The sequence below is a fragment of the Schistocerca serialis genome, chromosome 9, assembly GCF_023864345.2.
Source record: "Schistocerca serialis cubense isolate TAMUIC-IGC-003099 chromosome 9, iqSchSeri2.2, whole genome shotgun sequence".
NCBI classification, from domain to species: Eukaryota; Metazoa; Arthropoda; class Insecta; order Orthoptera; family Acrididae; genus Schistocerca; species Schistocerca serialis.
Window position 1 is genome coordinate 231,256,444 of NC_064646.1, and position 72,089 is coordinate 231,328,532.

A 72,089-nucleotide genomic window follows, 5' to 3' on the forward strand; every position below is an offset into this window, starting at 1 on the left:
CCACAGCCTGGGGGATGTTTCCAGAATGAGATTTTCACTCTGCAAGGTTCTCAGGAGAGCTTCTGTAAAGTTTGGAAAGTAGGAGACGAGGTACTGGCAGAAGTAAAGCTGTGAGGACGGGGCATGAGCAGTGCTTGGATAGCTCAGCTGGTCGAGCACTTGCCCGCGAAAGGCAAAGGTCCCGATTTCGTGTCTCGGTCTGGCACACAGTTTTAATCTGTCAGGAAGTTTCATATCAGCACCCACTCCGCTGCAGAGTGAAATTCTCATTCTACATCTGTAAGTGTTTATTGCATGCAGTGAGATGCGTGGGGTGTAGCAGCAACAATCTCAAAATGTTGCGACTACACAATCTTCTTAGCTATATTATGGAGAGAGTTTCTCCTAGTAAGTTTCTGTTCACGCCTCGAATTAAGTTAAATTACTCTTATAGACACAGAAGTGAATGTAATTCCCATTGAATGGATGACAGTTTGGTAAATTATTACAGATTCTGGAACTGTTTTCTCACAACTCAGAGGTCAGTTGACCATAGTAAATACAGGAAAAGCATCGAGATATAGTACTGTGAGACTTTGATGTGTAAAGTGAACATTTAGTAACTGTTTAGGTCTCTCATCTAAATAAGTTCAATTTTATGTTGTGAATGATGAATGTACTGGTGCAATTGCGTTGTATGAAACATATTAAAACTACAAAACAATTCCTTTGCGCAGGAGCCATCTCTGCACAGGTGGTATGTCCCAAGGAGTGCCTAGGGCTGGCAGGAGGGCCTCCGGTTGCAGAAGACCAACTGCAGTCTGGTTTGTATATTAGCACTACATATGTCTGAAAAATGTACTAAAAGAAATATTTTTTTAAATTTATTGAGTATTCCAAAAATTATGCGATTTTTATGCTCATATTCTTTTCAATTCTTCGTTGCTATTTTTATACAATTAATAAGTACTGATATTTGTTGGTGCTTGTGGTAGTTTAAAATATTTACTGCTAAGTTTTAAATATATTTTCAAGGTCATATTTTTATGATGAAAAATTACATATGTTACTTTGCTTTTAATCAGCGATTTTATTTTCAAGCGATGAATTTATGTCAATCCTTACAGTTTGAGCACGACTATTAAGTAAATAAAATTTGCAGCACCTTTTAAACGTAAAGAAGTGCCCTAGAAAAAGATTTTGACACTAACTTGTGAAACTATATTTGCAAGAAAGTAAAATTCTGACATCAAAGAATACCAAATAGTAAGGCAGACAACACACTTCAGTTACTTATCTTATAGTTGGTAATTATTAGTGTCCGCAAATCGGTCTAAGCTGTTTCGAACAAACACAGCTGCCTCGTGGTATTGATTATAACATGGGTTAAATGGTTATCACAGGTAACAATTAACACCATCAATAGCCGAATAAGTTGCACACTTAACAGGTATTACCTGAGCCCGGTTTGTCGTAATCGTTGCTATGAATTAGTAGATACACTAGTGGAAACTCACCGAACTACAACCAAACTAACTCTTAACGTATCCGCCTCTTACAAGTAAGGCCGTTTGTCGTAAGATATCACTTACAATTTTCGTACAAAAACCCATTTACCCAAAGACGGCACTAACCTTGCCTTATCCAGCTGAACCGCAGTGACCAACATACGTTTTTCCTTATTGCCACACTTCAGTATTTGACAGTAAATAACGTGCAATGCGAAAACACAATGCAGTTCTTATCGTAGACTTCCCAACAAAAGGTAACACTTAAATACGCACACACTTAACGGCGTTTAGAAAACTTCATAAAACACATACAGTGAAACTCAGTGCTCGCTCGGACATGGATATCATTAACTCGAGTTCTCGGTGAATCCAAACAGATACAAACTTGATCGAGTGAGGTTCGCGCGACTCTCTCCGTCGGAGGTTCGCGTCCTCCCTTGGGAATGGGTGTAAGTGTAGTCCTTACCGTAACTTATTTTAAATTATATTCAGTAGTGTGTAAGCCTAGGAACCGATAACGTCAGCAATTTGGTCATATAGGAACTTACCACAAATTTCCAAAAAATAGTACATCCTTGCTTAGTCCCGGTTCCTTAACCGTTTAAACAGAACCACAGAGAGATGTGCGTAATTGATTCCCCGTCAGTACACTCTCTCAACTAATCGTGCAATCCCTGATATAGGCTATCAGTACAAGCTATCAGGCTAATTCCGCAAATCCCGAGATCTCAATGCACAATTGATAGTAAAAAACACCAGACAGACAAACTAATGATAACTTATACTCCGGGCAATTTGCATGCAGAAAAGAAAGGTAAACGTCCCGAACCACAAATTACACCTCATTGCACTAACATCGTAAGCTAATCAGAACGCACTTTCCTTAATTGACGGAAACGCACCGACGCGCACAAAACTCACAGCAAAAGATGTAGATTTCGGCGTGTTGTTGCCTGCACCAGAAACGAACACTAAAGTAGAGCTGGTAGAATGTAGCTGATTGTAGCTCCTGCTTTCAGCATCCGTAAGTGGATTACCACGTCATCGGGTAGCTGAAAGAAGCGATTGTAAACACTTTTACTTCCAGGAAAATACTCAGCAGTAACTAACTCAACTTTCCTGCACAGGACGCGATTGGAGGGACCTGCCCAGTCAAAGTCTACAAGCGCCACTTCCCGCCTCAGCGACCACAGCAAATAGCAAGCCGATACCCCTGGATAGCAACGTTAGCGAAGAGTATAATCGATGGTTGTCGTATTTTAAGGTAATTAGTTTAACACTAAGTGCATGTGGTTTTTTTTAGGAGTAGTCTGAACTTTACTTCTTACTCATTGAAGGCGTTGTGTCCCAAACTCGAAGGCAAATTTAAATTCCCTGACGGAAAAAATGTCACAACACCAAGAATAATTAATGTGGAGGACGGTGGAGCTGTTGTGTGATGATGCTCCATATGGGTTCGATTGGAGACAGATGTGATGATAGAGCAGGCTGGGGCAACATGTCGACACTTTCTAGAGCATGTTGAGTGAAAACAACTGTATGTGGGAAATACACCCTGGAACGCTGTTCATGAATGGCATCACAATAGGTTCAATCTACAGGTTGACGTACAGATTTGCTGTCAGAGTGCGTTGGATAGCCATAAGAGTACTCCATCTGATATATGAAATCGCATCGCAGACCATAACTCTACGTATAGGTCCATTGCGTCTAGAAAGTAGACAGGTTGGCCGCAGGCCCTCAAATGATGTCCCAGTAACCAACACACAGCCGTCACTGGCAAAGAGACAGAGCCTGCTTTCACCAGAAAACACGACAGACTGCCACCGCGCTGTCCAATGGTTTGGGCACAGCGGAATGCACGCTACAAGGCGTCTGGCTCAGAGCTGTCCTTGAAGTAACAGATTTATAACAGCTTTCTATGGCGCTATGATGTCAACCGCTGCTGAAGTATGCCACAGAACTACACGCCGAACGTATGGTCTTCGTAGTGCCACGTAGCCATCCGGAGACCGATCTTCTTGCGACTGTTTAATCTCGTGACGACCGATTTCAGCAGTAGCGCAGAGTGGCTACGTTCCTGCCAAGTCTTTCTACAGTATCGGAGACGGAGCATCCAGCTTCTAGTACTATATTACACGACCTCGTTCAAACCTAGTCACCATAAACGTGTTCTTGACTAACAGCAGCACACCGTGTCCACTATCAAAAGTAACTAGTGCTCACGGCTGCTACAGCGTGTATTTAGAGTAGCTCTGATGTCTCACAACTATTTCTTGGTGTTGCGACTTTTTCCGCCAGTGAAGGCTAGCCAAGGCTCGCACGATGCCGTGTGGTATATTTTGGAAAATGGTACGCCTGATAGTGTCGATACCTATTGCTTCAGAAGGGATTCTCATTACAGCTTTTCTAATTTCGGAAATTCTTCCTCGAAATCTAAGCTCTCGTACAGTGCCACCTAAGGTATGCCATATTTTTGCATTGCAGACTTATTGCTTTCCCCGGTTGAGCAATTTTCTGTATCCTTCGTAGCACCAGCTAGCATCATACCTGTGGATGAATATTTGACATAACTGAAAGTTTTGTATTATTCGTATATGAGCCATGAACTTATTAATAAGTTTCTGGATCTTTGCTCAGTTGTTGGTTCACTGATTATTTGATGTTACAGCGTTTATGAGCACTACCCTCCAGAGATCCACGGTCGATATGATTAATGTTCCCATAAGCTGCGTGGCCGGCCATAGGTGGCCGAGCGGTTCTAGGCGCTACAGTCTGGAACCGCGTGACCGCCACGGTCGCAGGTTCGAATCCTCCCTCGGGCATGGATGTGTGTAATGTCCTTAGGTTAGTTAGGTTTAACTGGTTCTAAGTTCTAGGGGACTGATGACATCAGATGTTTAGTCCCATAGGCTCAGAGCCATTTGAGCCAATACTATTTGAGTAATACAACCCAGTACGTTTTCCTTGTCGGCAAGCGTTTACCAGAGACAAGTGCATTGTCAGGAATGTCTCTGGGGAGCATGATTTCACAGCTTTTATCCTCTATATACGTAAGTGATCGGACAGGCTACAGAGATTTACGTCTTTCTGCTGATGATTCTGTGATGTACGGCAAGGTGTCGACGTTGACTGGCTGTAGGACGACGCAAGATGACGTTAACAGAATTTCTAGTTTGTGTGATTAGTTGCAACGTGCTTTAAATTTAGAAAGATATAAGATAATGTGATCGAGTAGGAAAAAAACAATTCCTGTAACTTTAGAATACAGAGTTAGTCGTGTGGTGCATAACACACTCATCGATTCAACATCTAGGCGAAAATTTACAAATCAATATGAAATGGAACGATGAGGTCAGGGTTTTAGCAGGAAAGGCGAATGATCGACTTCGGTTTATTCGAAGGATTTTGGGTAAATGTAGCTCATTTATAACGGAGGCGGCATATAGAACGCTGGTGCGACCCTTTCTTGTGTACTGCTCATGTGCTTGGGATACTCACCAGGTCGGGTTAAAGGAAAACATCGCAATAATTCAGATTCGTGCTGTTAAATTTGTTACCGGATGGTTCGATCAGCAGGGAAATATACTTTGTGGACTCAAATGAGAACCTCGGAGGGCAGACGGCGCACTTCCCTCGAGGCACCATCCCAGAAATTTAGAGAACTCGGTTTTAAGGCTGACAGCAGAACTATTCTATTGCCGCCATCGTACGTTTCGTGCAAGGACCACGAGACAACAGAAGCTGGGTCTCGTGTGGAGGCTTGTAGACAGTAGTTTTGTCCTCGCCCTATTTGCGAGTGCAATAGGGAAAGAAATGACTAGAAGTGATGCTGTGTAAACGAATAAGAGGCTGAACGTTTACTGTGAAATAATTCTCAAGACTTATTTTGTTTAAACGACTCAGTAAGTGCATATGCTGAAGTGAAACATGAGAAACATTTCTCGCAGAAGTGGTCTATCGCTGCATGTGCTTCATAAATTGGCTATAGTGTCTTCTTTTTTAAAAATCTAGTAGTCACGAAAATGATTACACCGATGTTTGAAATGTGCACGTGAAACTCTCTTGAATCGATCTTGATCGATGCTGAAAAATATGCAAATCGCGACAGGAATGACTCGAAAAAAAAATTATGTTATAATATGTTATGTATAAAGTGTATCACTAAGATCGTTTATCAGGCTATTTATAAAGGAATCCTGGAACCGTATCTGTGTAACTCTGACTTCATTTCATTAAGGTAAATGCAGGCACAACACCTAGCTGTGTCAAAAAATGTTGCCCAGGAGACGTAACAACACCGCAGCTCCTGTTGAAGGCCTGAAACAAACTCAGTTAGATTCATATAAGTTTTAGTGCATTGTGAAGGCTGTGATTGTCTTAGACGCTTCTGCAAACGGTATCTGATATAAGCCTGGTTTAGGTCCAGTGTAATTAATATCTCTGACTTATCGTAGCACGAAAACATGAATGGAAGTCTCGTAGTGAAATAGACTGGAGGATTACTTTGTAATTCATTTCTCTTTAATCAGCTGCTGGCCAAACCCCGCCTCATCTTTTCAGAACTAAAAATATTAGTCAATATAATGATGACACAAAGTCTAATTATTCCTTCACGTATCAACTAACCGATATTGGCTAAGGTTGTGTCATCCGTGAGGGTAAGAGTCGGTATGACTGTTACCTTTTCTTCACGTTATAACTGACATCAGTTTCGTCGCTCCCAAGTCATCAGTGGGAACGTCAGGAAAGAAATCCAGTAAGTATATGGCCTTCTCGATTGACAAGTGATCGATCTCGACGTCTTCCTTGCCCCCAACGGAATTACCAATGGTATCGTAAGCTCACAAAATTTACATGTTTGTGCTTTGTAAAGCTACCCTCTGGCTCGAATGTTTTGTCAAATAACAGCCCAAAGTTTGCAATACTGCTAAATGACTTCCCCCTCTCACGCGGAATTTGAAGTTAAATAGTGGTATTTAATCGGAGTCGCTTAGTAATAACATCTCGTCCGAATTTTCCATCTTACATGTACCCACATCTGAAACCAATGACGGAATTTTTCAAGTTGAATCGCTATTCCGGTAACAATTCTCGCTGACTAAGGAAATTTAACTGCGTGAGTTAAAGCATACACAGTTTTTTTTCGCATATAACGCAAATGAAGGGAACAGTAGCAGTAAATCCTGCTGTCCTACTGCACATGTCAGACATAATAATTAAAACAGTTTCCGTTCCGTGCAGCTAGTCACTAAGACATTGCACATTTTCCCTTACGTACCAGCTGGCAAACTCACTTAACATGGTTGGTACTCACTCACCCGAAACATTTCGGCACTAATTCTATTCTCATTACCGCCCTTACCCAATGTTGTCTCTACCTACAGCTTATTAAACTCGATTCTATCTTGTTCATCAACAGCACCACGAAAGCAAAAAGTTAAATAAAGTACAGATAATCTTAGCTGTTGTGGACTTTTACTAACAGCCTACATTTTAAATAGATGACGTGTAACTAGCGTTCAGAAGTTGAAAATATTTAATATGACTGTCGTTGTAGCAAGTCGTATGGACTACTAGTATACTACTACAACTACATTTATCACTACAACTTAAATTTCTGAATTAACTTTAAATGATAAAAGTTTAAAAGTACTGTAGAATATGGCACAAGCATTCTTGGGAACCAGTATACATTTTTTTCAAAATTTTTAAATATGAAGTACATGACTAGATTATAGTACTGACGAGAGATGGGTGTAAAGTACACCTTCCCCGTTGGTGCCGGAGGAATTTAGTTGTAGGGAGGACGGTTCCAGTTCTTCGAAGAATGAAAGTAATGTCAACTTGTCTACAAACGTCATTTCAGTAACAGACACGGCTGTAGTCATACATTCCCCGCCCGACGTCGGCAGCATGCCGGTTGGTACAACACTTCATTTAAACTTCCGACATAGTAACATTCCTACTTATTTTTAATTCTGAACTCAGTTTCACTTTTCTCGAAGCATTAAACGTAACAGCTCTGAGGCAGACACGGTGAAACAGACCACTTCAAATAGAACGCCGGCCACGCATCTTAAACATAGAATTAATAGAATGTAAAGCTATTATAAAATATAAGGCACATAGTGTTCTCAACCACACTCCGCTGCCACTACAGAACTCAACCAAGGAGAGTGGTAGTAGTGGTAGTACTGAGTTGGTTTTTTATATATATATATATATATATATATATATATATATATATATATATGTGTGTGTGTGTGTGTGTGTGTGTGTGTGTGTGGGTGTGTGGGTGTGTGTGTGTCTGTGTGTGTTTGGTTTCGCTATATTTATTAAAATCCACTGCTTGGTATAAAAACAACCTCGCAGTCATTCAACTCCTCAATAAGATAAGCTTCAGAGACGGTAAACAGGAAAAGAAATCACACAATAAGCTTTTGAACATCATAATAAATTAAAATCCGACACCACTGGAACGGTACCATGTCCATCGCGGCATAATTCTTGACGTTTCCACAATGTAAATCATGAATCTTTGCCTATTGTCAGTTTGAAATTGTTAATTGTTAACTCTTCACCCACGACGATAATACAACACTTACTTGAACCGTAATAGTTTTTCTGTGATGCCTCCTCGACACATAGACTTTCTGTTGTGTCAAACTAAGAAGAGATATTAAAAGACTATGCCTTGGTCAAAAACGTTTACTGATATATGCCGCCTTTCGCAATTGAAAGCTATGCAGTATTCATACACTTTGCCAACAACGATGGGTGAGAACGTAGCAAACAACCCCATTTATAAAATACTGATTGACATTTGTGCACGATGAGTGTACAGACGGTCTGTTGCTGTTCCTATCTCTCTGCTATAGACGTGCACAGCAACAAAATAGCTAAGGAGACACTTCCTGCAAACGTAACATACAGGTCCTTGTGTATTCTCTGCAATTCTTATGCTACATTCGTTGATATAAGAAGTTAATTGTGGAACGTGATGATGGCTCGAGATATGATAGAAACAAAGTAATAACCAAGTTCTTTTTCTTGTCCTCCTCTCTAGCGTCCAGGGCTTCGTCCATCTAGGGGCTAAACCACGACGCAAGAAGGTGGATGAGCTCTTACAAACCAATAACCTCACTGACGTACAACGGCTACTGACAATTCCAGGCCTGTTGCTGTTCACCACCGTAGTAATGATAACATCTTCACTAATAAATGCAGACTATTTGCTACGATATCTGTCGCTCTTTCAATAATACGAGTAATAACAGCACCATATGCAGAAATAACTCGCACGAATATTAATTTCCACAATTCTATTGGAAATAAACTACTTCTTTTCCTCATGATGATTTGATTTATTTTGTCAATTCATCCCAAAACTTCAGTCTCAATAAATAAGCTCTTCCTTTCACATTTTTCCTAACTGCCTACAACAAAATATCCTCGTTTCCACACTAGTTCAGTCATAAACGACTGATCCTTGCTTTGTGCAATACGAAGTTAACAAAATAGAAGTTATGACTGTGATTAACAATAACACTGGTCAATCATTACTAAGGTATTAAAAATTGTAATGACACACATAGATACCTGCATTTCACCCAGTACAACTAAAGAAGCAGCGAAGTGCCACAGAAACAGTACAACTAAAGAAGCAGCGAAGTGCCACAGAAAGAATACGAGCGTTTGATGAAAGATATTATCCAGCAACAAAATACAAACTTACATGAAAAAGAATTCGTTAGAAAAGAGAAAATTTTGTTTACGATGAATATACACACCAAGGGCATTAGTTATAGGGTCGTAAAAGGTAGGAGAACCAAAATAATGCCAATCAGAGAGTTCAGATAGAAAAATGCAACTAGAACGCCATCTGAAATCACTATTTCGTAAACAGCAGCACACCTTGCCTTGTTAATTCGCTTAAAGTTCTATTTCAGTTGACAGATCGCAATTTCACTCATGGGACCGTCTCCTCAAACTAAATACATAGGGTTTTCTTTCAAACCTAAGCCCCAGTTTGGTACTAGGTCAGTTTGGGGAACCATGTAACCCTGACTGCTGCTATTATCGGAAATAATCAGAATGACGGTATACAATTAATAGTAGCTATTAGCAACGGATGATCCAGTCTCTGACGACGCCCTAATTCACACTCTATCTCTCTTCAGTCCTCTGAAACCCTACTCCTTTCTTATATTTTCATAAAGTCAGAAACTTCCTCATAACAAATCTGAAATACAAATCGTCAAGTAGGAAGGTATTTACTGTATTGTACTGTAAAAATCATCCGACATTACGGTAAACAACATTGTCAACAAAGTATATGAGATAGGATATTTGGCGATTTGGGAGAAGAAGATATTGCAGGTCTTGTAAATAAAACCGTTTTAAATCCAAACTACACTGCAAGGCCAGCTTATGTAAGAGAGTCGCTAGAAGCTGCACCATAATGACACTCGGCGCCCAATCTCATGGCAAAACCACTTGGACTCCGATACCTTTTGAGGAAGGTCTGAAGCAGACACACACAACCTGCACACTCTCCATGCCTATGTTTATCAGGCGAATACAGCATTCACTATTGAAGGTACCTGGCGACTTAGCAGAAGATTTTATTCAGTGCATTCATTCTGGGATTAACACATTCATGCTAGGACTCGATTTACAAATTTTAACATCTCGCTTGCCAGACTCAGACCTGTGGTGTTGCTGTCACCTGTGGGAGCCACACGGCATGGCCCAAAGGTGAGTAAATTGTGTATATCATGGTGTTGCATGTGAACTAATAAATTCACCTTGGTTCTTTGAACGTTAGTACTGCTTTTATATATGTATAATAAAAATGGGGGTCCCTATTCAAAAAAACGCAGTTGATATCGTTTGACCTATGGCAGCGCCACCTAGCGGGCCAACCATAGCTCCATCTCGTTTCCCACTTCAAGCTAGGCGAGCTTCGTTCTTTGTGGTTTTAAGGACCACCCTTATATATATATATATATATATATATATATATATATATATATATATATGTGTGTGTGTGTGTGTGTGTGTGTGTTTGTGTGTATGTATGTATAATGTATTGTGCTGGTGCTCTGAGTACACACTCGAGAATGTACATAAGGTTTGTGCCCTGCTTTGTCCCCTGCTCTTAGCCAGCAAATTCTATAGTTTTTTGTGTGACATATTTCCCATGCTAATTCTGAATTTGGTCAACAGTGGTTATAGTTTTTTTGGAATGACATTTTAAAGAACTGTTCCATTTCTAACATGGGCATTAGTCTCTGAAAGTTGCCACTAACATTTTTCAGAGGGCGATATGAAAATACTTTATTCCATATCGTCTTACAAGTGACCAAGATGGTATTCAGTAATACATTAGAAATTCCGCAAGAGCTGCGGTCGTTGACTGGTCGAGACACGCATCTGCCAGCTGCAGTGTCTCCTCAACGGATGTTCGCCAGTATCTGAGTGAACAGGGGACGAGCATGTCTAATTCTGGACAAACAAAGTTTCAATTAATCGCTACAGGTAGCAGACTATACTGGACAGACTAACCTGACCAGTTTGCAAAATGCCGCTAGATGGTACTTGGGCGTGGCTGGTAAGTTGTGAAACCAAACATACTCGTTCATTTCTATGGCTCTGAAATAGCAGATTTGGGTTAGCCAAGACAGTGGCTGTTTTCATTTCACTATTTGTTTCTTTACATTTGCTAGATAATACAGGAGAGGTTTCCAAGAACTGAAAGCTTTCTAGCTGGCTGCACGACGTATCAGTCCTGTCAAGAGGATTGGTCACCATAAAAATGTTAATCCCTGTGAGAGGCGCGGCCTAAGGTGGGCAGATAGGCATTCATGACCACTCTAACAACCCAACCCCTCTTTCTCCCTCCGCCGGCTGACCAGGAAGCACTTATTTGTCGTAAGAATCATAGAATTCTCCGCAGAAGCCATTTAGTCATATAAGAGACCACTAGCCGGGTGTGGTTTCCCTCATGCCGCCTAAATTTTCAATACAACGTCTCATAATAACGTCCGGTTTAAACATGGAGAATGTAGATTTCTGGCTCGGTCATGCTAATAATTTCTGGCATGCCCACACGTTTTCGTTCTTTCCACTTGCGGAACATTGGACAGGCCCTTTTGAGAATTGTACCATGTAGTAGGGGAGTTCTTCTGCCTTCCTCAACACCTAAGAGCTCTATTGGGTCAAAAAAGAGAAAAATCTACAAGAATAGGAGATCGTTTAACACCTTCATTAGGCTTTTTCTGGTCGGCATTTGCAATCTTCGTCACCATTGTCCAACGAATTTCTTCTCTGGCGAAATGCAGCGAAGATCCAAAGAGAAGCAAAAGGAGATCACCTGTACATTTCAGCAGAGTAATGAATTCTCTCTAGGTTTCTGCAGAGTTGTCACTTCACTTCAGGTTTCTGCAGAGTTGCAGCTTCAGGCTAGGACAGGAGAGGTAACTGATGATCTGAACCTTGCTGCCGTTGGAAGGATTTCAGCACTTGATCTTTAAGTACAAATGGGCTGCTGAATCTGACACTCGAGTTGTTGGTGCTGTCTTCCGATTTTTTCGCTCTTTCCCCGCCTGGTAAGACGAATCTCCGTTGCCCGCTTGGTCGCCTTTCAGACGCGAAGTTCATTCAGTTCCTTCAGCAGACTAGTGCGGATTTTAAGGTCACGAATCAAGCTTGTTGCTCTCGCTGCGCGTTTTGGCAAACGTATGGTGTTCACTCCTAAGTTTCTGTGTGCTTCCTACATTTAACTATTCATCTTACGTGGTCACTGGTCTTATCGGCAAATTATTAACGTAACTGTGTCTCATCCTCCCCACCCATATGTACCAAGATTATACTTCAGAGCTATAATCTCTTGTCCGATTGTCAATAGTTTCTTTTAATACACTGAGGTGGCGAAGATCATGAATTAGCTATATGCACGTATACAAATGGCAGTAGTATCGCGTACACATGGAATAAAAGGGCACTACGTTGGCAGAGTTGTCATTTGTACTTTGGCGATTCATTTGAATAGCTTTCTGACGTTATGATGGTCGCACAACAAGAGTTAACAGACTTTCAACGCGCAGTGGTGGTAGGAGCTAGACACATGGGATATTCCGTTTCGGAAATCGTTCTGGAACTCAATATTCCGTGATGCATAGTGTCAAAAATTGGTGAAAAGGGCATCTTGTGACTAATGCGCTTTTGACATATTTATTATTTTATAAATGAAATATAAGTACGGCCAGTCTTTCACGGTAATTCCATACTCTTAATTTGTATCATACGTTTTTAGTCACAATTCTAAGACCATGTTACAGACCATTCTTTGGTTTAACTTCTGTGAAAGACACTCCTGGCAGTGTCGAAACCCGATTAATTCGTTAAAAATTAGTGACCGAGGGCTGTTTTCTTTTAATTGCATTTTTAACTCTTTGGTCTCTATAACCGACGTATCTCCGTCCACTGGCTTCAAAGTTATAACAATGTGACATAATTTTCAAAAGAGTGGAGAAGATATTACAAATATTTCCTATCCTTTGGACTTACGCTATACCAGAAACTGCTTCTGTCATGAAAGAGGAAGCTTTAAATTATATGGAGTCATGAATTCCTCGACATGAAGAAATACTGCTATGGAAGTTACTCCACTTGTTCATATTAAGGACGTGACAATTATAAATTCATGTTCGCATGTGTGTTGCTATGTGCTTTGGCAAGCTTCCTCGCCATTATCCCATCCCTTGAAATACGACATGTAACCATATTTCGGATGTAGGAAATCCTAGCAGTGGGAACTAGCCTCTTGTAGTTTGTAAAATAACCAAGACAGTCGTAACTACTCATTTGTCCTGTGTGAAAATGGCAAAGGTTTTGATTTTATATGGGGAAAACACATCAATTTACACGTAAGAAACTAGTTTACATGTCATCTATATCTACATCTACATCCATACTCCACAAGCCACCTAACGGTGTGTGGCGTGGATTGGACGGTTTTTTAGGTTAGAAGGCCTCGGGAAAGTACGGGGTGGGCTGCAATCTCAAAGGCTGCATGGCAAATACAGGACGTGCTTGGATCAAAGAACAGTCGGAATTGTAGTTGTAAATTGTTGTAGTTGTGATGGGAAAGTCCCTGAGCTTCAAGCGCTAATAGAAAGCACAGAAGCTGAAATCGTTATAGGTACAGAAAGCTGGCTATAGCCTGAAATAAGTTCTGCGGAAATTTTTACGAAGTCTCAGACGGTGTTTAGGATAGATAGATTAGGCACAATTGGTGGTGGAGTGTTTGTGTCTGTCAGTAGTGGTTTGTCTTGTAGTGAAGTCGAAGTAGGAACTCTGTGCGAAATGATATGGGTGGAGGTTATACTTAACAGTCGAACTAAGTTAATAATAGGCTCCTTCTACCGTCCCCCAGACTCCGATGATATAGTTGCTGAACAGTCCAGAGAAAATTTGAGTCTCTTAACAAACAGATACCCCACTCATACGGTTATAGTTGGTGGGGACTTCAAACTTCCTTCGATATGTTGGCAAAAATACTTGTTCAAAACCGGTGGTAGGCAGAAAACATCTTCCGAGATTGTCCTAAATGCTTTCTCCGATAATTATTTCGACCAGTTAGTCCACGAACCCACGCGAATTGTAAATGGTTGCGAAAACACACTTGACCTCTTAGCCACAAACAATCCAGAGCTAATGGAGAGCATCATGACTGATACAGGGATTAGTGATCACCCGTTTCTTCCAAATCCACCAGAAAGACACGCAAAATAATTTTATTTAAAAAAGCGGATAAAGTGTCACTAGAAGCCTTCCTAAGAGACAATCTCCATTCCTTCCGAACTGACTATGCAAATGTAGACGAGATATGGCTCAAATACAAAGATATAGCAGCAACAGCAATTGAGAGATTCATACCTCATAAATTGGTAAGAGATGGAACTGATCCCCCATGGTGCACAAAACAGGTACGAACGCTGTTGCAGAGGCAATGGAAAAAGCATGCGAAGTTTAGAAGAACGCGAATTCCCGAAGGTCTGCTAAAATTTACAGACGCGCGAAATTTGGCACGGACTTCAATGCGAGATGCCTTTAATAGGTTCCACAACGAAACATTGTCTCGAAATTTGGTAGGAAATCCGAAGAAATTCCTGGTCGCATGTAAAGTACACAAGCGGCAAGACGCAGTCAATATCTTCGCTGTGCAGTGCCGATGGTACTGTTACCGACGTCTGTGCCGCTAAAGCGGAGTTATTGAACGAAGTTTTCCGAAATTCCTTCACCAGGGAAGACGAATGGAATATTCCAGAATTTGAAACACGAACAGCTGCTAGCATGAGTTTTTTAGAAGTAGATACCTTAGGGGTTGCGAAGCAACTCAAATCGCTTGGTATGGGCAAGTCTTCAGGTCGTGATTGTATACCGATTAGGTTCATTTCAGATTACGCTGATACAATAGTTCCCTACTTAGCAATCATATACAACCGCTCGCTCACCGATAGATCTGTACCTGCAAATTTGAAAATTGCGCAGGTCGCACCAGTGTTTAAGAAGGGTAGTAGGAGTAATCCATCGAACTACAGAACTATATCATTGACGTCGGTTTGCAGTGGGGTTTTGGAGCATATACTGCATTCAAACATTATGAATCACCTCCAAGGGAACGATCTATTGATACGTAATCAGCATGGTTTCAGAAATCATCGTTCTTGTGCAACGCAGCTAGCTCTTTATTCGCACGAAGTAATGGCCGCTATCGACAGGGGATCTCTAGTTGATTCCGTATTTCTAGATTTCCGGAAAGCTTTTGACACCGTTCCTCACAAGCGACTTCTAATCAAGCTGCGGGCCTATGGGGTATCGTCTCAGTTGTGCGACTGGATTCGTGATTTCCTGTCAGAGAGGACGCAGTTCGTAGTAATAGACGGCAAATAATCGAGTAAAACTGAAGTGATATCAGGTGTTCCCCAGGAAAGCGTCCTGAGACCTCTGCTGTTCCTGATCTATATAAACGACCTGGGTGACAATCTGAGCAGTTCTCTTAGGTTGTTCGCAGATGATGCTGTAATATACCGTCTAGTAAGGTCATCCGAAGACCAGTATCAGTTGCAAAGCGATTTAGAAAAGATTGCTGTATGGTGTGGCAGGAGGCAGTTGATGCTAAATAACGAAAAGTGGGAGGTGATCCACATGAGTTCCAAAAGAAATCCGCTGGAATTCGATTACTCGATAAATAGTACAATTCTCAAGACTGTCAATTCAACTAAATTCCTGGGTGTAAAAATTACGAGCAACTTCAGTTGGAAAGACCACATAGGTAATATTGTGGGGAAGGAGAGCCAAAGGTTGCGTTTCATTGGCAGGACACTTAGAAGATGCAACAAGTCCACTAAAGAGACAGCTTACACTACACTCGTTCGTCCTCTGATAGAATACTGCTGCGCGGTGTGGGATCCTTACCAGGTGGGATTGACGGAGGACATCGAAAGGGCGCAAAAAAGGGCAGCTCGTTTTGTATTATCACGTAATAGGGGAGAGAGTGTGGCAGATATGATACGCGACTTGGGATGGAAGTCATTAAAGCAATGACGTTTTTCGTCGCGGCGAGATCTATTTACGAAATTTCAGTCATCAACTTTCTCTTCTGAATGCGAAAATATTTTGTTGAGCCCAACCTACATAGGTAGAAAAGATCATAAAAAAAAATAAGCTGTTCGGGAGAGGAATGGCAGGGAGATAGTATGATTGTGGTTCGATGAACCCTCTGCCAAGCACTTAAATGTAAATTGCAGAGTAATCACGTAGATGTACATGTAGATGTAGATGTACCTACACAAAGCTAGCAACAAACTCTCGGACCCCTGATACCCAGAATCAGTGATGTTTTTCGTTCCAAAGATTGACAAACAGGCTGTTAAGCAGGAAGACATATTTTGGCTCTTCAGTGTCTGTATAAGTTTTATGACTATAACGAATTCGCATTTACAAACAAATCATAAAGCTAATATGTATATTATTCTGCTTACAATGTAATGACATTGATGTCTGTATATGTATTGCGCTAGAAAACAAACTTTCTACTGTAGTAGCAATAAAACGTGTGTGTGGATGATCAAATGTGAAACTTAAGCAAGTACACCAAAGAACGAAACTCTTCTTTAATAACCATTGACATGACAGTCTGAAGGCCCTGTTCGCAGTTTTTCTTTGGTTTTAAGCTAAACATGATCCAAAGACGGTGTAAGAGAGAAAATATTAATCCAAGGTTAAAAATAGCCCTACCTCTGGCAGCACATCTTGCGTAAAAGTACACTTATTTGTAAGAACGCTACATTGAAAGATGTGCCTCAACCACAGCTAGATGTAATAAAAAATTTATATATACACTTTTTTCTCAGACTCAAATATGGACTGCACTCATGTATATGCACTAGATTGTAATCCGACGGACAAACAACTTGAACTTCTGTGGCCCGTATTCCATTCTACTTGTTATGTAATCAAAGACAACACAATACTATATCTATTGTATGTAAGAAAAGTTTTTGGCTGAACATATAAACAGATATAAATAGAAGGCTACAGAATGTCAAAAGTACTGTTAACAGTGTAATATTTCCATACAAAAAAAATTGACATACTTATTCGCTTTCTTATAACTCTGTAATAACTGGCTGCATTCAGGCGAGGTTTCGTAGGCTGCATGTTTATCGACGTAATTGTCCACTTTTTTTTATAACAGCTCATAAATGTATCGGACGCTCTTTAGAACACTCATCTTGTTCCTACATCTTGAGCCTAGCAGACTGAGGTGATTTGGGGGAGGGAACCAAACAGCTAGGTCACCGGACCCATCAGTGTAGGGAAGGATGGGGAAAGATGTCGGCCGTACCCTTTCGTAGGAACCTACCCTGCATTGGCCTGAGGCGATTTACGGAAATCACGGAACATCGGAAGGAAGATGGCCGAGAGCGGTTTTGAACCGACGTCGTCGCGAGTGCAAGTCCATTGTGCCAACCACTGCGCCACCTTACTCAGTGACTAAAGTGAGACCAGTACGTACTCGCGCCATTGACTTCTTGTTGTATGTAATAAATACGCAACCATGATACTAGAACTATTTAAATATTACGCCATTTCTTATTTAAGATTTGTGTTTCTGACACCAATAACCTTAGGAACTTTGGTTTTTTTCAAGCTTTTTTTCTGAAATGTTTCGTGATTTATCTGCCGGTCGAACGATCGAGCAAGTGGGTGTTCTATTGTAATTTATTCCACTATTAAAGTCGAACCTTCTTCTTTGCTGACGTTATCCTTTGAATAAAGTTGCGATTCTGAATCTCTGCTTATACATTTTCTTTTATCATCCCCGTCATTAGATATTTCACGTAATGAAGATCAGTATTTTTCAATATTCCGTAGTATTCATGACAAGTCACTTAATCAGGTTACTTAAACTTAATACAATTCATCAATTTTAGTGAACTACATATTTTTGTCGAGATCGTTCAGTGCGTTGTTCGTGACTCTCCATTTGGTAAAACTGCCATTATCACCTTTGTACATAAACCATGTCGTCTCGATACTGTGTATTATGTAAACTTTCTAATATAATTTCCTAAATTAGAATAATTATACAAAAATGGTTCAAATGGCTCTGAGCACTATGGGACTCAACATCTGTGGTCGTAAGTCCCCTAGAACTTACAACTACTTAAACCTAAGTAACCTAAGGACATCACACGCATCCATGCCCGAGGCAGGATTCGAACCTGCGATCGTAGCAGCCGCGCGTTTCCTGACTGAGCGCCTAGAACCGCTTGACCACCGCGGCCGGTTAGAATAATTATACACAAATTCAAAACTGGTTGCAGCTTTTCCCTGAAGCATACCCAGTTGCACAAATTTTCAACGACCACACAATTATATTGTTTACTCAGACTTGTGATGCATTGTTATTTAGACATCAGGTATGCTAGAAATAGCAATGTTGGTAAAGGATTTTTGTATGTAACGTATTTTTCACCTAGTAAAGATTTTAGTTCATTCTTAATTAGCTTTGCAATGCAGGTCGTTAACAAGTCACTGTTGGACATAATATGCCACTTAGAGCAACGTCATGATACCTACAGAACCTATATAAATACAAAACTTCGTGTTAAACATCTTGCTGGCGCTGAAAGGGTTGCGTATTGTTTGCGTTTCTCTACATTTCTAAAAGTGAACGTATTTCATTCAGTTTCTCCTCATTTCACAGCAGACAAGAAAATATTGCTGTTAGTCTTTGCTGATTGACAACACTCTTCTATTAAAGAAGAGTATAGGGGCTTGTTTCTTATCTGACAGGAGCATTTATCAGCTGGTAAGTTATAAGGCATTTTAATAGTAAGAACGACTTAACAGACTTTTTATAGTGTAACAGGCGTTAGATGTTATGTTTGATGATTACAGTTAGTAGAGTCTCATAAACCATCATGTTCACTACATATCCATCTGACGCACATCTTCTGGAGATAAGTGTTCCTAGGTTCGCATTTATCGAAAAATGCAATATTTTTGTCATCAGCTCCCTCAAAAGTTAAACTTTTCAGAACAGCAGAATGCATAATAAAATACTAAAACATGTAAAACATTTCATTATAGCTGTAAGAGAACTGCACTACCTAGACATAAACTTCTTTACCGTTCCGGTGTGGAGTAGTATTCTGTGGGCGGCTGGCACTGTGATGATACGTGTTGCTTGAAGTTCAGTGGTATGGAAATTTTTTATCTGGATGAAAAACCAGGCTTGTCGTGATTGAGGAGGAGATATATTAATGCGGGAAGAAGGAATTTACTGTCCTGGATTACGAGATATAATTAGGTCATGGAAATGCCAATCAAACACGCAAAGTCCACATCAACATTGCAACAGTCTACGTAAGTTCGACGATCTTTTGTAAAGTACTTCACCTCGATGACAGGTTTTCGTTCAAGTTAAGGACTTTGAAACCTGAATATGTTGCAGAGAGCTACAATTTTGAATAGGCTCGGTTACACCTCATTTTCCTAAATTTACCTTGGTTGTTATTTAAAGTCTGGCATCATAACGTAATGTTGCTTCACAAACATCGATTTCAGCAATTGCAGCGGGCTGATAGATTTATTATTTCCATGGTTGTGTATGTACTGCTATCATTATTGTTTAGTGCATGATTAGTAATGTAGTGACAAGAATGGGTTTGACTGGGTTCTTTAAATTGTTATCGTAGCATCATGCTATGCATTCACTTCTGCAGTGCAATATCTGCATCAACCAACCTATTATTAGTGTTTTACGTCTTTCTAATTGCAAGGTTTCAGTTCATCCACGTAAAAGTAAAAGATTATTAGTATGGTTAGTTAAAATTTGGTTGAACCATTCTTGTTACACCGCTTGTGAAATACTTTATCTGTCAAAAGAGCCATGTTCTTCATTTTTCACATGTTCTCCGTGTGCCCCACGTTTTGCGTGTTTAGAGTGACGCATAAAGCGATGGCGTAAGTCGTGGTGCTAACGTATCTTACCCAATGCGATAGCATTACGACGCAGTTGGGGTTGACACGTTTGTCTCCTCTGATGTGGAAGAATCAGTTTCAGCAGTTGTGACTGAACCATATGTTGCTGTGTCAGCAACTGTTGTTTCTTCTTCTGCTAAGGTCGATGCATTTGTTGTGGTTGAAGAAGTTGTTCAAATGGCTCTGACCACTATGGGACTTAACTTCTGAGGCCATCAGTCCCCTAGAACTTAGAACTACTTAAACCTAACTAACCTAAGGGCATCACACACATCCATGCCCGAGGCAGGATTCGAACCTGCGACCGTTGCGGTCGCGCAGTTCCAGACTGAAGCGCCTAGAACCGCTCGGCCACAGTGCCGGCCGAAGAAGTTGTCCCCTCTGATGTTGTCTCCACAGCTCACTCAGTTGTTTCACTGGGATCAGTCCTTTCTGTAGTTGATGATGTAGGTACTGTGTCGCTGAACGGAACTTCTTGGCAGACACCCATGGGTCTGTACCGGCAGACGCGACAACGACGGGGAGAACCAGAGCACATGTAAACGGTAACACCTTCGGAAGCAGGTGAATACTCTTTATCATTTGAAAACCTGCTATAGCCACAACACATGGGTGACACTTGTCACCATGTCAAATGAGTCGAGGGTCGACACCAAACTCATGATAATGAAAAATCCTCTCTGGATATTGCTAACACATGGATATTACCACACGTAGATTGAATATTCCAGAAACAGTGAAGAGTGTCGTGTGTACACAGTTCCAAGTCGCAAAAGTCACTTAAGGATCGTATAAATGGCCAGAAATGGGACGTAGTAAACATTTATAGAGTCAGTGAGTAGTAATTATGGACGCAGTAAGCGCCAGCGTCTAGGACACAGCAGTTGATGAAGGAACAGTATTACTTAGCCTATGAGTGGCCAGTGCTACATCTGATAGATGAGTAGCATGAGTAGCAGTCTAACAAATGTCACACACCCACACACACCCACACACGCACCCACACACACACGCACACACACACACACACACACACACACACACACTTATATATATATATATATACTCCTGGAAACTGAAATAAGAACACCGTGAATTCATTGTCCCAGGAAGGGGAAACTTTGTTGACACATTCCTGGGGTCAGATACATCACACGATCACACTGACAGAACCACAGGCACATAGACACAGGCAACAGAGCATGCACAATGTCGGCACTAGTACAGTGTATATCCACCTTTCGCAGCAATGCAGGCTGCTATTCTCCCATGGAGACGATCGTAGAGATGCTGGATGTAGTCCTGTGGAATGGCTTGCCATGCCATTTCCACCTGGCGCCTCAGTTGGACCAGCGTTCGTGCTGGACGTGCAGACCGCATGAGACGACGCTTCATCCAGTCCCAAACATGCTCAATGGGGGACAGATCCGGAGATCTTGCTGGCCAGGGTAGTTGACTTACACCTTCTAGAGCACGTTGGGTGGCACGGGATACATGCGGACGTGCATTGTCCTGTTGGAACTGCAAGTTCCCTTGCCGGTCTAGGAATGGTAGAACGATGGGTTCGATGACGGTTTGGATGTACCGTGCACTATTCAGTGTCCCCTCGACGATCACCAGTGGTGTACGGCCAGTGTAGGAGATCGCTCCCCACACCATGATGCCGGGTGTTGGCCCTGTGTGCCTCGGTCGTATGCAGTCCTGATTGTGGCGCTCACCTGCACGGCGCCAAACACGCATACGACCATCATTGGCACCAAGGCAGAAAGGCGACCAGGGAATTTAAATTTGCCTTCGAGTTTGGGACACAACGCCTTCAATGAGTAAGAAGTAAAGTTCAGACTACTCCTAAAAAAAACCACATGCACTTAGTGTTAAAGTAATTACCTTAAAATACGACAACCATCGATTATACTCTTCGCTAACGTTGCTATCCAGGGGTATCGGCTTGCTGTTTGCTGTGGTCGCTGAGGCGGGAAGTGGCGCTTGTAGACTTTGACTGGGCAGGTCCCTCCAATCGCGTCCTGTGCAGGAAAGTTGAGTTAGTTACTGCTGAGTATTTTCCTGGAAGTAAAAGTGTTTACAATCGCTTCTTTCAGCTACCCGATGACGTGGTAATCCACTTACGGATGCTGAAAGCAGGAGCTACAATCAGCTACATTCTACCAGCTCTACTTTAGTGTTCGTTTCTGGTGCAGGCAACAACACGCCGAAATCTACATCTTTTGCTGTGAGTTTTGTGCGCGTCGGTGCGTTTCCGTCAATTAAGGAAAGTGCGTTCTGATTAGCTTACGATGTTAGTGCAATGAGGTGTAATTTGTGGTTCGGGACGTTTACCTTTCTTTTCTGCATGCAAATTGCCCGGAGTATAAGTTATCATTAGTTTGTCTGTCTGGTGTTTTTTACTATCAATTGTGCATTGAGATCTCGGGATTTGCGGAATTAGCCTGATAGCTTGTACTGATAGCCTATATCAGGGATTGCACGATTAGTTGAGAGAGTGTACTGACGGGGAATCAATTACGCACATCTCTCTGTGGTTCTGTTTAAACGGTTAAGGAACCGGGACTAAGCAAGGATGTACTATTTTTTGGAAATTTGTGGTAAGTTCCTATATGACCAAATTGCTGACGTTATCGGTTCCTAGGCTTACACACTACTGAATATAATTTAAAATAAGTTACGGTAAGGACTACACTTACACCCATTCCCAAGGGAGGACGCGAACCTCCGACGGAGAGAGTCGCGCGAACCTCACTCGATCAAGTTTGTATCTGTTTGGATTCACCGAGAACTCGAGTTAATGATATCCATGTCCGAGCGAGCACTGAGTTTCACTGTATGTGTTTTATGAAGTTTTCTAAACGCCGTTAAGTGTGTGCGTATTTAAGTGTTACCTTTTGTTGGGAAGTCTACGATAAGAACTGCATTGTGTTTTCGCATTGCACGTTATTTACTGTCAAATACTGAAGTGTGGCAATAAGGAAAAACGTATGTTGGTCACTGCGGTTCAGCTGGATAAGGCAAGGTTAGTGCCGTCTTTGGGTAAATGGGTTTTTGTACGAAAATTGTAAGTGATATCTTACGACAAACGGCCTTACTTGTAAGAGGCGGATACGTTAAGAGTTAGTTTGGTTGTAGTTCGGTGAGTTTCCACTAGTGTATCTACTGATTCATAGCAACGATTACGACAAACCGGGCTCAGGTAATACCTGTTAAGTGTGCAACTTATTCGGCTATTGATGGTGTTAATTGTTACCTGTGATAACCATTTAACCCATGTTATAATCAATACCACGAGGCAGCTGTGTTTGTTCGAAACAGCTTAGACCGATTTGCGGACACTAATAATTACCAACTATAAGATAAGTAACTGAAGTGTGTTGTCTGCCTTACTATTTGGTATTCTTTGATGTCAGAATTTTACTTTCTTGCAAATATAGTTTCACAAGTTAGTGTCAAAATCTTTTTCTAGGGCACTTCTTTACGTTTAAAAGGTGCTGCAAATTTTATTTACTTAATAGTCGTGCTCAAACTGTAAGGATTGACATAAATTCATCGCTTGAAAATAAAATCGCTGATTAAAAGCAAAGTAACATATGTAATTTTTCATCATAAAAATATGACCTTGAAAATATATTTAAAACTTAGCAGTAAATATTTTAAACTACCACAAGCACCAACAAATATCAGTACTTATTAATTGTATAAAAATAGCAACGAAGAATTGAAAAGAATATGAGCATAAAAATCGCATAATTTTTGGAATACTCAATAAATTTAAAAAAATATTTCTTTTAGTACATTTTTCAGACATATGTAGTGCTAATATACAAACCAGACTGCAGTTGGTCTTCTGCAACCGGAGGCCCTCCTGCCAGCCCTAGGCACTCCTTGGGACATACCACCTGTGCAGAGATGGCTCCTGCGCAAAGGAATTGTTTTGTAGTTTTAATATGTTTCATACAACGCAATTGCACCAGTACATTCATCATTCACAACAGAAAATTGAACTTATTTAGATGAGAGACCTAAACAGTTACTAAATGTTCACTTTACACATCAAAAGTCTCACAGTACTGTATCTCGATGCTTTTCCTGTATTTACTATGGTCAACTGACCTCTGAGTTGTGAGAAAACAGTTCCAGAATCTGTAATAATTTACCAAACTGTCATCCATTCAATGGGAATTACATTCACTTCTGTGTCTATAAGAGTAATTTAACTTAATTCGAGGCGTGAACAGAAACTTACTAGGAGAAACTCTCTCCATAATATAGCTAAGAAGATTGTGTAGTCGCAACATTTTGAGATTGTTGCTGCTACACCCCACGCATCTCACTGCATGCAATAAACACTTACAGATGTAGAATGAGAATTTCACTCTGCAGCGGAGTGGGTGCTGATATGAAACTTCCTGACAGATTAAAACTGTGTGCCAGACCGAGACACGAAATCGGGACCTTTGCCTTTCGCGGGCAAGTGCTCGACCAGCTGAGCTATCCAAGCACTGCTCATGCCCCGTCCTCACAGCTTTACTTCTGCCAGTACCTCGTCTCCTACTTTCCAAACTTTACAGAAGCTCTCCTGCGAACCTTGCAGAGAGAAAATCTCATTCTGGAAACATCCCCCAGGCTGTGGCTAATCCATGTCTCCGCAATGTCCTTCCTTTCAGGAGTGCTAGTTCTGCAAGGTTCGCAAAAGAGCTTTCGTAAAGTTTAGAAAGTAGGAGACGAGGTACTGGCAGAAGTAAATCCGTGAGGACGGGGCGTGAGTCGTGGTTGGGTAACTCAGATGGTAGAGCACTTGCCCGAGAAAGGCAGAGGTCCCGATCGAGTCTCGGTCAGGCACACAGATTTAATCTGCCAGGAAGTTTGTTACAGAGGTAGCTGCAGCGAAAGTTTGACAGTGTAAAAGATATGGTAATATTTAAGCAACAGAACTCTGAGGGCATAATTTAATATCCATTGTCTACTCCACACAGCACAAATTTAGTCACACAACTTGGAGGAACGTTAGATATATCGATCGTGACAGTCCAAAGCGGACTGCCTACAGCATGGTTCACAAAGATATGGAAATATTTTAATATGTTACTCTGCAAGTACAAGTAAAGAAAAAAGTTCAAATGAAGATAGGTCCGCAAATGTTTATTTACGGCTAATAATAGCTGTTCCGTATAATTTAGCAAGTTCGTTAATGTGAAACCATAGCAAAACCTTTTTTAGATTAAAGTAAGGCACGATTTCAGATTTTTGTTGTTGTTATTGGTCTCCTGAATCTAATAAAACATGTCCCAGACGTGCAGTAGTTTTCCAGAACATCCAACATGAATTCACAGGTGCTATTGTATTGATGAAATTAGATTATCAGACATATTCACACAGTTTCATTTAACGTTATTACCCTGTTTTTTTTAAATTAAGTTCTCCACTACTTCTGTTGAAAACGTTGTGCATAGTCGGGAATTTAAACAACGAATTAGGCCAAGTAGTTAATAAATTAAAATTTCACGAAATTACGTCTTCACTTCTCTGGATGTTATGGAAAACTACTGCAGATACACGTCTGGTACATGTTTTATTAGATCCACTTGATCAATAAAAACAAAATGAATGGAAATCACGCTTTGCTTTAACCTCGTACAGTCATGGCTTCAAATTAGCGACGTTGCTAAATTCCCGACAAAATATTTTACTAGCCACAACGCCGTAACTAAACATTTTCGGATGTGTGTTTATCTGCACTGTTTTCTTTAGTTTTACTTATAGAATAACATAGGAAAATATTAGCATATCCTCGTGAATCACCCTGTAGAAATACAAAGGCTCCAAATAAACAGTGCTTCCAAGAAAGTTGCTAAATTTTTGAGCTTCTGTTTCATGGCTCCATACAAAAAACATTCAATTCAGTATAACAATACGAGCCCTGCGTCCTGTTAAAGGATTTCTGTAGCTTTGGTAAAAATCAGAAAAAATCAATAGCTGTATATCACATCATAGCTGATAAACTTGTACAACTTATACCGCATATATCAGTCGGATTTAAGTAAGCACCCGGTACCAACTGATGACCTGAGATATGCCACTGACAAACGTGTGGCTACCATAACGACACTGCTTGAGTTCGGCAAAGTATTTGATGCACAAGAAATTGGTCCAGCGCGTGAGAAAAATAGACAATTACATACACATACTTCTGTAGCTACTCTGATTTCTCTTACTTTATTAAGATGGTCATTTCTCCCTATGTAGGTAGGCGACTCTAAAATAATTTCACATTAAGGGAAAATATTGGTGACTGAAATTTCGTGAGAAGATCCTGTCGCAGTGAAATCGCCATTCGTTTAATGACTTGCAAAGGACGTATAAGGGTACTGTAAGCAGTCTCTTTAGTAGAAATGTTATACCTTCTAAGTCTTGGTGAAGTACAGTCCATGTGGTGTCTTCCCCATAACGTTACCTATCTGGGCTTTCCAATTTAAATTGTCCTTAACAGTAATTCACAGATTCTTAGTTCAACTGGAAGCTTTTAAACTTGTGTAATTTCTGGTGTAACCAAAATTTAATGGCTTTCTTTTCTTACTCATTTGGGTGACCTTATAGTTTATCTATTCTGAGACCATTGTCACTTTTCGCACAATGCAGATACAGTTAGTAGTAGTTTATCCTGTAGTGAAGTAGAAGTGGATAACTCCTGTGAATTAATATGGTTGGAGGTTACACTAAACAACCGAACTAGGTTAATAATTGGCTCCTTTTACCGACCTCCCGACTCAGCAGCATTAGTGGCAGAACAACTGAGAGAAAATTTGGAATACATTTCACATAAATTTTCTCAGCATGTTATAGTCTTAGGTGGAGATTTCAATTTACCAGATATAGACTGGGACACTGAGATGTTTAGGACGGGTGGTAGGGACGGAGCATCGAGTGACATTATACTGAGTGCACTATCCGAAAATTACCTCGAGCAATTAAACAGAGAACCGACTCGTGGAGATAACATCTTGGACCTACCGATAACAAACAGACCCGAACTTTCCGACTCTGTATGTACAGAACAGGGAATCAGTGATCATAAGGCCGTTGCAGCATCCCTGAATATGGAAGTTAATAGGAATATAAAAAAAGGGAGGAAGGTTTATCTGTTTAGCAAGAGTAATAGAAGGCAGATTTCAGACTACCTAACAGATCAAAACGAAAATTTCTGTTCCGACACTGACAATGTTGAGTGTTTATGGAAAAAGTTCAAGGCAATCGTAAAATGCGTTTTAGACAGGTACGTGCCGAGTAAAACTGTGAGGGACGGGAAAAACCCAAAGTGGTACAACAACAAAGATAGGAAACTACTGCGAAAGCAAAGAGAGCTCCACTCCAAGTTTAAACGCAGCCAAAACCTCTCAGACAAACGGAAGCTAAACGATGTCAAAGTTGGCGTAAGGAGGGCTATGCGTGAAGCGTTCATTGAATTCGAAAGTAAAGTTCTATGTACCGACTTGACAGAAAATCCTAGGAAGTTCTGGTCTTACGTTAAATCAGTAAGTGGCTCGAAACAGCCTATGCAGACACTACGGGATGATGATGGCATTGAAACAGAGGATGACACGCGTAAAGCTGAAATACTAAACACCTTTTTCCAAAGCTGTTTCACAGAGGAAGACCGCACTGCAGTTCCTTCTCTAAATCCTCGCACAAACGAAAAAATGGCTGACATCGAAATAAGTGTCCAAGGAATAGAAAAGCAACTGGAATCACTCAATAGAGGAAAGTCCACTGGACCTGACGGGATACCAATTCGATTCTACACAGAGTACGCGAAAGAACTTGCCCCCCTTCTAACAGCCGTGTACCGCAAGTCTCTAGAGGAACGGAGGGTTCCAAATGATTGGAAAAGAGCACAGATAGTCCCAGTCTTCAAGAAGGGTCGTCGAGCAGATGCGCAAAACTATAGACCTATATCTCTTACGTCGATCTCTTGTAGAATTTTAGAACATGTTTTTTGCTCTCGTATCATGTCATTTCTGGAAACCCAGAATCTACTATGTAGGAATCAACATGGATTCCGGAAACAGCGATCGTGTGAGACCTAATTCGCCTTATTTGTTCATGAGACCCAGAAAATATTAGATACAGGCTCCCAGGTAGATGCTATTTTTCTTGACTTCCGGAAGGCGTTCGATACAGTTCCGCACTGTCGCCTGATAAACAAAGTAAGAGCCTACGGAATATCAGACCAGCTGTGTGGCTGGAATGAAGAGTTTTTAGCAAACAGAACACAGCATGTTGTTATCAATGGAGAGACGTCTACAGACGTTAAAGTAACCTCTGGCGTGCCACAGGGGAGTGTTATGGGACCATTGCTTTTCACAATATATATAAATGACTTAGTAGATAGTGTCGGAAGTTCCATGCGGCTTTTCGCGGATGATGCTGTAGTATACAGAGAAGTTGCAGCATTAGAAAATTGTAGCGAAATGCAGGAAGATCTGCAGCGGATAGGCACTTGGTGCAGGGAGTGGCAACTGACCCTTAACATAGACAAATGTAATGTATTGCGAATACATAGAAAGAAGGATCCTTTATTGTATGACTATATGATAGCGGAACAAACACTGGTAGCAGTTACGTCTGTAAAATATCTGGGAGTATGCGTGCGGAACGATTTGAAGTGGAATGATCATATAAAATTAATTGTTGGTAAGGCGGGTACCAGGTTGAGATTCATTGCGAGAGTCCTTAGAAAATGTAGTCCATCAACAAAGGAGGTGGCTTACAAAACACTCGTTCGACCTATACTTGAGTATTGCTCATCAGTGTGGGATCCGTACCAGGTCGGGTTGACGGAAGAGATAGAGAAGATCCAAAGAAGAGCGGCGCGTTTCGTTACCGGGTTATTTGGTAACCGTGATAGCGTTACGGAGATGTTTAATAAACTGAAGTGGCAGACTCTGCAAGAGAGGCGCTCTGCATCGCGGTGTAACTTGCTCGCCAGGTTTCGAGAGGGTGCGTTTCTGGATGAGGTATCGAATATATTGCTTCCCCCTACTTATACCTCTCGAGGAGATCACGAATGTAAAATTAGAGAGATTAGAGCGCGCACGGAGGCTTTCAGACAGTCGTTCTTCCCGCGAACCGTACGCGACTGGAACAGGAAAGGGAGGTAATGACAGTGGCACGTAAAGTGCCCTCCGCCACACACCGTTGGGTGGCTTGCGGAGTATCAATGTAGATGTAGATGTAGATGTAGTGTCGGTTTTGGAAATGGTTTGGATATTCTGAAGACTTCACTAGAGGGCAAACGATAGCTTCTTCTACAAACAGTCTAACAGGGCTACCAAGATTGCCTCCTAAAATGTTTACATAGGTTAGGGAGGGCAGAAGACTATAACTCTTATTTTGGGAAAGCCAGATAATAGTTCTGTTTTATAGAAACCGGACGTGTTTTTCTTCATAGAGTTACCACAATCGTTACTGAAGAATAAGTACGAGATTGAATTGAAATAGTTCTATTTTACTCGATGATTTTCTGTAGATTACTACGAACTGTGACCCATTTGATAGGAGCGCACGAGTCTAGTCACGTAACTGAGGTGATGCATCATTGGCAAGCAATTGATTAGAAGTCTTTTATGAGGAACAGTGTTAAAAGCCTTCTGGAAGACTAGAAATATGGAATCAATTTGAGATCCCTCGTCGACAACACTCATTATTACTTGCGAATGAAGAGCTGGTTGCGTTTCACAAGAACGAATTTTCTGAAAACACGCTGACAATGCGTCAATGAATATCAGGCATATGAATATCGATCTTTCTTCAGTGTTCCAAAAACTACGACTTAGAGTACGTGTGTTGACGTCGCAGGTATTTTTTGTAACTGACCAGAAATTATTAACTTTCATGTTACACAAACTACTGATTTCGTTTCATCTTGACGGTATCCAAATACCATGTATCAGTAGATGGTAAAAATGAAGAGTGAAATTTCGCAGCGGCAGCTCAGCTGGACAGAAATGCTGTCGCCACATCAAAGAAGACGTACATTACGCAATGAGTTATTAGAACGAAACTGCCCTATTATGATGTAATCCATACCGGCACCAGTAGTTGTAATGCTAGATGATTAGAACTGACCATGAACGAATGTGTGTTACATCCAACTTGTCCCCAATATGAGCACGTCAGTGCTTCGCTGCCCAGTTAATGATTTCGTCTAAACAAGTTACGTGACTAACATAACCTTTGTCTACATCACCAACTCCCCAGGGTGCAAGCACACTTTTTACCTCGTGTGACGTCGTGTGCTGTCAATACTACGCCACCTGAGTCCACATGTAGAATTTGGCCGTAGCCCATGTGACTACGCTGCAAATCTACGGTCGGCTTAGAGACAAGACCTCCTCAGCCCACGCCGCTAGTACCGCCACGAAACCGACTTAATAGACGACCCACCGCTCTCTAGAGTAGTCTACTCTAGTCTTTCTGTTGTTCCGCTCTCTCTGTCTAGTCTAAGCGTTGTCATTCAGCCTTTGTTACTACTGCGGACATCGGACTTGACCTATCTCACCGACTTGTGTTGGATATTACGCCGGACTTGCTGGGAATCACGTTCAGTTTAGAGATGTATCAAACACTACCCTATGAATCTCGTTATTTGTGTCCCTGTCACAGAAGCCACCACGTCCTTGACCTTCACAAGTTTTTGGTCAACCAGACATCTCACATGAGAGGCCACGCGCTGTCACTGAGGCGGAAAAAGTCATGGGATATCGTGCCGGATGTCCTGTTGCCCAGTGAAGTGCAGTAACTCGTTTTAGCATGGACTCAAAAAGTCGTTGGAAGTCTCATGCAGTAAAATTGACCCATACTACGTATATAGCCGTGCACAACTGCAAAAACGTTGCGAGTGCTGGATTTTGTGCTCGAAGTGAGCCCTTGATTATGTCCCATAAGCGCCTGACTGTAATCGTGTGGGACGATCTAGGTGACCAATCTATTCGTAGAATGTTCTTCGTACCAAATTAGAACAATGGCACATGGCGCATTGTCATCCATAATGATTCCACCACTGAATGACTGCAAATGGTCTTCTGTTAGCCGAATATATCCATTGCAAACATCCAACTTTCAATTTCAATCATGACTATAGTAAAAATATGGCAAAGGTAATGTTGAATCATATCACTCGGAGCAGTTGTGATCTAAATAAGAACAGATTTATTCATTCTTAACATCACAAGACAAAAAATGACTAAAGAAACGACACACACATTTTTTATTTGGACAAACGCTATCAAAGATATGCGGCCTAAGGTGAACAAAGTGATCACCTGGGGATCAACACACGACACAAACCAGAACACTAAACGCTTTACCTGACTTCATACATGTGAATCCGCGGTATGGCCCAAAAACTACGCTACAGTCAAGCATGGTGCTGAGAAGAATATATTGGAGCCCTACGCCATAGCAACGAACACTTTACCCACCTGCTCGACAGGGCGGCACCCCGCGATGCGCTCGGCGACCCGAGTCATGGACGGCAGTAAACTGTTATTAATGTCGCGCGTCCGAAAGATGCAAGTAGGCGGTCTCGCGTTTGGCTAATTCGTAGCCTCTCAAACCCCGATGGGTTCTAGTGTGCAGGTGGACCAGTTTGCTGTTGTGCCAAACCAATTTGACTCCATGCCACAACTATGAATGATGGAATATGTCAAATGTTTAGACGGATGACTCAAAACAAATAAGTCCACCCACGCACCACTCGTTGTGTGCTTGATGCTAAAAGCAGTACGTCTGACAGTTCAGATGAAAACTGGCACAGGCTCTCCCTTTCTCTGCATACACAGATTTGACCAATTAGTGACTTTAAGAATTAATTGGGAGAAAAGGAGAAACAGACTCAGATTATAGGCCTCTTTCTCCCACGTTTACGCTGTGACGTTTGCTAAAAGCATGAACTCGATGGAACCACAGTCTTACATACAAAGATTGCTATGTACCCTGTAGCGTCCATCTCGAACTTTCCAAAGAATGGCCATAAACTCGCTAAACCCTTGTGCCTTTACAAATATGTCTTGAAGTTGAGTCTTAACGTATGGGCGCCCCTGGTCATGGAAATTCGCAGAAACGCACAGTCGTCTCATTGCCTTCCTGCCTAACAAGGGCCCATCCTCTGATTTATTTGCTGATCATCAATGCTCTGCCCATAGCTAGTTGGCCGATGTGAACGCGGCCGCCGGCCGACTGGCGCCATCCAACGAGTCTGCACAATGAGACTGATTAGCAGCACGTTTTCACCCTGCAGAAAAAACGTCCCCTCGGCTCTGAGCCACCGTACGCTTTCACTGCAGTCGTTTAAATCGGCACCCTCTTCCTTTAGATGCAGGCAAAGTTTACCGCAATTCCTTCAGTAGTGCACACAAGCAAGAGCGTAACTACTGCCAACCATTTCATGATATGAATGAAGTCAGATAATTTCCAACTATAGCAACCATGTAATAAAGATCAACTTCCCTAGGAACACAACACCGTATCAGAACTGACTGTACCCTGCAATCTCTCACCATCGCCAGTCAATGAGAGGTTCAGATGAACTAAACTACCCAGTCCATTGAATCGAAACAGAGCTCTCACCATTATTGAACCACTACCAACTTACACTGTGTCTTGTTGAAAACTTGGTTTTGTGGATAAGTGGGGTGTGTGACACACTCAAAAACTAGCATGAGCTCTTACGAACTGAAATAGGCACTCGTCTGACATGACCACCGTTTCCCTGTCGTTTAGGGTCCACCCGATATGGTCATCGGCTCAGGAGAGGCACTGCAAGTGATGTCATGCCGTTAGCAAAGGCACTCAGGTCGGTCGTCTGCTGCCATAGCCCGCTAACGACATCTTTCGCAGCACAGCCGTAACAGATACGTTAGTCGTACGTTTCACACTGATTACTACGGCTATTTCACGTATTGTTATTGCCTGTTAGTACTGACCAATCTAACTCAGTTGCTGTCGGTCGTTAAGTGAAGGCCATCAACCACTGCATTCTCCGCCTGAAACGTCATATTCTCGGCACACTCTGAATTCCCAAACGATCTCCAGAATGTACTTACCCAATCGTCTCGCTCCAAATGCCTTTCCGCGTTCAAAGTATGCTAATTACCTTGTTGAGGCCATAATTAACTTGGTAAATTATTGTACATGAATCACATCTACATCTACATCATACTCCGCAAGCCACCTAATGGTGAGTGGCGGACCGTACTTTTGGTACAACTATCTGATCCCCACAACCATGTTCCACTCGCAAATAGTGCGCGCAAAGAATGATTGTCACTAACCACCGGATCACAAATGAAAGCTCCGCCAACGCACTGCCGTTTTACGCCTTGTGTACCCGATACTGCCGACACCTGCATGTGTGCATGTCGTTATCCCATCACTTTTGTTACCTTAGAGTTATGTTTCGTACATGATCCAGTCGCCTGCTGTGGAGGCGACCCTTGAACCGACATCCATTGACCTCTGTACAACAACAGGTCCATTATCAGTGGTGCCGGGCATATTCGACTTGTAATCTCACTAACTGGAGTAGAGGTGTTTACAGTGATGAGTCCCGCTTCAAACTGAGCCCCGATGACCAGTGGAGACGTACTTGCAGACACGCATGGATGGATGTGCCATATCATATCATAGCACGACCCCTTTGAGTGTCATCCAAGCAACTTTACAGCATGTTCTAAGCCCGTTTTATTGCCCTTTATGGCAAGGCATTATGGGCTTACATCTTAGCTAGATAACGCCCTCCTGCACACGGCGACATTTTCAGCTGCTTGCCTTCGTGCTTTCCAAAACATACGTTACACTGTAAGGTCACCTTATCTCACCCCAGTTGAGAAAGTTTAGAGCATTATTGGAAAGACCCTCCAAGCAACTCGGCATTTTGAAGATCTAAAGAGCAATTGGGACTGCATGTACCAAGGTATCCTTCAGGAGGACATCCAACCATTCTATCAAACAATGTCAATACTAATAACTGCTTACATAGCGCCAAAGGTGGACCAAAGCGTAAACGACTTCCTCAACTTATGAATCTTTTCCTCTTGAATGAACTATCGAATTTTTTCTCAAGTTGCAATCATTTGTTGACTGTACACGCACATTACATCAACCGAGTTCCGTCCCAGCCCTTCGTGATGCATCACTTTTTGTCTTAGAGTATATTCGTAAAGTAATTCTGGCGCAAGGATTGTCCTTTTTAGGAGCAGTAGTGGTCAATTTCGTAACAAATAACCTTTTCGTTCCAAATCAAGGCGGGAGGAATATGGGAATCTTTTATCTGCATACGTGAGAACGAAAATTATTCGACACAATGGAAGAGGCACAAAAGATTTAGACCTTGTATCGTAAAGCTGTTAATACTCAGTAAAAAGCCCTGTCCGGTTAAGAAGCAGCACATGAGCCACGCTGCCTCACGGATGACCCAATATGTGCAAAATGGGTTTAGCTTTAGAACTGACTGCCGCAGGATCGCCTGTCGAGCTATGTGACGAACGCTACGAACAATACCATACAGTTACCATAATCGCGCGTCATCTCTTTGCATCCCATTAAAATGGAACTAACTCTTAATTTAACGAAACTGGAATGTAAACGCAGCCATGGAGCACAAAACGACAAAAATTTATGTATTCATTAAAGTTATTTACGAAATATCAAGGTAGTTAATTTACTGTTTAGCTTGTGGAAATTTGTATGATATCTATGTCGTAACTGCTTCTTCAAATTATCACAATAAATAATCCGTAGTATAGCCCGTATATTTTGGAAGAAAATTCATTTCTATAGTCTTGTCATCGCAACGATATGTAAGCACAGCGTTCATTGAGTTATTGAAATTTAGGAAACGTCTGTTAGATATTGGTCAAACGAACTCCACTTACCTAAACATCTAAACGGGAATGCTATCACAGCCCTGAATATGTGAACATAGCAACTTCATGCTGCATTTTGTTCCAAATGGGTGCTGTTTTTGGAGCTAGCAGTTACTGACTGGTAACATTAATCTTCTTTCCCAGAGTTTATTTCTAGGTAATTAAGTGCACATAGTGTCACTCTGCTGTACGCGACGCTTGCCTCATTTATCCTTTACGTTTCCCTTTCTTCACATATCAGATATTACTAGAAAAAGTTATGCCTATGGTTCCACCTTTAATATTTTCTGTCAAGCAATATGAGGTGAGAGCAAAAACTATGACGCTGTTGAGTCCGTCCTGTCAGTCAGTGTACAAGAACAAATGAATAAAGGCTTGTATACTGGTGAACGCATACAGTGCAGTTCGATGAAAGGGGATGCATATAGGGAACGAATGGATGAACGGAGTGTCTCAAAGATTAGCAACAAGTAATTCGTTTCCAGCTGTTCGCCTCTTCGAAACGTAGTTAGAGGTCAAACATCGTTATTGGTATATCTGTTACAAATTGAAAATGCGTCTAAGAGTCGATTACAAACGAAGTTACGTGGTTCTGTTCGGCGAATTGACTTACCGACACAGGCGGCGACCACGACGATGACAATGAGTGTCTTCTGCATGGCGAATAGTAGCCAGGAGTTAGGAACATCGCCTTTTATAAGCTAGTAAGCTTCCGTTGTTACGTAAAGCGAACGTCATCAGTTAAGTGCGAATTGTAGTGATAAAAGCTACCAGGTGTTTTGTACTTCACAGAAAACTATCCGTTGTTCCCTCCTGTGGATGTTAATAGCAGTCGAACAAGGAAAAGGGAAATGAATTTACATGTCGCTGGCTGAGGGAGGCGTGGCTACTCGAACGAGCCAGATAACAAAACGTTTACAAAATACGAAGTCTGGTTACGTAAAGTTTTTAGTTTTTCATTTATTTATTTATATAATGCTTTGAATTAAAAGAAATACTATCGACGGCTCTCGAGTAACATATACCAAATAAATTAATAAGAAATGCTACTGATCCCCTACATTACACAGTACAGGTCGGAACACTGTTGCAAAAGCGACGAAAAAAGCATATCAAATTAGAATGAACGCGAAACCTCCAAGAGTGTTGAAGTTTTACAGAAGCTAGAAATTTACTCCGAACTCGAATGACAAATACTTTTAATAGTTTGCACAACGAAATTAAATCTAAAATGTGGCAGAAGATCCAAAGACATTCTGGTCGTATATAAAGTACGCAAGCGGAAATATGCAATGAATATCCCCATTACAGTATAACACCCTACTGATGACAGTGCCATTAAAGCAGAGTTACTAAAAGCGGATTTAGCAAATTCTTTCCCCAAAGAAGACGAAGTAAATATTCCAGATTCGAATCAAGATAAGCTGGAAACGTGAGTAACTTACAAGCAGATATCCTTGGTGTAACACAGCAATTTAAATCATAAAAGCAAAGCCTCCGGTTCTTACTGTATACCAGACAGGTTCCTCTCAGAGTATGTTGATAAAGTAGTTTCATATTTATAGAAGTATGTACAAGCGCTTTCTCGTCGAGTCATTCTTACCTAAACACTGGAAAGTTGCGCAGCTCACACCAATATTTAAGAAAGGAAATGGCTTTAATCCGCTGAATTACAGACCCAAATCGTAAACGTCGATTTGCCGTAGTGCTTAGGAACATATATTCTGTTCGAAGATTATGAGTTACCTCAAAGCAAACAATTTATTGAAAAACGGATAACGGCTTGTGAAACACAGCTACCAATTTATTGTCAGGAAGTAATGAGCGCTATTGACGGGGTTGTCATAGTGTTCCGTAGCTGCAGGTTTCCAGAAATTCCGTATTTTTAGGTTTCCTGGAAGTTATTGACACCGTTCTCCACGGGCAGGAGCTGCTTCTGTTCAAATTGCGTGACTGCGGAGGATCGTCCCAGTTGTGTTACTGGATTTGTGACTTCCTGCCAGAAAGGTCACAGTTCGTAGTAATAGACGGAAAGTTATCGAGTAAAAGAGAAAAAATACCTGGCGTTCCCCAGGAAGTCTTATAGGCTTCAAAAAATGGTTCAAATGGCTCTGAGCACTATGGGACTCAACTTCTGAGTTCATAAGTTCCCTAGAACTTGGAACTACTTAAACCTGGCTAATCTACGGGCATCACACACATCCCTGCCCGAAGCAGTATTCGAATCAGCGACCGTAACGGCCGCGCGGTTCCAGACTGTAGCGTGTTATAGGCCCTCTGTTGTTCCTCGTCTACATGACCGATTTAGGAGACAATATGAGTAGCACTCGTAGATTGTGGGAAGATGGAGCTGTCATTTATGGTCTTATAAAGTCATCAGATGCTCAAAACAAATTCCACTACAATTTAAACGAGGTATCTATATGGTGCGAAAAGTGGCAATTGACTCTAAATAATTAAAAAGGTGAAGTCGACCACATGAGTACTAAAAGAAATCGACTAAATTTCGGTTATACTAACAAATCACACAAATATAAAGGCTATAAACTCAACTACATACTTATGGATATCTATTACGAATAACTTAAGTTGGTTCAATCACATATAATGTTGTGGGTAAAATAAACCGAAAACCCCAATTTATTTACAAAATACTTAAAACGTGTGACGGGGTCTCTAAAGAGACTGCGCACACTACGCTTGTCCGTGCTCTTCCGGAGTAGTCCTGTGCGGTGTAGGAGACGCATCATATTGGATCTACGGAGGACACTGAAAAAGTTCAGAGATGGGCACCTCGTCTTGTTCTGTCACGAAATAGCGAAGAGAGTGTCACGGATATGGTACGTGAACTGGTGCGGCAATCACTAAACGGAAATCGTTTTCCTTTGTGGCTGGAAGTTGTCACGAAATTTCAATCACAATTTTTTTCCTCAGAGTGTGGAGATTTGGGATTATGCCCACCTACATAGGGCGCAATGATCATCGTAATGAAAGATGAGAAATCAGAGCACTCACGGACAGATGTACTCGTATGTATTTGTGTTTCCCGCGGGCTGTAACAAAGTGGTGCGTTAGAGAAAAAGAATGACAGTGGTTCGGTGAACCCTGTGTCAGGCACTTCATTGTGAATTGCAGAGTAATGAAGCAAATGTGGATGCATTTTCACAGACCATAAGTGACTACCTGGACCAACAGAGTGAACTGGACAGAAATAAAGCTGTAAGCTACCCGTGGTCTAGGGGTAGCGCCTTTGATTCATAATCAAAACTTCTTCGGTCCCGTGTTCGATCGCCGCCACTGCCTAAGTTTTGATAAATAATCAGCATTGGTGGCCGAAAACTTCCGGCATAGAAGTCAGCCTCATTCTGCCAACGGCCTTGTCAAAGAGGGCGGAGGAGCGGATAGAGGTTCAAGGCACTCTCTTGTCCTAGGGGTGGGAAATTGCCCCTAAAGGCGGAAGAATCAGCAATGATCAACGACATGAGGATGCAGAAGGCAATGGAAACCACTGCATTAAAGACACGTAACGTGTATCCACAGGACATGTGGCCTGTATTAGAAGAAGTGTCATGATGATCTCTCCATTGGCAAAAGATTCCGGAATAGTCCCCCATTCGGATCTCCGGTAGGGGACTGCCAAGGGGGAGGTTACCATGAGAAAAAGATTGAATAATCAACGAAAGGATAGCGTTCTACGAGTCGGGGCGTGGAATGTCTGGAGCTTGAACGTGGTAGGGAAACTAGAAAATCTGAAAAGGGAAGTGCAAGGATCAATCTCGATATAGTAGGGGTCAGTGAAGTGAAGGAAGCCAAGGATTTCTGGTCAGATGAGTATCGGGTAATATCAACAGCAGCAGAAAATGGTATAACAGGTGTAGGATTCGTTATGAATAGGAAAATAGGGCAGAGGGTGTGTTACTGTGAACAGTTCAGTGACCGGGTTGTTCTAATCAGATTCGACAGCAGACCAACACCGGCAACAATAGTTCAGGTATACATGCCGACGTCGAAGCTGAAGACGAACAGATAGAGAAAGTGTATGAGGATATTGAAAGGGTAATGCAGTAAGTAAAGGGGGACGAAATTCTAATGGTCAAGGGCGACTGGAATGCAGCAGTAGGGGAAGGAGTAGAAGAAAAGGTTACGGGAGAATATGGGCATGGGACAAGGAATGAAAGAGGAGAAAGACTAATTGAGTTCTGTATCAAGTTTCAGCTAGTAATAGCGAATACCCTGTTCAAGAATCACAAGAGGAGGAGGTATACTTGGAAAAGGCCGGGAGATACGGGAAGATTTCAATTAGATTACATCATGGTCAGACAGAGATTCCGAAATCAGATACTGGATTGTAAGGCGTTCCCAGGAGCAGACATAAGATACTGGATTGTAAGGCGTTCCCAGGAGCAGATATAGACTCAGATCACAATATAGTAGTGATGAAGATATAAAATAAATAAAATAAAATGAAATATTAATTATTTTTATCTGAATGATTGGCTCTCCTATGAGTCGTCAGGTTTTGATTATTCGGTATCAGACGCTTGACAATGGCTTTTTCGTAAAGGCAATGTTACTCGTAGTTGACCGTGAAATAAAACTGAAATAATCGGACTTCGTAATTAAATCGTTTCCAAAGACTGCTGCGGTAGGTGCGGACTCATAAACTAAATCTCAATATTACAATAATTTGCCAGCCATGCCAAAACGTCGTACAGAGGTGATCGTCTACTAAACAAAAAATTACACAGTTAGTTAAATCAGATATATTCAATGAATAAGCCTACAGTTCATAATCCTACTTACTTTTATAAATATAAATTCTTTACAGAATCGAGTGCCTAGTATGGTTGCAACTCGCAGTAATTTTCTATATCATGAAATATGGCGGTGTGCCAGACAATAAACTAAAATACGTGCTTCTCGCACCACTTCAACGAGAGCTCTTCATTTTGTTTTAATAAAACATACGAGTAACGTAAATGTACTTTTGTTTTATCAGCGACACAGCGCTGCAGTTGTGTGCCATAGGCTTTATTTATTTGTCACTGATTATTTATTTAATTAATATCTCGCGTTTCCGAGGAAACTCACGCTCGGCATGCAACTTGTGGAGGTCAAGGACGTGGTGGCTTCTGTGACAGGGACACAAATAACGAGATTCATAGGGTAGTGTTTGATACATCTCTAAACTGAACGTGATTCCCAGCAAGTCCGGCGTAATATCCAACACAAGTCGGTGAGATAGGTCAAGTCCGATGTCCGCAGTAGTAACAAAGGCTGAATGACAACGCTTAGACTAGACAGAGAGAGCGGAACAACAGAAAGACTAGACTAGACTACTCTAGAGAGCGGTGGGTCGTCTATTAAGTCGGTTTCGTGGCGGTATATAAAGGCACATTTGCATGCCGAGCGTGAGTTTCCTCGGAAACGCGAGATATTAATTAAATAAATAATCAGTGACAAATAAATAAAGCCTATGGCACACAACTGCAGCGCTGTGTCGCTGATAAAACAAAAGCAGAATTGCGTTACTCTGATGTTTGATTAAGGAGGGAGAGCTCTGATTGAAGTGGTGCGAGAAGCACGTATTTTAGTTTATTGTCTGGCACACCGCCATATTTCATGTTATAGAAAATTACTGCGAGTTGCAACCATACTAGGCACTCGATTCTGAAAAGAATTTATATTTATAAAAGTAAGTAGGATTGTGAACAGTAGGCTTATTCATTGAATATATATGATTTAACTAACTGTGTAATTTTTTTGTTTAGTAGACAATCACCTCTGTACGACGTTTTGGCATGGCTGGCAAATTATTGTAATATTGAGATTTAGTTTATGAGTCCGCACCTACCGCAGCAGTCTTTGGAAACGATTTAATTACGAAGTCCGATTATTTCAGTTTTATTTCACGGTCAACTACGAGTAACATTGCCTTTACGTAAAAGCCATTGTCAAGCGTCTGATACCGAATAATCAAAACCTGACGACTCATAGGAGAGACAAACATACAGATAAAAATAATTAATATTATATTTTATTTTATTTTATTTTATTTTATTAATTTTATATTGGCGACTGCGTGTCGGACTTGTTATTTTGTCATTTGTTACATTGTTCTCTTTGTTTCATGGGAAAAATCAACCTTCTGGTCCTGGACTTGACTATATGAGAAATAAAAAAAAAAAAATCAGAAGATATTTGCCAATTATAAAATTTTGCGGGAAGACGCAAAGAAGCTTCCAGCAAAATAAGGTAAGACGCAGCATCTTTGCATTAGCAGGCTTGACCAGACGTATAATTCAGTGTATTAGCTTTTCAGTAAAATTCTGTAGTGTTTCTTTTCCGCATAACAGTTTCAGTGATAAATTCCATTCTCAGTATTTTTCCTTAAACAATAACGTATGCAACAATACCAATACACGAGTGTACAATATGGCCGACTTCTGTACGATATCATGTAACATGGCCAGCAGCCATTACCAGTAATCTCAAATTCAGTTTATATTTTTAAATTAACAGACAGCCATTGTTGCTACGAGCGATTCATGCTCAACTGCATTTTATTTTAAAACCAGTGTCAAACATTAATTTCTTGAAATATATATCACGTGTGGCATGGTCATAACTAGAAAACAATACGCAAAGATGGAACAGCAAAGACATACTATTCAGACGCAATCCGACTCGGACGAGAGACAAGTGTTAGAAAATGACTTTACGACAGCAACCGGTAGTGACGATTCATCAAATATTGACGCAAGTGTTAACGGAAGTTTTGACAATAGGCCGTCCACCACAAAAATTTCAAAGTCTCAGTCAGAGCCCATGTTAATACATGACGTCACGTCTAATGACGCGGCGGGGGCAGAGACCTTGCAAACAGTAAACATTGCCAACATGTTACAAATGCTAATGAAACAAAACGCAGAAAATATGGCAACCTTAAGGATGCAGAACGCGGAAAACATGGCAACCTTAAAGACACAAAATGACGAAATTAAATCTGACCTCATAGCAATCAAGGCATGTAATGACACTTTGTGTAAACGTGTGGAACTTATAGACGCCACACTGACCGAACAGATGACTGAACTCAGTACGAAATTTTCCAAGCTTAATACGAGACAAGAAAAGACTACAGATGACGTAGCACTTTTACAGAAACAATTAAAAAACCTTAATGTCACGTGTGAAGCTCTTACTGAACAAATTCAAACATATCCTTCAGTACACGACAACCTTGAAAAACGAATTACTGACGTGCAGAATAAATTTGACGATGTTGAACAACACCTGACTGACATCTTACAATCTGATGCCACAGCTCATTTTCAAAATATTAATAAAGAATTTCATGATTGGGTAGAGAACAAAGACAAACATTTTGATAGATGCATACGTGAAAATTTACCAACAATTGTGCACGACTCCGTAGCGGAATACATTACTAATAACAAACAGCTGATCAGTGACGCAGTACAATCCGTCACTGCACCCATGAGACAATTCACCGATCAACCACAGTCTGAATGTAACGAAAATATCAGTCAAAATGTACAGTTCAGAAATCAATATACATTCGAGTATGACGCACACATACCGCACACAACATACACACAAGAACAAAACACACCACGACAACAACACATACCACAACGTGCAAACACAAACACAAGCTATTATCATGGTAAACCACAGCAACATTATCGTAATTACTCGCCAGCTGAGCATTGCAGTAATTACAGTGGTACAAATCCATATCATAATGCAAAGGAAGAAGAAAGCTTAATGAAACACAGGCAATTTCAGGCTTTTATCCCAGAGAAACGAACCATTCATCCGGTGATTTTTCTTAAATCTTTTAGTAACGCATTTCCACGCACTTGGAGTGACCGGAAAAAGATTTCATATATTGTCGGTTACATCCAAGGCGATGCAGCTGTCTGGGCATACAGTCAAGCTGACGTATGTACCACGTACAGTGAGTTTGAGCGTGCCTTTCTGAACAAATTCTGGTCGCAATCCGTCCAGGAGCGACTCAGGAGACAAATTTTAGAACCTGAAACTTTTAACAGTAAAAATGGTAACTTACGCAGATATTTTGAAAAATACTTGAACATGGGACATTTTTTAGACGAACCAGTCGCAACACGTGATATACTCCGAGCGTTGAAGGCCAAATTGCCTTTCAACATTAAGGAAAAACTTCTACATATCCCGGATGACGATTCAGATTATTTTTTAACAGCTTTAGATTCGGTTGACATGTTACTTGAAGATCAGCGCTTCGCGCGGCAAAACAGCAGCCACAATGTTTACACTAGTGGTATGCAAAACATGCAGGCTTGCCAACACAATTCTGGCGCGCCCACAGTTGGATACGCGGTACAACAAAAACAGCAAACTCACATGCCGTCTCAGTACGGAAATCAAAATCAACACGCGTATTCCAATACGAACAATAGTTACAACAGTAATAACATTTCATGCGGCAATCCATACAAAAGGCACCGCGGTAATAACTGCAACGGTAACAACGGATACAAAGGTAATAACAAAAACACAAACAGAAATAGAAATAATAATAACTACGAGCCAAGACAGCATCAAGGTTGGACTCGTAACGATCAGTACTTTCATTCAAACTCTGCTTTACCACAGCAGCCACCAGGTCAAAATTGAAGCATACCTTACGACCGACAGGTAAGTTATAATGCGCAACAGCAACAACAACCGCAAAAGTTTGGAGATCATAATAGGCAATATCCGAATGTGAATATAATAGAAATGACACCTGATGCACAACCTCAATCTGTGTCAGTACCTAGTACAAATGCTAATCCAACAAACTAGAAACAGTCACTACTTTGCCCCAGGTCGTGGCTGAAGAATTCTTGGGGGGCGACTTCAATGTTAATCAGTTATTTGACACCACGCTTGAACAACAGAATAATGATATGCCGAGTAATTCTAAACAAAAACTACCTGTTTTATTTATAAGATACAACCACAATAACAATATATCAGATGAACTTTTACAAGACAGTACACAATGTCGTTTAAACACAAATGAAATTGTTTTAGCATCCACTACTGGTGTAGTAGGTGGGATTCCAACTACTATTATCCTAGATACAGGTGCAGCTGTGAGCGTTTTATCTTTTAATTTTTATAAAAAGATGTGTGAATTGGAACCTGTGCCTGAGTTTCCTGCCCAAAACTGTAAAATAACTACTGCACTAGGTAATAAGTCATGTAGGGTTACGAAGCAAGTTTTTGTAAACGTTAAAATAGGTAATGGAACCGTACAATGGCCATTCCTGGTTGTACAAAACCTTGTGACTAATTGCATATTAGGAATAGATATTATGAGCGAGAAGGACTGCATTATAGACTTCTCCAAAGGTAAATGTATTTTAAATGATAAAAGCAGGGTAATTATTATTGATTTGGACAGGAGAACTCTAAAGCATGACAAACACTGTACAGGGTACAAGGTTCAGTTAGTACTTGACAAAGACATTCAAGACATGCAAACACACTCATCTGACACAGAGCTAATGGACTTGAAAACATTGCTTGATCATAAGATAAGTGAAGCTACAGCTCTCAGTGTATATGAACGTATAAAACTACAGGAAGTGTTATCCAAATATTTACAAGTTTTTACCAAACGATTAGGTGTTATCAACACGTATGTGTACAAGATTGAAGTTAAGCCTCACAAGATCTTCTACCATAAGACATATAACGTACCGTTATCTCAACGACCTGCTGTGTGGCAAGAATTAAAACAAATGTTAGACTGGAAGGTCATTGAACCATCCACCTCACCTTATTGTAGTCCTCTACTTGTTGTCAAAAAATCAAATGGAGGCATTAGGTTAGTGTTAGACGCACGAGCTATTAATGAAATAATTTTACCGGTTCACACAAAACCTGAAAATTTAGAAGAGCAATTACAGAAATTTCTAGATGCAAAATATTTTTCCACAATAGATCTCGCTAATTCGTTTTGGCAGGTGGGTATCACTCCTGATTCTCGGAAATATACTGCATTTATGTTCGGGGGGCGAACCTATCAGTTTTGTGTTCTACCCTTCGGACTGAATGTCAGCTCTGGGGTATTCATTACAGCCCTGGATACCGTGCTTGGCGACGATTTAGTTGAGACAGTCACACACTATGTAGATGATATACTGATAGCTACACAATCCTGGAATGAACACATTGACACACTTCAAAGAATTTTAGAAAAATTTGCACAAGCTGGAGTCACAGCCAACCTAAGAAAATCAAAATTTGGTTGCAGTGAGATAAAGTATTTAGGACATATTATTAATTCACAGGGCATACGTCCGGATCCCAGTAAATTAGATGCTATCAGAAACTTTCCTAGCCCTCGAACTAAAAAGCAGTTAAAATCATTCCTTGGGCTATGTTCATTTTTCAGACGTTTTTTGCCACAACCACTTTTGAACAGTAAACATCTGCTAAATCTACTCAGAAGGAATCAAGTTTGGATCTGGTCGGAACAGTGCCAGAATGACTTTAATACAATTAAACATGCTTTAGTGAATGCTAACATTTTGAGCCATCCAGATTTCAATTTAGATTTTTGTATGACTTGTGACGCTTCACGTACTGGCTTGGGCTGTTGCTTATTTCAAGTTGTAAAGAATAAAGAGGAGGAACAGATAAGAATTATTGGGTTTGCGAGTCGCACTCTAACTGAATGTGAGCGTACATACTCCACTACTGAGTTAGAAACACTTTCCATAGTATGGGCATTCAAGAAATTCAATTATTATTTATTTGGAAAACATACGGTAATTTACACCGATCACCAGGCCCTGACATTTTTGTTAACTTGTAAACTTGTACATCCTAGACTATCACGATGGGCAGTTACACTTCAGAACTACTCTTTTGAAATTAAGTACATAAGAGGTAAGGACAACACCATTGCAGACACTTTGTCTAGACTTCCACAAGGTATGAATGATACCAACAGTGACTTAGAAAATATAAATGACTACAGGATTCTCTTAATGCAAGACAAGCAGTATCACCAATATTATATTGATATGTGCAGAAACATGGCTGAATTACAAAAATCTGATCCTCACTGGTATAAGATAATAACATTACTGGTAGAAAAACACAACCATCCTTTGACTCAGTATTACAAGTTACACAATGATGTGTTATTTTACCGCCGACATCCAAATGCTACTAACTGGTGTGTATGCATTCCCAAAGAGTCTGAACGTAATCTAATTTGGCACACACACTTAGTTTGGGGTCATTATGGGACGAAAAAGTGTTTGGCAAAGCTCAGTACACACTGTTATTTTAGCAATATGAGAAGAAAAATTTACAGGGAACTAAAAACATGTGTCATATGTCAAAAATCAAAACCTCAGAATTTATCCACAAAAACAGATTTACATTCTATTTTACCTGGTAGACCCCTGGAAATTCTGTGTACTGACATTAGTGGACCGCATCCAGCAAGCTCTGGAGGCGTCAAATATATCTTAGCTTTTTACGATATATTTTCTAAACACGTAAAACTTTATGCTTTAAAATCCCCCACTGCAAATGCTATAATACGAAGATTCTCAAGTGATTACCTGACGCACGTGGGAAAACCTAAAGCAATTCTGTCAGATAATGCAGCATACTACTCTGGGTACAAATGGAGAAATTTCTTGAAGGACAATAACATTAAAAGTATATTTATTTCGAGGTTTAGTCCACAATGTAACGCGACTGAGAGACTTTTCCGAGAATTAAATCGATTCATGAGGACCTATATTTCATCAAAACATACTAATTGGGTGTCCTACCTAAGTCTTTTCGAAGACGTACACAATAACTTAAATATTTACGATACAAATTACACACCTAACGAGATCATGTTCAATTGCAAACAGAACGATCAGTGGATAGAACCATTACCTAAGTTGTCAGACAAGGAAATCACACCTGAACAGAAAATAAAAGAAGTATTGACTACGCTGACACATCACGCACAGATACGAAACAAACATCACAGAAACATAATAAAAAGAAAACAAAAATTCGAGGTAGGAATGCTTGTACTACTTCGTACTCATCATAAATCTGTTGCACTCAAACGACGCAACGCTAAGTGGCGTCTGCTATATGAAGGACCTTATATAATTGTTAACATACCGCACCCTGGTGCGTATCTGTTACAACATCGTAGAACTAACAAAATTATTGGGCTATACGCACACCGAGATCTTAGAGCATTTCAGGCTGAATAGTGTAAAAGTCATACCCATCAAAATATTGCTAAGCAACTCGAAAAACTCTGTTGCTACAACACAGATAATAAGTAGTATAGAAATTTTCATTTCAGCGTTCCAGTGACGCAGTTGAAGACAGAAGAACTTTTCTTTCAACGCCGCGGCTCCACCGAGAAGACTGAATATTGAAGTAAAATTTATGATTACGTAGCAGTGAATGATATATAAATTTTTCACGGAACATTTGTGACTGTAGGTACCACTGACCTGGTATGACACCTGACGAACCGACAGACGTCATCTGTGAAGCGATCTTTTACTTCGAGAAATAGATTAGACGCACATCTCTCAACACGAAAAGCATCTATCAGTAGTCAAGGCCACACAGACACTATACACACACGCACAAAAACGCGAGGAATCGAACATTTTCTCTCTCTTACTATTTTGAATATTTATTGAGTAGTGAAAACGCCTGGTCTCGCCTACTGATGTAATGAATGTTGTGTCTAACCTATCTTAATTTCAGATGACATCACAAAAAACATCTATAATATCCCAGCAAAACCGCTAAAGAGGATGTAAATATCTGCAATTCGTGTAATCAAATGTGACACAATGTAATAACCTATAGCTATGTAATGATGATGAAAACATGTTTATGTGCAACTGTATTATGTTTATGCTAAGAAAATATGTGACGTGTGTATGCATAATTACTTATTTTTTTTAACTGATGTATAGTGCAACTGTTACTATGTAAAAATTTGAACAAAACGAGTGCCAAAAAGACATTGCATAGTGAACCACTGTTCACGGACATTAACGAACATTACTAACTCTGCAACTACGCAGAAACCTATGTGAAAGAAACTGTTAATGACATTCATGATGCATCGTACCTTTGTAAACGCGATGAGTAACTACGAACATTTAGGTGAGCTATATTCAGCAAAAAACTGAAAATGTGAAGTGCATAATTCGTGCATCGTCTAGTGACATTACTACAGTACCCAACTTCAAGATGTTAACTGGATTAAATGGACACAAAGTGCTTGTCCAGAAAACAACACGACGGGTGGAAGAGTTTTGGTTAGAACTTCAGGGAATGAAATGTTCTCGAAATGTGACGGACACTCTTACCTGGACTGTCCAAGGATCGATGCCAGCTATGTGCCGTCCGAGGTTCTGCAACCAAGCTTCCACGGAATGTAAAAAAAAAACGAACTGCACGTGGACCAATGACTCGACGGGTCACGTCTGATCTGTAATAAACAATGCTTTTTGTCACAACGAACTGCATCACAACGACTATAATGGAAATAGGAAATGACACGCTTATGTATTAATCACGTTGTTATACAACGATGTTACTGTGATCAAAAAACTTTACCACGACGATACTAACCTGTAAAAAATTATTGTACAGCAGATGAATATGAACTGTGATAACGACACCATGTGTATAGGTCAACGCACCTGAAACAACAGAACATTTTTCGTTGAAGCATTTCATTGCAATGCTATGTAACTAAGAACATTCAACAATCTAAAGTTGTATTGTATTATAACAAATATTGTAATTTTAAAACTAAGTTGCCTGTCATAGAATGTAGTCTTCATATGTAATCTTGGTGGAATATTTTCTTTGTGCAACGACTAAGAAATGCGCGCGCACACGAACAATATGAACTGCAATACTGTGCCGCGTGATCTAAATTTACGAAATAACGGCAGTGCCGTAGTTACACAGACGCTTCTGCGCATGCGCGCACTCTGTTTTGCCAACATAAGAACTTTTTCGGCGCACGCGCGTCATTCAAATTTTGTGTATAATATACAGTATAATGTAAGTCATGTAAATAGTTGTAGATAACTTAGATTTTCTTGTGCCTTTAGGTGAATTGCTCGCCTGCAGGTGTGTCCTTTCGCCTCGCAATTCAGGGGGCAATATAAAGGCACATTTGCATGCCGAGCGTGAGTTTCCTCGGAAACGCGAGATATTAATTAAATAAATAATCAGTGACAAATAAATAAAGCCTATGGCACACAACTGCAGCGCTGTGTCGCTGATAAAACAAAAGCAGAATTGCGTTACTCTGATGTTTGATTAAGGAGGGAGAGCTCTGATTGAAGTGGTGCGAGAAGCACGTATTTTAGTTTATTGTCTGGCACACCGCCATATTTCATGTTATAGAAAATTACTGCGAGTTGCAACCATACTAGGCACTCGATTCTGAAAAGAATTTATATTTATAAAAGTAAGTAGGATTGTGAACAGTAGGCTTATTCATTGAATATATATGATTTAACTAACTGTGTAATTTTTTTGTTTAGTAGACAATCACCTCTGTACGACGTTTTGGCATGGCTGGCAAATTATTGTAATATTGAGATTTAGTTTATGAGTCCGCACCTACCGCAGCAGTCTTTGGAAACGATTTAATTACGAAGTCCGATTATTTCAGTTTTATTTCACGGTCAACTACGAGTAACATTGCCTTTACGTAAAAGCCATTGTCAAGCGTCTGATACCGAATAATCAAAACCTGACGACTCATAGGAGAGACAAACATACAGATAAAAATAATTAATATTATATTTTATTTTATTTTATTTTATTTTATTAATTTTATAGGTACTAGCGGCGTGGGCTGAGGAGGTCTTGTCTCTAAGCCGGCCGTAGATTTGCAGCGTAGTCACATGGGCTACCGCCAAATTCTACATGTGGACTCAGGTGGCGTAGTATTGACAGCACACGACGTCACACGAGGTAAAAAGTGTGCTTGCACCCTGGGGAATTGGTGATGTAGACAAAGGTTATGTTAGTCACGTAACTTGTTTAGACGAAATCATTAACAGGTCAGCGAAGCACTGACGTGCTCATATTGGGGACAAGTTGGATGTAACACACATTCGTTCATGGTCAGTTCTAATCATCTAGCATTACAACTACTGGTGCCGGTATGGATTACATCATAATAGGGCAGTTTCGTTCTAATAACTCATTGCGTAATGTACGTCTTCTTTGATGTGGCGACAGCATTTCTGTCCAGCTGAGCTGCCGCTGCGAAATTTCACTCTTCATTTTTACCATCTACTGATACATGGTATTTGGATACCGTCAAGATGAAACGAAATCAGTAGTTTGTGTAACATGAAAGTTAATAATTTCTGGTCAGTTACAAAAAATACCTGCAACGTCAACACACGTACTCTAAGTCGTAGTTTTTGGAACACTGAAGAAAGATCGATATTCATATGCCTGATATTCATTGACGCATTGTCAGCGTGTTTTCAGAAAATTCGTTCTTGTGAAACGCAACCAGCTCTTCATTCGCAAGTAATAATGAGTGCTGTCGACAAGGGATCTCAAATTGATTCCATATTTCTAGTCTTCCAGAAGGCTTTTAACACTGTTCCTCATAAAAGACTTCTAATCAATTGCTTGTCTATGATGCATCACCTCAGTTACGTGACTAGACTCGTGCGCTCCTATCAAATGGGTCACAGTTCGTAGTAATCTACAGAAAATCATCGAGTAAAATAGAACTATTTCAATTCAATCTCGTACTTATTCTTCAGTAACGATTGTGGTAACTCTATGAAGAAAAACACGTCCGGTTTCTATAAAACAGAACTATTATCTGGCTTTCCCAAAATAAGAGTTATAGTCTTCTGCCTTCCCTAACCTATGTAAACATTTTAGGAGGCAATCTTGGTAGCCCTGTTAGACTGTTTGTAGAAGAAGCTATCGTTTGCCCTCTAGTGAAGTCTTTAGAATATCCAAACCATTTCCAAAACCGACACTACATCTACATCTACATCTACATTGATACTCCGCAAGCCACCCAACGGTGTGTGGCGGAGGGCACTTTACGTGCCACTGTCATTACCTCCCTTTCCTGTTCCAGTCGCGTATGGTTCGCGGGAAGAACGACTGTCTGAAAGCCTCCGTGCGCGCTCTAATCTCTCTAATTTTACATTCGTGATCTCCTCGAGAGGTATAAGTAGGGGGAAGCAATATATTCGATACCTCATCCAGAAACGCACCCTCTCGAAACCTGGCGAGCAAGTTACACCGCGATGCAGAGCGCCTCTCTTGCAGAGTCTGCCACTTCAGTTTATTAAACATCTCCGTAACGCTATCACGGTTACCAAATAACCCGGTAACGAAACGCGCCGCTCTTCTTTGAATCTTCTCTATCTCTTCCGTCAACCCGACCTGGTACGGATCCCACACTGATGAGCAATACTCAAGTATAGGTCGAACGAGTGTTTTGTAAGCCACCTCCTTTGTTGTAGGACTACATTTTCTAAGCACTCTCCCAATGAATCTCAACCTGGTACCCGCCTTACCAACAATTAATTTTATATGATCATTCCACTTCAAATCGTTCCGCACGCATACTCCCAGATATTTTACAGACGTAACTGCTACCAGTGTTTGTTCCGCTATCATATAACCATACAATAAAGGATCCTTCTTTCTATGTATTCGCAATACATTACATTTGTATATGTTAAGGGTCAGTTGCCACTCCCAGCACCAAGTGCCTATCCGCTGCAGATCTTCCTGCATTTCGCTACAATTTTCTAATGCTGCAACTTCTCTGTATACTACAGCATCATCCGCGAAAAGCCGCATGGAACTTCCGACACTATCTACTAAGTCATTTATATATATTGTGAAAAGCAATGGTCCCATAACACTCCCCTGTGGCACGCCAGAGGTTTCTTTAACGTCTGTAGACGTCTCTCCATTGATAAGAACATGCTGTGTTCTGTTTGCTAAAAACTCTTCAATCCAGCCACACAGCTGGTCTGATATTCCGTAGGCTCTTACTTTGTTTATCAGGCGACAGTGCGGAACTGTATCGAACGCCTTCCGGAAGTCAAGAAAAATAGCATCTACCTGGGAGCCTGTATCTAATATTTTCTGGGTCTCATGAACAAATAAGGCGAATTGGGTCTCACACGATCGCTGTTTCCGGAATCCATGTTGATTCCTACATAGTAGATTCTGGGTTTCCAGAAATGACATGATGCGCGAGCAAAAAACATGTTCTAAAATTCTACAAGAGATCGACGTAAGAGATATAGGTCTATAGTTTTGCGCATCTGCTCGACGACCCTTCTTGAAGACTGGGACTATCTGTGCTCTTTTCCAATCATTTGGAACCCTCCGTTCCTCTAGAGACTTGCGGTACACGGCTGTTAGAAGGGGGCCAAGTTCTTTCGCGTACTCTGTGTAGAATCGAATTGGTATCCCGTCAGGTCCAGTGGACTTTCCTCTATTGAGTGATTCCAGTTGCTTTTCTATTCCTTGGACACTTATTTCGATGTCAGCCATTTTTTCGTTTGTGCGAGGATTTAGAGAAGGAACTGCAGTGCGGTCTTCCTCTGTGAAACAGCTTTGGAAAAAAGGTGTTTAGTATTTCAGCTTTACGCGTGTCATCCTCTGTTTCAATGCCATCATCATCCCGTAGTGTCTGCATATGCTGTTTCGAGCCACTTACTGATTTAACGTAAGACCAGAACTTCCTAGGATTTTCTGTCAAGTCGGTACATAGAACTTTACTTTCGAATTCAATGAACGCTTCACGCATAGCCCTCCTTACGCCAACTTTGACATCGTTTAGCTTCCGTTTGTCTGAGAGGTTTTGGCTGCGTTTAAACTTGGAGTGGAGCTCTCTTTGCTTTCGCAGTAGTTCCCTAACTTTGTTGTTGTACCACGGTGGGTTTTTCCCGTCCCTCACAGTTTTATTCGGCACGTACCTGTCTAAAACGCATTTTACGATTGCCTTGAACTTTTTCCATAAACACTCAACATTGTCAGTGTCGAAACAGAAATTTTCGTTTTGATCTGTTAGGTAGTCTGAAATCTGCCTTCTATTACTCTTGCTAAACAGATAAACCTTCCTCCCTTTTTTTATATTCCTATTAACTTCCATATTCAGGGATGCTGCAACGGCCTTATGATCACTGATTCCCTGTTCTGTACATACAGAGTCGGAAAGTTCGGGTCTGTTTGTTATCAGTAGGTCCAAGATGTTATCTCCACGAGTCGGTTCTCTGTTTAATTGCTCGGGGTAATTTTCGGATAGTGCACTCAGTATAATGTCACTCGATGCTCCGTCCCTACCACCCGTCCTAAACATCTCAGTGTCCCAGTCTATATCTGGTAAATTGAAATCTCCACCTAAGACTATAACATGCTCAGAAAATTTATGTGAAATGTATTCCAAATTTTCTCTCAGTTGTTCTGCCACTAATGCTGCTGAGTCGGGAGGTCGGTAAAAGGAGCCAATTATTAACCTAGTTCGGTTGTTTAGTGTAACCTCCAACCATATTAATTCACAGGAGTTATCCACTTCTACTTCACTACAGGATAAACTACTACTAACTGTATCTGCATTGTGCGAAAAGTGACAATGGTCTCAGAATAGATAAACTATAAGGTCACCCAAATGAGTAAGAAAAGAAAGCCATTAAATTTTGGTTACACCAGAAATTACACAAGTTTAAAAGCTTCCAGTTGAACTAAGTATCTGTGAATTACTGTTAAGGACAATTTAAATTGGAAAGACCAGATAGGTAATGTTATGGGGAAGACACCACATGGACTGTACTTCACCAAGACTTAGAAGGTATAACATTTCTACTAAAGAGACTGCTTACAGTACCCTTATACGTCCTTTGCAAGTAATTAAACGAATGGCGATTTCACTGCCACAGGATCTTCTCACGAAATTTCAGTCACCAATATTTTCCCTTAATGTGAAATTATTTTAGAGTCGCCTACCTACATAGGGAGAAATGACCATCTTAATAAAGTAAGAGAAATCAGAGTAGCTACAGAAGTATGTGTATGTAATTGTCTATTTTTCTCACGCGCTGGACCAATTTCTTGTGCATCAAATACTTTGCCGAACTCAAGCAGTGTCGTTATGGTAGCCGCACGTTTGTCAGTGGCATATCTCAGGTCATCAGTTGGTACCGGGTGCTTACTTAAATCCGACTGATATTTGCGGTATAAGTTGTACAAGTTTATCAGCTATGATGTGATATACAGCTATTGATTTTTTCTGATTTTTACCAAAGCTACAGAAATCCTTTAACAGGACGCAGGGCTCGTATTGTTATACTGAATTGAATGTTTTTTGTATGGAGCCATGAAACAGAAGCTCAAAAATTTAGCAACTTTCTTGGAAGCACTGTTTATTTGGAGCCTTTGTATTTCTACAGGGTGATTCACGAAGATATGCTAATATTTTCCTACGTTATTCTGTAAGTAAAGCTAAAGAAAACAGTGCAGATAAACACACATCCGAAAATGTTTCGTTACGGCGTTGTGGCTAGTAAAATATTTTGTCGGGAATTTAGCAACGTCGCTAATTTGAAGCCATGACTGTACGAGGTTAAAGCAAAGCGTGATTTCCATTCATTTTGTTTTTATTGATCAAGTGGATCTAATAAAACATGTACCAGACGTGTATCTGCAGTAGTTTTCCATTACATCCAGATAAGTAAAGACGTAATTTCGTGAAATTTTAATTTATTAACTACTTGGCCTAATTCGTTGTTTAAATTCCAGACTATGCACAACGTTTTCAACAGAAGTAGTGGAGAACTTAATTTAAAAAAAACGGGGTAATAACGTTAAATGAAACTGTGTGAATATGTCTGATAATCTAATTTCATCAATACAATAGCACCTGTGAATTCATGTTGGATGTTCTGGAAAACTACTGCACGTCTGGGACACGTTTTATTAGATTCAGGAGACCAATAACAACAACAAAAATCTGAAATCGTGCCTTACTTTAATCTAAAAAAGGTTTTGCTATGGTTTCACATTAACGAACTTGCTAAATTATACGGAACAGCTATTATTAGCCGTAAATAAACATTTGCGGACCTATCTTCATTTGAACTTTTTTCTTTACTTGTACTTGCAGAGTAACATATTAAAATATTTCCATATCTTTGTGAACCATGCTGTAGGCAGTCCGCTTTGGACTGTCACGATCGATATATCTAACGTTCCTCCAAGTTGTGTGACAAAATTTGTGCTGTGTGGAGTAGACAATGGATATTAAATTATGCCCTCAGAGTTCTGTTGCTTAAATATTACCATATCTTTTACACTGTCAAACTTTCGCTGCAGCTGCCTCTGTAACAAACTTCCTGGCAGATTAAAAGTGTGTGCCTGACCGAGACTCGATCGGGACCTCTGCCTTTCTCGGGCAAGTGCTCTACCATCTGAGTTACCCAACCACGACTCACGCCTTGTCCTCACGGATTTACTTCTGCCAGTACCTCGTCTCCTACTTTCTAAACTTTACGAAAGCTCTTTTGCGAACCTTGCAGAACTAGCACTCCTGAAAGAAAGGACATTGCGGAGACATGGATTAGCCACAGCCTGGGGGATGTTTCCAGAATGAGATTTTCTCTCTGCAAGGTTCGCAGGAGAGCTTCTGTAAAGTTTGGAAAGTAGGAGACGAGGTACTGGCAGAAGTAAAGCTGTGAGGACGGGGCATGAGCAGTGCTTGGATAGCTCAGCTGGTCGAGCACTTGCCCGCGAAAGGCAAAGGTCCCGATTTCGTGTCTCGGTCTGGCACACAGTTTTAATCTGTCAGGAAGTTTCATATCAGCACGCACTCCGCTGCAGAGTGAAATTCTCATTCTACATCTGTAAGTGTTTATTGCATGCAGTGAGATGCGTGGGGTGTAGCAGCAACAATCTCAAAATGTTGCGACTACACAATCTTCTTAGCTATATTATGGAGAGAGTTACTCCTAGTAAGTTTCTGTTCACGCCTCGAATTAAGTTAAATTACTCTTATAGACACAGAAGTGAATGTAATTCCCATTGAATGGATGACAGTTTGGTAAATTATTACAGATTCTGGAACTGTTTTCTCACAACTCAGAGGTCAGTTGACCATAGTAAATACAGGAAAAGCATCGAGATATAGTACTGTGAGACTCTGATGTGTAAAGTGAACATTTAGTAACTGTTTAGGTCTCTCATCTAAATAAGTTCAATTTTCTGTTGTGAATGATGAATGTACTGGTGCAATTGCGTTGTATGAAACATATTAAAACTACAAAACAATTCCTTTGCGCAGGAGCCATCTCTGCACAGGTGGTATGTCCCAAGGAGTGCCTAGGGCTGGCAGGAGGGCCTCCGGTTGCAGAAGACCAACTGCAGTCTGGTTTGTATATTAGCACTACATATGTCTGAAAAATGTACTAAAAGAAATATTTTTTTAAATTTATTGAGTATTCCAAAAATTATGCGATTTTTATGCTCATATTCTTTTCAATTCTTCGTTGCTATTTTTATACAATTAATAAGTACTGATATTTGTTGGTGCTTGTGGTAGTTTAAAATATTTACTGCTAAGTTTTAAATATATTTTCAAGGTCATATTTTTATGATGAAAAATTACATATGTTACTTTGCTTTTAATCAGCGATTTTATTTTCAAGCGATGAATTTATGTCAATCCTTACAGTTTGAGCACGACTATTAAGTAAATAAAATTTGCAGCACCTTTTAAACGTAAAGAAATGCCCTAGAAAAAAATTTTGACACTAACTTGTGAAACTATATTTGCAAGAAAGTAAAATTCTGACATCAAAGAATACCAAATAGTAAGGCAGACAACACACTTCAGTTACTTATCTTATAGTTGGTAATTATTAGTGTCCGCAAATCGGTCTAAGCTGTTTCGAACAAACACAGCTGCCTCGTGGTATTGATTATAACATGGGTTAAATGGTTATCACAGGTAACAATTAACACCATCAATAGCCGAATAAGTTGCACACTTAACAGGTATTACCTGAGCCCGGTTTGTCGTAATCGTTGCTATGAATTAGTAGATACACTAGTGGAAACTCACCGAACTACAACCAAACTAACTCTTAACGTATCCGCCTCTTACAAGTAAGGCCGTTTGTCGTAAGATATCACTTACAATTTTCGTACAAAAACCCATTTACCCAAAGACGGCACTAACCTTACCTTATCCAGCTGAACCGCAGTGACCAACAAACGTTTTTCCTTATTGCCACATTTCAGTATTTGACAGTAAATAACGTGCAATGCGAAAACACAATGCAGTTCTTATCGTAGACTTCCCAACAAAAGGTAACACTTAAATACGCACACACTTAACGGCGTTTAGAAAACTTCATAAAACACATACAGTGAAACTCAGTGCTCGCTCGGACATGGATATCATTAACTCGAGTTCTCGGTGAATCCAAACAGATACAAACTTGATCGAGTGAGGTTCGCGCGACTCTCTCCGTCGGAGGTTCGCGTCCTCCCTTGGGAGTGGGTGTATGTGTAGTCCTTACCGTAACTTATTTTAAATTATATTCAGTAGTGTGTAAGCCTAGGAACCGATAACGTCAGCAATTTGGTCATATAGGAACTTACCACAAATTTCCAAAAAATAGTACATCCTTGCTCAGTCCCGGTTCCTTAACCGTTTAAACAGAACCACAGAGAGATGTGCGTAATTGATTCCCCGTCAGTACACTCTCTCAACTAATCGTGCAATCCCTGATATAGGCTATCAGTACAAGCTATCAGGCTAATTCCGCAAATCCAGAGATCTCAATGCACAATTGATAGTAAAAAACACCAGACAGACAAACTAATGATAACTTATACTCCGGGCAATTTGCATGCAGAAAAGAAAGGTAAACGTCCCGAACCACAAATTACACCTCATTGCACTAACATCGTAAGCTAATCAGAACGCACTTTCCTTAATTGACGGAAACGCACCGACGCGCACAAAACTCACAGCAAAAGATGTAGATTTCGGCGTGTTGTTGCCTGCACCAGAAACGAACACTAAAGTAGAGCTGGTAGAATGTAGCTGATTGTAGCTCCTGCTTTCAGCATCCGTAAGTGGATTACCACGTCATCGGGTAGCTGAAAGAAGCGATTGTAAACACTTTTACTTCCAGGAAAATACTCAGCAGTAACTAACTCAACTTTCCTGCACAGGACGCGATTGGAGGGACCTGCCCAGTCAAAGTCTACAAGCGCCACTTCCCGCCTCAGCGACCACAGCAAATAGCAAGCCGATACCCCTGGATAGCAACGTTAGCGAAGAGTATAATCGATGGTTGTCGTATTTTAAGGTAATTAGTTTAACACTAAGTGCATGTGGTTTTTTTTAGGAGTAGTCTGAACTTTACTTCTTACTCATTGAAGGCGTTGTGTCCCAAACTCGAAGGCAAATTTAAATTCCCTGACGGAAAAAATGTCACAACACCAAGAATAATTAATGTGGAGGACGGTGGAGCTGTTGTGTGATGATGCTCCATATGGGTTCGATTGGAGACAGATGTGATGATAGAGCAGGCTGGGGCAACATGTCGACACTTTCTAGAGCATGTTGAGTGAAAACAACTGTATGTGGGAAATACACCCTGGAACGCTGTTCATGAATGGCATCACAATAGGTTCAATCTACAGGTTGACGTACAGATTTGCTGTCAGAGTGCGTTGGATAGCCATAAGAGTACTCCATCTGATATATGAAATCGCATCGCAGACCATAACTCTACGTATAGGTCCATTGCGTCTAGAAAGCAGACAGGTTGGCCGCAGGCCCTCAAATGATGTCCCAGTAACCAACACACAGCCGTCACTGGCAAAGAGACAGAACCTGCTTTCACCAGAAAACACGACAGACTGCCACCGCGCTGTCCAATGGTTTGGGCACAGCGGAATGCACGCTACAAGGCGTCTGGCTCAGAGCTGTCCTTGAAGTAACAGATTTATAACAGCTTTCTATGGCGCTATGATGTGAACCGCTGCTGAAATATGCCCCAGAACTACACGCCGAACGTATGGTCTTCGTAGTGCCACGTAGCCATCCGGAGACCGATCTTCTTGCGACTGTTTAATCTCGTGACGACCGATTTCAGCAGTAGCGCAGAGTGGCTACGTTCCTGCCAAGTCTTTCTACAGTATCGGAGACGGAGCATCCAGCTTCTAGTACTATATTACACGACCTCGTTCAAACCTAGTCACCATAAACGTGTTCTTGACTAACAGCAGCACACCGTGTCCACTATCAAAAGTAACTAGTGCACACGGCTGCTACAGCGTGTATTTAGAGTAGCTCTGATGTCTCACAACTATTTCTTGGTGTTGCGACTTTTTCCGCCAGTGAAGGCTAGCCGAGGCTCGCACGATGCCGTGTGGTATATTTTGGAAAATGGTACGCCTAATAGTGTCGATACCTATTGCTTCAGAAGGGATTCTCATTACAGCTTTTCTAATTTCACGTGCTGTAACGTGGTTTAAGTAGCAACGATCAGGGTCATTTAGCCTTAATTTTCTTTCAGAAAGTAGTTCTTATTAGCATTTGGTCTGATTAAAGCTGAAAGAACTTGTTCACCTTGTCAGCTGGCTTTTTCTGTCCTTCACCCAAGCTACGGACATTCTTCCTCGTAATCTAAGCTCTCGTACAGTGCCACCTAAGGTATGCCATATTTTTGCATTGCAGACTTATTGCTTTCCCCGGTTGAGCAATTTTCTGTATCCTTCGTAGCACCAGCTAGCATCATACCTGTGGATGAATATTTGACATAACTGAAAGTTTTGTATTATTCGTATATGAGCCATGAAATTATTAATAAGTTTCTGGATCTTTGCTCAGTTGTTGGTTCACTGATTATTTGATGTTACAGCGTTTATGAGCACTACGCTCCAGAGATCCACGGTCGATATGATTAATGTTCCCATAAGCTGCGTGGCCGGCCATAGGTGGCCGAGCGGTTCTAGGCGCTACAGTCTGGAACCGCGTGACCGCCACGGTCGCAGGTTCGAATCCTCCCTCGGGCATGGATGTGTGTAATGTCCTTAGGTTAGTTAGGTTTAACTGGTTCTAAGTTCTAGGGGACTGTTGACATCAGATGTTTAGTCCCATAGGCTCAGAGCCATTTGTGCCAATACTATTTGAGTAATACAACCCAGTACGTTTTCCTTGTCGGCAAGCGTTTACCATAGACAAGTGCATTGTCAGGAATGTCTCTGGGGAGCATGATTTCACAGCTTTTATCCTCTATATATGTAAGTGATCGGACAGGCTACAGAGATTTACGTCTTTCTGCTGATGATTCTGTGATGTACGGCAAGGTGTCGACGTTGACTGGCTATAGGACGACGCAAGATGACGTTAACAGAATTTCTAGTTGGTGTGATGAGTTGCAACGTGCTTTAAATTTAGAAAGATATAAGATAATGTGATCGAGTAGGAAAAAAACAATTCCTGTAACTTTAGAATACAGAGTTAGTCGTGTGCTGCATAACACACTCATCGATTCAACATCTAGGCGAAAATTTACAAAGCAATATGAAATGGAACGATGAGGTCAGGTTTTTAGCAGGAAAGGCGAATGATCGACTTCGGTTTATTGGAAGGATATTGGGTAAATGTAGCTCATTTATAACGGAGGCGGCATATAGAAGGCTGGTGCGACCCTTTCTTGTGTACTGCTCATGTGCTTGGAATACTCACCAGGTCGGGTTAAAGGAAAACATCGCAATAATTCAGATTCGTGCTGTTAAATTTGTTACCGGATGGTTCGATCAGCAGGGAAATATACTTTGTGGACTCAAATGAGAACCTCGGAGGGCAGACGGCGCACTTCCCTCGAGGCACCATCCCAGAAATTTAGAGAACTCGGTTTTAAGGCTGACAGCAGAACTATTCTATTGCCGCCATCGTACGTTTCGTGCAAGGACCACGAAGATGAGACAACAGAAGCTGGGTCTCGTGTGGAGGCTTGTAGACAGTAGTTTTGTCCTCGCCCTATTTGCGAGTGCAACAGGGAAAGAAATGACTAGAAGTGATGCTGTGTAAACGAATAAGAGGCTGAACGTTTACTGTGAAATAATTCTCAAGACTTATTTTGTTTAAACGACTCAGTAAGTGCATATGCTGAAGTGAAACATGAGAAACATTTCTCGCAGAAGTGGTCCATCGCTGCATGTGCTTCATAAATTGGCTATTGTGTCTTCTTTTTTAAAAATCTAGTAGTCACAAAATGATTACAGCGATGTTTGAAATGCGCACGTGAAACTCTCTTGAATCGATCTTGATCGATGCTGAAAAATATGCAAATCGCGACAGGAATGACTCGAAAAAAAAATTATGTTATAATATGTTATGTATAAAGTGTATCACTAAGATCGTTTATCAGTCTCTAGTTACAATGACTTCCTCGTATTCACAATAAAGTGAATGTAATCGCGTTTGAAAGGCTATTTATAAAGGAATCCTGGAACCGTATCTGTGTAACTCTGACTTCATTTCATTAAGGTAAATGCAGGCACAACACCTAGCTGTGTCAAAAAATGTTGCCCAGGAGACGTAACAATACCGCAGCTCCTGTTGAAGGCCTGAACAAAATTCAGTTAGATTCATATAAGTTTTAGTGCATTGTGAAGGCTGTGATTGTCTTAGACGCTTCTGCAAACGGTATCTGATATAAGCCTGGTTTAGGTCCAGTGTAATTAATATCTCTGACTTATCGTAGCACGAAAACATGAATGGAAGTCTCGTAGTGAAATAGACTGGAGGATTACTTTGTAATTCAGGTCTCTTTAATCAGCTGCTGCCCAAACCCCGCCTCATCTTTTCAGAACTAAAAATATTAGTCAATATAATGATGACACAAAGTCTAATTATTCCTTCACGTATCAACTTACCGATATTGGCTAAGGTTGTGTCATCCGTGAGGGTAAGAGTCGGTATGACTGTTACCTTTTCTTCACGTTATAACTGACATCAGTTTCGTCGCTCCCAAGTCATCAGTGGGAACGTCAGGAAAGAAATCCAGTAAGTATATGGCCTTCTCGATTGACAAGTGATCGATCTCGACGTCTTCCTTGCCCCAAACGGAATTACCAATGGTATGGTAAGCTCACAAAATTTACATGTTTGTGCTTTGTAAAGCTACCCTCTGGCTCGAATGTTTTATCAAATAACAGCCCAAAGTTTGCAATACTGCTAAATGACTTCCCCCTCTCACGCGGAATTTGAAGTTAAATAGTGGTATTTAATCGGAGTCGCTTAGTAATAACATCTCGTCCGAATTTTCCATCTTACATGTACCCACATCTGAAACCAATGATGGAATTTTTCAAGTTGAATCGCTATTCCGGTAACAATTCTCGCTGACTAAGGAAATTTAACTGCTTGAGTCCAAGCATACACAGTTTTTTTTCGCATATAACGCAAATGAAGGGAACAGTAGCAGTAAATCCTGCTGTTCTACTGCACATGTCAGACATAATAATTAAAACAGTTTCCGTTCCGTGCAGCTAGTCACTAAGACATTGCACATTTTCCCTTACGTACCAGCTGGCAAACTCACTTAACATGGTTGGTACTCACTCACCCGAAACATTTCGGCACTAACTCTATTCTCATTACCGCCCTTACCCAATGTTGTCTCTACCTACAGCTTATTAAACTCGATTCTATCTTATTCATCAACAGCACCACGAAAGCAAAAAGTTAAAAAAAAGTACAGATAATCTTAGCTGTTGTGGACTTTTACTAACAGCCCACATTTTAAATAGATGACGTGTAACTAGCGTTCAGAAGTTGAAAATATTTAATATGACTGTCGTTGTAGCAAGTCGTATGGACTACTAGTATACTACTACAACTACATTTATCACTACAACTTAAATTTCTGAATTAACTTTAAATGATAAAAGTTTAAAAGTACTGTAGAATATGGCACAAGCATTCTTGGGAACCAGTATACATTTTTTTCTAAATTTTTAAATATGAAGTACATGACTAGATTATAGTACTTACGAGAGATGGGTGTAAAGTACACCTTCCCCGTTGGTGCCGGAGGAATTTAGTTGTAGGGAGGATAGTTCCAGTTCTTCGAAGAATGAAAGTAATGTGAACTTGTCTACAAAGGTCATTTCAGTAACAGACACGGCTGTAGTCATACATTCCCCGCCCGACGTCGGCAGCATGCCGGTTGATACAACACTTCATTTAAACTTCCGACATAGTAACATTCCTACTTATTTTTAATTCTGAACTCAGTTTTACTTTTCTCGAAGCATTAAACGTAACAGCTCTGAGGCAGACACGGTGAAACAGACCACTTCAAATAGAACGCCGGCCACGCATCTTAAACATAGAATTAATAGAATGTAAAGCTATTATAAAATATAAGGCACATAGTGTTCTCAACCACACTCCGCTGCCACTACAGAACTCAACCAAGGAGAGTGGTAGTAGTGGTAGTACTGAGTTGGTTTTATATATATATATATATATATATATATATATATATATATATATATATATATATGTGTGTGTGTGTGTGTGTGTGTGTGTGTGTGTGTGTGGGGGGGTGTGTGTGTGTCTGTGTGTGTTTGGTTTCGCTATATTTATTAAAATCCACTGCTTGGTATAAAAACAACCTCGCAGTCATTCAACTCCTCAATAAGGTAAGCTTCAGAGACGATAAACAGGAAAAGAAATCACACAATAAGCTTTTGAACATCATAATAAATTAAAATCCGACACCACTGGAACGGTACCATGTCCATCGCGGCATAATTCTTGACGTTTCCACAATGTAAATCATGAATCTTTGCCTATTGTCAGTTTGAAATTGTTAATTGTTAACTCTTCACCCACGACGATAATACAACACTTACTTGAACCGTAATAGTTTTTCTGTGATGCCTCCTCGACACATAGACTTTCTGTTTTGTCAAACTAAGAAGAGATATTAAAAGACTATGCCTTGGTCAAAAACGTTTACTGATATATGCCGCCTTTCGCAATTGAAAGCTATGCAGTATTCATACACTTTGCCAACAACGATGGGTGAGAACGTAGCAAACAACCCCATTTATAAAATACTGATTGACATTTGTGCACGATGAGTGTACAGACGGTCTGTTGCTGTTCCTATCTCTCTGCTATAGACGTGCACAGCAACAAAATAGCTAAGGAGACACTTCCTGCAAACGTAACATACAGGTCCTTGTGTATTCTCTGCAATTCTTATGCTACATTCGTTGATATAAGAAGTTAATTGTGGAACGTGATGATGGCTCGAGATATGATAGAAACAAAGTAATAACCAAGTTCTTTTTCTTGTCCTCCTCTCTAGCGTCCACGGCTTCATCCATTTAGGGGCTAAACCACGACGCAAGATGGTGGATGAGCTCTTACAAACCAACAACCTCACTGACGTACAACGGCTACTGACAATTCCAGGCCTGTTGCTGTTCACCACCGTAGTAATGATAACATCTTCACTAATAAATGCCGACTATTTGCTACGATATCTGTCGCTCTTTCAATAATACGAGTAATAACAGCACCATATGCAGAAATAACTCGCACGAATATTAATTTCCACAATTCTATTGGAAATAAACTACTTCTTTTCCTCATGATGATTTGATTTATTTTGTCAATTCATCCCAAAACTTCAGTCTCAATAAATAAGCTCTTCCTTTCACATTTTTCCTAACTGCCTACAACAAAATATCCTCGTTTCCACACTAGTTCAGTCATAAACGATTGATCCTTGCTTTGTGCAATACGAAGTTAACAAAATAGAAGTTATGACTGTGATTAACAATAACACTGGTCAATCATTACTAAGGTATTAAAAATTGTAATGACACACATAGATACCTGCATTTCACCCAGTACAACTAAAGAAGCAGCGAAGTGCCACAGAAACAGTACAACTAAAGAAGCAGCGAAGTGCCACAGAAAGAATACGACCGTTTGATGAAAGATATTATCCAGCAACAAAATACCAACTTACATGAAAAAGAATTCGTTAGAAAAGAGAAAATTTTGTTTACGATGAATATACACACCAAGGGCATTAGTTATAGGGTCGTAAAAGGTAGGAGAACCAAAATAATGCCAATCAGAGAGTTCAGATAGAAAAATGCAGCTAGAACGATATCTGAAATCACTATTTCGTAAAAAGCAGCACACCTTGCCTTGTTAATTCGCTTAAAGTTCTATTTCAGTTGACAGATCGCAATTTCACTCATGGGACCGTCTCCTCAAACTAAATACATAGGGTTTTCTATCAAACCTAAGCCCCAGTTTGGTACTAGGTCAGTTTGGGGAACCATGTAACCCTGACTGCTGCTATTATCGGAAATAATCAGAATGACGGTATACAATTAATAGTAGCTATTAGCAACGGATGATCCAGTCTCTGACGACGCCCTAATTCACACTCTATCTCTCTTCTGTCCTCTGAAACCCTACTCCTTTCTCATATTTTCATAAAGTCAGAAACTTCCTCATAACAAATCTGAAATACAAATCGTCAAGTAGGAAGGTATTTACTGTATTGTACTGTAAAAATCATCCGACATTACGGTAAACAACATTGTCAACAAAGTATATGAGATAGGATAATTGGCGATTTGGGAGAAGAAGATATTGCAGGTCTTGTAAATAAAACCGTCTTAAATCCAAACTACACTGCAAGGCCAGCTTATGTAAGAGAGTCGCTAGAAGCTGCACCATAATGACACTCGGCGCCCAATCTCATGGCAAAACCACTTGGACTCCAATACCTTTTGAGGAAGGTCTGAAGCAGACACACACAACCTGCACACTCTCCATGCCTATGTTTATCAGGCGAATACAGCATTCACTATTGAAGGTACCTGGCGACTTAGGAGAAGATTTTATTCAGTGCATTCATTCTGGGATTAACACATTCATGCTAGGACTCGATTTACAAATTTTAACATCTCGCTTGCCAGACTCAGACCTGTGGTGTTGCTGTCACCTGTGGGAGCCACACGGCATGGCCCAAAGGAGAGTAAATTGTGTATATCATGGTGTTGCATGTGAACTAATAAATTCACCTTGGTTCTTTGAACGTTAGTACTGCTTTTATATATGTATAATAAAAATGGGGGTCCCTATTCAAAAAAACACAGTTGATATCGTTTGACCTATGGCAGCGCCACCTAGCGGGCCAACCATAGCTCCATCTCGTTTCCCACTTCAAGCTAGGCGAGCTTCGTTCTTTGTGGTTTTAAGGACCACCCTTATATATATATATATATATATATATATATATATATATATATATGTGTGTGTGTGTGTGTGTGTGTATAATGTATTGTGCTGGTGCTCTGAGTACACACTCGAGAATGTACATAAGGTTTGTGCCCTGCTTTGTCCCCTGCTCTTAGCCAGCAAATTCTATAGTTTTTTGTGTGACATATTTCCCATGCCAATTCTGAATTTGTTCAACAGTGGTTATAGTTTTTTTGGAATGACATTTTAAAGAACTGTTCCACTTCTAACATGGGCATTAGTCTCTGGAAGTTGCCACTAACATTTTTCAGAGGGCGATATGAAAATACTTTATTCCATATCGTCTTACAAGTGACCAAGATGGTATTCAGTAATACATGAGAATTTCCGCAAGAGCTGCGGTCGTTGACTGGTCGAGACACGCATCTGCTAGCTGCAGTGTCTCCTCAACGGATGTTCGCCAGTATCTGAGTGAACAGGGGACGAGCATGTCTAATTCTGGACAAACAACGTTTCAATTCATCGCTACAGGTAGCAGACTATACTGGACAGACTAACCCGACCAGTTTGCAAAATGCCGCTGGATGGTACTTGGGCGTGGCTGGTAAGTTGTGAAACCAAACATACTCGTTCATTTCTATGGCTCTGAAATAGCAGGGGAGTTCTTCTGCCTTCCTCAACACCTAAGAGCTCTATTGGGTCAAAAAAGAGAAAAATCTACAAGAATAGGAGATCGTTTAACACCTTCATTAGGCTTTTTCTGGTCGGCATTTGCAATCTTCGTCACCATTGTCCTACGAATTTCTTCTCTGGCGAAATGCAGCGAAGATCCAAAGAGAAGCAAAAGGAGATCACCTGTACATTTCAGCAGAGTAATGAATTCGCTCTAGGTTTCTGCAGAGTTGTCACTTCGCTTCAGGTTTCTGCAGAGTTGCAGCTTCAGGCTAGGACAGGAGAGGTAACTGATGATCTGAACCTTGCTGCCGTTGGAAGGATTTCAGCACTTGATCTTTAAGTACAAATGGGCTGCTGAATCTGACACTCGAGTTGTTGGTGCTGTCTTCCGATTTTTTCGCTCTTTCCCCGCCTGGTAAGACGAATCTCCGTTGCCCGCTTGGTCGCCTTTCAGACGCGAAGTTCATTCAGTTCCTTCAGCAGACTTGTGCGGATTTTAAGGTCACGAATCAAGCTTGTTGCCCTCGCTGCGCGTTTTGGCAAACGTATGGTGTTCACTCCTAAGTTTCTGTGTGCTTCCTACATTTAACTATTCAACTTACGTGGTCACTGGTCTTATCGGCAAATTATTAACGTAACTGTGTTTCATCCTCCCCACCCATATGTACCAAGATTATACTTCAGAGCTATAATCTCTCGTCCGATTGTCAATAGTTTCTTTTAATACACTGAGGTGGCGAAGATCATGAATTAGCTATATGCACGTATACAAATGGCAGTAGTATCGCGTACACATGGAATAAAAGGGCACTACGTTGGCAGAGTTGTCATTTGTACTTTGGCGATTCATTTGAATAGCTTTCTGACGTTATGATGGTCGCACAACAAGAGTTAACAGACTTTCAACGCGTAGTGGTGGTAGGAGCTAGACACATGGGATATTCCGTTTCGGAAATCGTTCTGGAACTCAATATTCCGTGATGCATAGTGTCAAAAATTGGTGAAAAGGGCATCTTGTGACTAATGCGCTTTTGACATATTTATTATTTTATAAATGAAATATAAGTACGGCCAGTCTTTCACGGTAATTCCATACTCTTAATTTGTATCATACGTTTTTAGTCACAATTCTAAGACCATGTTACAGACCATTCTTTGGTTTAACTTCTGTGAAAGACACTCCTGGCAGTGTCGAAACCCGATTAATTCGTTAAAAATTAGTGACCGAGGGCTGTTTTCTTTTAATTGCATTTTTAACTCTTTGGTCTCTATAACCGACGTATCTCCGTCCACTGGCTTCAAAGTTATAACAATGTGAGATAATTTTCAAAGAGTGGAGAAGATACTACAAATATTTTCTATTCTTTGGACTTACGCTATACCAGAAACTGCTTCTGTCATGAAAGAGGAAGCTTTAAATTATATGGAGTCATGAATTGCTCGACATGAAAAAATACTGCTATGGAAGTTACTCCACTTGTTCATATTAAGGACGTGACGATTATAAATTCATGTTCGCATGTGTGTTGCTATGTGCTTTGGCAAGCTTCCTCGCCATTATCCCATCCCTTGAAATACGACATGTAACCATATTTCGGATGTAGGAAATCCTAGCAGTGGGAACTAGCCTCTTGTAGTTTGTAAAATAACCAAGACAGTCGTAACTACTCATTTGTCCTGTGTGAAAATGGCAAAGGTTTTGATTTTGTATGGGGAAAACACATCAATTTACACGTAAGAAACTAGTCTACATGTCATCTATATCTACATGTACATCCATACTCCACAAGCCACCTCACGGTGTGTGGCGTGGACTGGACGGTTTTTTAGGTTAGAAGGCCTCGGGAAAGTACGGGGTGGGCTGCAATCTCAAAGGCTGCATGGCAAATACAGGACGTGCTTGGATCAAAGAACAGTCGGAATTGTAGTTGTAAATTGTTGTAGTTGTGGTGGGAAAGTCCCTGAGCTTCAAGCGCTAATAGAAAGCACAGAAGCTGAAATCGTTATAGGTACAGAAAGCTGGCTATAGCCTGAAATAAGTTCTGCGGAAATTTTTACGAAGTCTCAGACGGTGTTTAGGATAGATAGATTAGGCACAATTGGTGGTGGAGTGTTTGTGTCCGTCAGTAGTGGTTTGTCTTGTAGTGAAGTCGAAGTAGGAACTCTGTGCGAAATGATATGGGTGGAGGTTATACTTAACAGTCGAACTAAGTTAATAATAGGCTCCTTCTACCGTCCCCCAGACTCCGATGATATAGTTGCTGAACAGTCCAGAGAAAATTTGAGTCTCTTAACAAACAGATACCCCACTCATACGGTTATAGTTGGTGGGGACTTCAAACTTCCTTCGGTATGTTGGCAAAAATACTTGTTCAAAACCGGTGGTAGGCAGAAAACATCTTCCGAGAGTGTCCTAAATGCTTTCTCCGATAATTATTTCGACCAGTTAGTCCACGAACCCACGCGAATTGTAAATGGTTGCGAAAACACACTTGACCTCTTAGCCACAAACAATCCAGAGCTAATAGAGAGCATCATGACTGATACAGGGATTAGTGATCACCCGTTTCTTCCAAATCCACCAGAAAGAAAGGCAAAATAATTTTATTTAAAAAAGCGGATAAAGTGTCACTAGAGGCCTTCCTTAGAGACAATCTCCATTCCTTCCGAACTGACTATGCAAGTGTAGACGAGATATGGCTCAAATTCAAAGATATAGTAGCAACAGCAATTGAGAGATTCATACCTCATAAATTGGTAAGAGATGGAACTGATCCCCCATGGTGCACAAAACAGGTACGAACGCTGTTGCAGAGGCAACGGAAAAAGCATGCGAAGTTTAGAAGAACGCGAAATCCCGAAGGTCTGCTAAAATTTACAGACGCGCGAAATTTGGCACGGACTTCAATGTGAGATGCCTTTAATAGGTTCCACAACGAAACATTGTCTCGAAATTTGGTAGGAAATCCGAAGAAATTCCTGGTCGCATGTAAAGTACACAAGCGGCAAGACGCAGTCAATACCTTCGCTGCGCAGTGCCGATGGTACTGTTACCGACGTCTGTGCCGCTAAAGCGGAGTTATTGAACGAAGTTTTCCGAAATTCCTTCACCAGGGAAGACGAATGGAATATTCCAGAATTTGAAACACGAACAGCTGCTAGCATGAGCTTTTTAGAAGTAGATACCTTAGGGGTTGCGAAGCAACTCAAATCGCTTGGTATGGGCAAGTCTTCAGGTCGTGATTGTATACCGATTAGGTTCATTTCAGATTACGCTGATACAATAGTTCCCTACTTAGCAATCATATACAACCGCTCGCTCACCGATAGATCTGTACCTGCAAATTTGAAAACTGCGCAGGTCGCACCAGTGTTTAAGAAGGGTAGTAGGAGTAATCCATCGAACTACAGAACTATATCATTGACGTCGGTTTGCAGTGGGGTTTTGGAGCATATACTGCATTCAAACATTATGAATCACCTCCAAGGGAACGATCTATTGATACGTAATCAGCATGGTTTCAGAAATCATCGTTCTTGTGCAACGCAGCTAGCTCTTTATTCGCACGAAGTAATGGCCGCTATCGACAGGGGATCTCTAGTTGATTCCGTATTTCTAGATTTCCGGAAAGCTTTTGACACCGTTCCTCACAAGCGACTTCTAATCAAGCTGCGGGCCTATGGGGTATCGTCTCAGTTGTGCGACTGGATTCGTGATTTCCTGTCAGAGAGGTCGCAGTTCGTAGTAATAGACGGCAAATAATCGAGTAACACTGAAGTGATATCAGGTGTTCCCCAGGAAAGCGTCCTGAGACCTCTGCTGTTCCTGATCTATATAAACGACCTGGGTGACAATCTGAGCAGTTCTCTTAGGTTGTTCGCAGATGATGCTGTAATATACCGTCTAGTAAGGTCATCCGAAGACCAGTATCAGTTGCAAAGCGATTTAGAAAAGATTGCTGTATGGTGTGGCAGGTGGCAGTTGATGCTAAATAACGAAAAGTGGGAGGTGATCCACATGAGTTCCAAAAGAAATCCGCTGGAATTCGATTACTCGATAAATAGTACAATTCTCAAGACTGTCAATTCAACTAAATTCCTGGGTGTAAAAATTACGAGCAACTTCAGTTGGAAAGACCACATAGGTAATATTGTGGGAAGGAGAGCCAAAGGTTGCGTTTCATTGGCAGGACACTTAGAAGATGCAACAAGTCCACTAAAGAGACAGCTTACACTACACTCGTTCGTCCTCTGATAGAATACTGCTGCGCGGTGTGGGATCCTTACCAGGTGGGATTGACGGAGGACATCGAAAGGGCGCAAAAAAGGGCAGCTCGTTTTGTATTATCACGTAATAGGGGAGAGAGTGTGGCAGATATGATACGCGACTTGGGATGGAAGTCATTAAAGCAATGACGTTTTTCGTCGCGGCGAGATCTATTTACGAAATTTCAGTCACCAACTTTCTCTTCTGAATGCGAAAATATTTTGTTGAGCCCAACCTTCATAGGTAGAAATGATCATCAAAAAAAAAAAGCTGTTCGGGAGAGGAATGGCAGGGAGATAGTATGATTGTGGTTCGATGAACCCTCTGCCAAGCACTTAAATGTAAATTGCAGAGTAATCACGTAGATGTACATGTAGATGTAGATGTACCTACACAAACCTTGCAACAAACTCTCGGACCCCTGATACCCAGAATCAGTGATGTTTTTCGTTCCAAAGATTGACAAACAGGCTGTTAAGCAGGAAGACATATTTTGGCTCTTCAGTGTCTGTATAAGTTTTATGACTATAACGAATTCGCATTTACAAACAAATCATAAAGCTAATATGTATATTATTCTGCTTACAATGTAATGACATTGATGTCTGTATATGTATTGCGCTAGAAAATAAACTTTCTACTGTAGTAGCAATAAAACGTATGTGTGGATGATCAAATGTGAAACTTAAGCAAGTACACCAATGAACGAAACTCTTCTTTAATAACCGTTGACATGACAGTCTGAAGGCCCTGTTCGC